The 64,546-nt window shown below is 39.4% G+C and overlaps 1 protein-coding gene across 1 annotated transcript; it reads left to right on the top strand.

Moving 5' to 3' along the window:
- The first annotated feature begins 4,287 nt into the window (after positions 1 to 4,287).
- On the top strand, positions 4,288 to 26,705 carry LOC140746788 (uncharacterized). Its single transcript, XM_073078885.1, has 6 exons — positions 4,288 to 4,969; positions 5,336 to 5,539; positions 6,503 to 7,666; positions 8,108 to 9,786; positions 25,280 to 25,413; positions 26,573 to 26,705. The coding sequence occupies exons 1-6, from the start codon at positions 4,288 to 4,290 to the stop codon at positions 26,703 to 26,705; spliced, it is 3,996 nt and encodes a 1,331-aa protein (XP_072934986.1).
- Positions 26,706 to 64,546: the final 37,841 nt, after the last annotated feature.

Raw genomic sequence — 64,546 nt, 5'->3', positions numbered from 1 at the left:
TACTTTAACAAATATATCACACAATCTTTAAGAACTTTAACAAAGCTTCAACTACACATAAACAAATTTATGAAAACATCTCATAGATGGCAAAATTTAACATTTTTTAAAGTAATATCTTTCGTGGTACTACTAAAAGGTTCTACTAAAAGGAAAAACAACATTATAACATTCAGTGAATGCTGAGTGAAAATAACATAATAGAAAAAGTTACATTAACAATGTTAAGTTTAAATAAAGTAAAAATCAAAAGATGGATTAATGACTCAAGTAAGGAAGGCTATGCGATTACCTGTTGAAAGAGTATATGCCTGGACAGATTCATCAGTTGTATTATCATGGTTATGTGGAGATCCATTAAGATGGAAAACATTTGTAAGCAACAGAGTGGTTGAAATATTGGATAATGTAGGCAACTCGCAATGGTTTCATGTACAATCCAAGACAAACCCAGCGGATATCGGTTCAAGAGGGCTTCAGTTAAATGAACTGATAGAAACAAAGTTATGGTGGGACGGACCACACTGGCTACGAGATAAAGAAGTAACCTTCTCAAGACTAAACATTGAACCTACAGATATGGAGACAAGGCAAATAAACGTAAATTTGAAAATTGAAGATAATAACAATGTCATAGATTTTGAAAATTATAATGTCTTAGATGAGCTTTTAAGAGTTATAGTCTATTGTAGAAGATTCTTAAATTTCAGAAAACTTTCAAATGACATACCTAAGCATATAACAGTTGAAGAGCTGGATCAATCATTGAAGTTGTGTATAAAAATAGCACAAAGATCCGGCTCGAAGGACCAACATGTAATTGATGAATGCTTGTGAGATTGCTTAGATATTTTCGAGTTTTTGAGTTTGTAAGTAAAAAACTTTTGCGAGCTGCACTGACATCTTTATTTAAACTATTAAAACTATCTCGTAATCTTAACCATTCTTCCTTCAATGCATCTCCAACATATTCATCCCAATGTAATCGTTCCATCCAAAGTTTCTGTATTAAGATTTTAGCTGGAATTATTGCTGCCCCTAGCCACCCAAGTGGATCAAATAATCTCTGTATATCTGCAAGGATGTTCCGCTTGGTGACAACTTCTGGTTGTGATGGTAATTTTAATTGATACTGAAATGAATCCATCGTCATGTTCCACGTTAAGCCCAATGTTTTGATAGTACATTCGTCAGTTTCTTGTTCTATCTTCATAGTGTCTTCGTCTGCTTGCATTTCCTGTAAAAGTTCTTTACTGTTTGAAGCCCACTTTTGTAACATGAATCCACCCTTGTTTAAGATGTGCGCAATATCCTTGCTCAGTAGTATTGCTTCTGGAACTGTGAAACAACCACTCATACAGTCGTCAACATAGAAATCTTCTCTTATGACTCTCGATGCTTCTGTATAATCTTGACCTTCGTCCTCCGGAAGTTGTATTAAAGTCTTGACGGCTAAGTAGGGTGCAGAAGCTGTTCCAAAGGTAACCCGCAACATACGGTATTCTTTTACCTCTTCATCTGTATTCCCACGCCATACAATTCTTTGCAAATCCGCATCTTCACTTGCAACTTGTATCATTCTATACATCTTTTGTATGTCAGTTACGAAGCAAATTGGTTTCAGACGCCATCTCATAACGAGGTTTCTCAGATCTTCTTGAAGCGGAGGTCCCGTCATAAGTATATCATTCAATGATTTACCCTTTGATCCTTTACAAGATGCATCAAATACAACTCTGATCTTGGTTGTTTTACTGTCTTCCTTTATAACAGCATGATGTGGTAAGTATATTGCTTTCTTATTTTTATCCTCTTCTGGAACTCTTTCCATGTGATTCAATTGAATATACTCTTCTATAACTCTACCATAATCTTCTTTAAGTTGTGGATTTCTCTCTAATCTTCTTTCTAACAGATGTAATCTTTTTAATGCTATCTGTTTTGTTTCCCCTATTTCTTCTATGGAATCCTTTAAAGGTAACTTGACGATGTATCTCCCTTCTGGTGATCTAATGTAATTATTTGTATAAATCTCTTCACACCTTCTCTCTTCAGCTGTATATTCTCTCTTCGTTGATTCTTCTATACTCCATAAATTTCGTAACATGTTGTTTATATCTATTTCCAATTTTTGATGCATGACCAAGATTGTATTATCTGTTGTGTGGTCATGGATATTGCCAAAGAGAATCCATCCCAGACTTGTTTCCTGTGCCGATGGCGAGCCTGATGGACCTTTGATTAAATTATTCTTAATGATTTCTGTGTATACTTCAACTCCAAGTAAAACATCTATTTTCCCGGCAATGAAATATTGTGGGTCGGCCAAGGTGAGACCTTCCAAATGTGACCAATTTTCCCTTGGCTCGATTGATTTACATGGTAACCGAGTAGTCACGTGTGAAGCTAAAACATAAGCCTGTACAGTGAGGCTGAATTCAAAATCGTACCTAGATATGACCTCCAGCTGTACCAAGTGGCTAACTGTTGTTGTTGTTGAACCCACCCCAGTTACCATTCCATTGATGCCAGTTCTTTTGAGACCCAATGACTGAACTGCCCTTTCACTAATAAACGATGCCTGAGACCCAGGATCGATTAAAGCCCTCAAAACTATCATTTGTCCCGAACTGTTTCTAACAAGAACCAGTGCAGTGGCTAAAAGTGCTCTTTTTACATACCCTGACACCAAGTGTGAAGCAACAGAGACATCTTGTAGATCTTGATTTTCTACTTTTACATTTGTGCTGGATGAAGATCTGGTTGTGGTCCCTACCTGCTTTAACCCAGTATCTCCCTTATCATTTGTGATTTGATGTAAAAGCGAGTGATGTCGTTTCCCACATATTCTACAAGAACTCCTTTGTTTACAATTGAACACTGAGTGACTCGAAGACAAACAATTATAACACAAGCGATGATCTTTAACATACTCTCGTCTTTTAAAAGTATCTAATTTTGAAAAATCTTTACAATTAAATAAAAAATGATTTTTACCACATAGGCCACAACTAATTTCAACTGAATTGACATGAAATGATCGCTCCCTTGTGCTACGTACAGCAATTGGTTGGGTTAAAACTAAGGTTTGAATACTAGACTCAAGGAAATTACAAAGACTTACATATGAAGGCAATTCCTTTTCATATTCATTACTCACAAATTTCTCCCATTCCTTGTGTGTATCTGCATCTAACTTTTGAGTAATCACAAATACTAAAATGGGATCCCAAGATTCCGTTGATATGTCCATACCTCGCAGACAACTCAGACATTCATTGGTGTTGTCAATTAACGCCTTCAAGTGAGATGGCGATTGATTTACAATCTTCTTATTACTAAACAACCTTTTTAATATCGCATCCACTGTGAGTCTTTTTTGTGAATATCGTTTTTTCAAAGCTTCCCATGCTGTACTGTAGTTACTTGCAATCATTTGATAGTTCTTAATGGTGTTTCTTGCTTCTCCTGTTGTACAAGCCTTTAGGTAGTGTAATTTCTGTACGTCACTAAGTTTGTTTTTATGAATTAAGGATAGAAATAAATCCTCGAAAGCCTGCCATTCCTCGTACGCTCCTCCAAATGTTGGCAGAGCAATCTTAGGCAGATGCACCTCGGCATCTGCCCCCGACGACACCGACGACGACTCAATTTCCGACGAAATGTGCGGGGAGGACTTTTTGGTAGCCCTTATATTCTCGAGAGTGTCGGTTAAGTCCCCCTTGACGTCCAGATATAATTCTTCAATCTGGCTGTGCTTGTCTTCTCTGAAATATGGTATGGTTTCTCGTTGTTCCTTTTTGCTGCATTTAATTAATGTACGGGCAATGCACGTACAGTCCTGTGTCAGCAATTTACACCCATTCATTGCTTTACTTTAGAATTGTTAATTAGTTCGCAATCGGTCATTAAGCGTACCGCGCGTCACTCACCCCATTTTTAGTATATTTCCATTAAGTAAGGAAATATAAAATTTTAAGATTCTATCTTTCTTTTATTAAGTTCCTTTAAACAGTTACGGTCTAACCCGTACATGGTCCTTCGAGCTTCGGAAAAGCGGGATCATTTCGCGATACACGTGTGTGATTTCGTTTACCGGACCCTATAGAGACATAGTGCATATCGCTGACAAGACATTTTAGTGTGTGCCACGTGCTGAAGAAATCTGTTATATTAAGAGTAGCAGAGCCTGAGCAGAAGTTAAGGGTTCAGATATTCAGTGAGGTGCAGGGTGGTCAAAAGTAAGATCTATCCATTTTTCTTTTTTTATAATTTACATCTTTAACCATGTCTTCGGTCAGTGACCTCTTGGCCAACCAGCAGCAGCTGGCGTCGGCTATTGAAAGCGTGTACACCAATTTTAAGAAGGATGGTGCTAGTCGTAAGACCGCTGAATATATTAAGAAGAGGTTAGATTTATTGGATAGGTATTGGTTCGAGTATGAAGCCAACTACTCGAGATTGTCGGGAATGGATTTAGACGCCAATGTGCGTGATTTTATAAATAAGGATTTAGAGGGAATGAACGAGAGGTATGGGAATATAAAAGGTCACATACGAAGTAGTGAGGTGGCAGCTGCAGAAAGGCCGCAGTCACCACTTTTAAAACCGCCGACATTCGCGCTTAAACCGCAGGGGCAAGCTGATTTACCTCAAATTACTCCGCAACAGGGTAGCAGTAAGGCTGCCTCACAATCGTCAAGTTCGACGACAAGCTTAACGGAGGATATGCTTCGAAAACAGCAAAGTAACTTTAAGGCTTTTCACCGCACAATAGAATATATACACGTAGAGGATATAAGTGAAAGGTGGGAGTTGGAGGATTCCCTCCGCACTGTCCAGTCCCGCTGGTCTATTATCGACACGTTGCACTGGGAACTGGACAGCCAGCTGAACGGATCCAATGAGGATTATGAGCGTGCCTTTGCATCATATGAACGCAAGTACCAGGATATTAAGAGAGCCATTAGTAAGAAAATGTGGTCGGTTGCCCATTTGGAAAAATCCACACCTCAGATGGAAATACCAACATTTAACGGCAATTATAATTGTTGGGTTTCTTTTAAGGATCTGTTTAATGAAGCCATCCATAGTAATTTATCTATGTCAAACGCTCAAAAAATGCAATACCTTAAATCTAAGGTAAAGGGGGAAGCTGAAAGGCTAATTCAGCACTTGCAAGTTAGTACTGATAATTATATTGTTTGCTGGGATATATTAAACCAACGATATAACAACAAGAAGCTCATATTTAAGTCTCATATGAACATTTTAACAAGCCTTCCAAATATACAACAACAATCTGTCTTTGCCATAAAACGAATGCATGACACAGCTCAAGAGTGTCTCAACGCTATTAAGAATTTAGGCGTGGATATTAGTACCTGGGACCCAATAATTGTGTACCTACTGACACAAAAATTAGATTCAGCAACGTTCACCGACTATGTAGAGACCGTCAAGAAGCCTAGAGAGCTACCGGATTTGAAAGAATTTTTAGAGTTTTTGGAAGCAAAATTTACGTCTTTAGAATCGCTACGTAAGAATCAAGATAATTATTCTCTAAAGCAAAATTTAATTAATAAAGGTCAACTACATATTAATAAATTTAAAAATGAACATAAACCTCAATATTTTAAAACTTCTTACACGAGCAGTAAAATGACACCTAAAACGAAGAATAATAAAAAGGTGGCGTCATCAAAGTATCGGTGCTTATTGTGCAACAGCAATGAACACGGTATTTATTTTTGCCAACAATTTTTGGAAATGACACCCTATTATAGGCTAAAAACGGTCAATAAATTAAATCTATGCGTGAAATGTCTGTCCCATCACCCGGGAAAACAATGCGAATCAGATAAGGTTTGTCGCGAATGCAATAAGAGTCATAATCGCCTGTTACACGACGCGCTTGCACAATCACAAAATACCTACCCGACGAAGGAAATTGACCGTAGTAGAGAAGGCAACGACCTACGCGGGTGCAACGCAGCAGAAATGAACGGAAGTGCTCGGAACCTCGAAAAACAATTCCAAGGGGGGATACACGTGTCACTCCAGAATGACCCCTCTGAAGTTTTGTTACCGACGGCTATGATTAAGGTACAAGCCGCCGATGGCGAATACCACGTCATGCGCGCCCTCCTAGATCAGGGGTCACAGACGTCTTTAATAAGCGAGCGAGCAGCTCAACTCTTAAAAATACCTCGACAGAGATGCAAGGGGGTCATATCTGGAGTCGGCGCCAAGGATAGCAATTGTAAGGGGATGATTAGTATTCAATGTTTCTCGCTAACTTGCGATTATAGCTTCGAAACGGATGCTCTTATTATGAAAAATCTAATTAAAAATTTGCCTACTAGTACGTTTAGCAAACCGAAATGGTCATACTTAGATCAAATAAAATTAGCTGATCCCGAATTCTATATTAGTCGCCCAGTAGAAATATTATTAGGGGCTGATGTTTATTCTAACATTTTAATGGATGGTGTTTGTAAAGGAGAAGCAACCCTACCGACCGCGCAACAGACCCAACTTGGTTGGATTTTAAGCGGGAACGTAAAAACTTTTCAATGTAACGTCGTTATCAACAACGTGGAAGAAATACAAAGGTTTTGGGAGATAGAGGATATAGCAGATTCATCAGAATTGTCTTTAGAAGATGAGCACTGTTTAAATTTTTATCAGGACACTACAGCTAGGAGAAAGGATGGAAGGTATGAAGTAAGGCTGCCATTAAAACCAGGTTATGAGGAAAAATTAGGCGAATCCAAGCCCAAGGCCATTGCTCAATTTTATCAGTTAGAAAAGAAAATCAATAAACAGCCAGAAATTTTAGAATCATATAAATTATTTATGCACGAGTACTTAAAATTAGGCCACATGACGACAGCGAGCGGTAATTCTAAACCTAATTGTTACCTACCGCATCATTGTGTGCGTCGTGAGGACTCTACTACTACAAAGTTACGTGTCGTATTTAATGCATCGGCAATAACCTCCAGTAGTATGAGTTTGAATGATTTGATGTTTCGGGGACCGAATTTACAACACGATCTCCAAGATATCATCATTGCGTGGAGGCAGTATAAGTATGCCTACACAGCTGACTTAGAAAAAATGTTTAGACAAATCTGGCTGCATCCATCAGATCAAAATTTACAAAAAATCATCTGGAGAGATAGCCCATTAGATCATTTGCGAGAGTATCAACTAGCAACGGTTACGTACGGGACAAAGGCTGCACCATTCTTAGCTATGATGACATTAAGGCAATTAGCTAGAGACGAGAAGTCAAACTATCCAGACAACATGGCACCTGAGGTATTAGAAAGCTCCTTCTACATGGATGATCTGGTGCATGGTTCTCACACCCCAGAGGAAGCAAAACAGTTACAAGTCGACTTAATAAATATTTTAAACTCAGGGGGATTTAATATTAGAAAATGGAAGTCTAATCTGCCGGAGTTGGTAAAAGGAGTCAACAGTGATAGCTTAAATCCAGGATACGACTTTAAGCAACCGGAGTCCACAAAAACATTAGGCCTCGGATGGAATCCTGAAGAGGATCAATTTACCTTTCAGTTGCAAATATCTTTATCGTCGGCAAGACCAACTAAGAGGTCATTGTTATCCGACACTTCAAAGGTATTTGATCCTTTGGGTTGGTTATCACCTGTTACAATAAAATTAAAAATTTTATTTCAAGAAGTTTGGAAAGCCAATTTAGCATGGGATGATAATTTACCGACTGATATTTGGCAGGAGTGGGAACGTATTAAGATCGATTTAAGAGGTATCGATCAATTTACAGTTCCGAGGTGGCTTAAGACACACCGCGGGGATCATATCGAGTTACACGGTTTTTGCGATGCGTCTACTAAGGCATATGCGAGCGTTGTGTATTTGAAGATTAAAAGGAATGCCTCGACTTCTGTCGTATTAGTTGCCGGAAAAGCACGCTTAGTACCTGCAAGTAAAACCGTATCTCTTCCAAGGCTGGAATTATGTGGAGCTCTTTTACTTGCACGATTAATGGCTAAAATTAAGAAATGCCTTAGCAGTTATGATATGAAAATTTATGGCTGGGTTGACTCTATGGTAGTGTTGGGTTGGCTCAATGGCGACATTAACCGGTGGAAACCATTTGTCGCGAACCGGGTACGACAAGTCACAGAGCTGATGCCACCGGATTGTTGGCAATATGTGGCGTCTAAGGAAAACCCGGCTGACTGCGCTAGCCGAGGTCTCACAGCGTGTCAACTTAAAGAACACAAATTATGGTGGGAAGGACCTACTTGGCTAACCATGTATACACCTGAGAATAAAAACCAGCCGTTATATGTTACAAATGAAGATATGAAGAAGGTTAAACAAGCTAATGTTGTGTTATCAAATAGGGATGAAATTATAGAGAAATTAATTGATAAGCAAAGTTCTTTATCCAAGGCCATAAGAATATTGGCGTGGGTGCTTCGATTTAAGAGGAAAGCACAAAAACATGCCTATTTGACATTACAGGAGCTAACTAAATCTAGAAATTTAATTATTAAATATTTCCAGGACAAACACTTTATTGACGAAATGGATCGTTTGAAAGAATGCAAGACTGTAAGTAGCTCTAGCAAAATCTATAATTTAAATCCGAAAATAGATGAACACGGCATTCTGCGGGTCGGAGGTAGACTTAAGCATGCAAATATAGATTGTGACATGAAATATCCTGTTATAATACCGAATAATACAAGATTATCAGACCTCATAATAGATGAGACGCATAAACTTACCTTTCATGGTGGAGCGAGACTTACTACGGCATTTATACGGCGCAAGTATTGGATAATTGGTGGAAATAATGCTACGAAGAAGCGACTTCGTCGGTGTGTCCAGTGTAAGAAACAGAGTCCAATTCTTGAGCGTCAGTTAATGGGTGACTTACCTTCTGCGCGTATAAACCCGTCCCGTCCATTCTCTCACTGTGGTATCGACTATACTGGCCACGTGAGTGTCAAAGCCAATAAGGGCCGAGGTATCAGGACTAACAAGGGATACGTGGCAGTTTTTGTATGTATGGCGACTAAGGCTGTACACTTGGAACTCGTTTCAGACCTCACGACGTCCGCCTTTCTTGCAGCGCTACACCGCATGGTTGCTAGAAGAGGCGTTCCCGACCATATCTATAGTGATCAAGGTAAAAACTTTATTGGAGCTGACAATGCTTTAAGACAGCAATTAGAATACATTAAGAATACCTACAACGAAGAACTTATGACAGTGTTGACTAGTATGGGCATAGAGTGGCACTTCAACTCTCCATCGTGGCCGTCAGCAGGTGGTCTATGGGAGGCTGCTGTAAAAAGCTTAAAACACCACCTTAAACGAGTGCTAGGTGACCAAAAGCTCACATTTGAAGAGTTTACAACGTTACTTACCCGGATAGAAGGATGTCTTAACTCCCGTCCACTCTGTCCCCTCACGGAAGATCCCGATGACTTAAATTTCTTAACTCCATCCCATTTTTTATCTAGTGGACCCGTTTTAACTATTTATGATACGGAGAACGATCTGAGAACGAGATGGCATCTCACTCAGCAGATATTTAAAGATATATGGCGTCGTTGGCGTGAGGAATATTTGACATCTCTAACCGTAAGAAGTAAATGGAGAGCACCTAGGGAGAATATATGTTTAAATGATGTTGTCATAATTAAGGATGATAACCTCCCGCCCGGGAAATGGACGTTAGGTCGGGTCGTCAAACTGCATCCGGGAGCAGACGGCTTTGTAAGAGTAGTTACACTTAAAACTAAGAATGGTTCTATGCAACGTCCTGTAGTAAAACTTGCAATATTACCCGTGCATGAGACTGATCAAATTTCATCGTCAAGCACTTCAGTTAACTTAAAAGAGCCAAAAGTTGACCAGAAAGAAGTCCCTACCGAGCGTCATAGGAAGAAGAAAACATACAGCTTCATTTCAATCTGCATGTCTTTAATTCTATTCTTTATGACTATAATATCGTCTTCGGAAGCGGCTTACTACAACATTACGCCTTTGCCAAAAAATAATGGTCTCTATTTTGATAGTGTAACGAACCTACATTTAATACGCGACGATTGGAGACTCATTGTCTACTATGACATGTATCCATATCAACAAGGGAATACTGCGGTGACTCAGTATATCAAATATCTTGAGACCACATGCGCACGGATAAAAACACAAATAAATTGCGAAGGGGTCTTGTTGCAACTAAGGCACGAGTTCTCAGAATTAAAACACAATGATAATATTTTACTGAATCGTCAAGACAGCGCGCGTGCCAGGCGCCGGCGCGGTCTTATCAATGGAGTTGGTTCCCTAGCAAATAGTTTATTTGGGGTCTTAGATCAAAGTTTTGCCGAAAAATATGAAAAGGATATCACTCTTCTTAAGGATAATCAAAATCATTTAGCAAAATTGTGGAAAAACCAGACTTCTATTGTAGAAGCGGAATTTAATATTTTAAAGCGTACTGAAAACGTAATGGATAAGCAGCATAAAATTATAAATCAACGGCTAACTAACTTAGAAAACTCTGTTAAAATGATTAACACGGATCTACAGAATGTTACACTCTTGAGTGATTTCTTTACGTCCGCAATGATTGCAAATAATATTTTGTTTAGTTTAAAAAATACACAGGAATCAATAATGGCTACTCTCACAAATCTGTACAGTGAAAAATTAAACTTTCATCTTATAACTCCAGAACAGTTACAAAAGGAATTAAACATAATAGGAGGACAGCTACCGAGAGATCTATCAACACCTATAGAAAATATGGAATTAATGGCTATATACGATTTAGTAAAAATTAAAGCAAGATTGCTTAGTAATTATTTATTATTTGAAATAAGAATTCCCTTGATAGATAGAGACAGATTTGAAATATTTAGACTTATTCCCATACCCCAGAAGTCTGAAAGTCAAATGATAAGTGTAGTACCTGTATCGAGTTACGCAGCTATAAATTTACATAAAGATATTTTAATTCAAGTAACAGCGGACGATATGAACATATGTTTGCAGGCGTCGAGTTCACTTTTATGCCATTTAAATAAACCGATTTATCACATTAAGGATGATCAAGCATTATGTAAAACCAAATTAAATTCAAGAACGTGTAAGGAAATTATTAAACCCTGTGAAAACCAATGGATTCCGTTAAAGGAAATAAATAAATACTTTTACTTTTGCTGTGACATGTGTCAGCTGAAACTATTGTGCGGAGATCAAGTTACTTCGGTGCAAATGACCCGAGCCGGCCTTTTCGCAATTGTAGAAGGATGTATAATGAAGTCAGCTGATTTCTACATGTACTCGCAGCGTCAATCTTATGCAAACAAGATTACCATCAGTCCAGAATTAGAGTTACCCAAAATAACTCCCATAAATCACGTAGTTAACATATCCATTCCTCGACTTTCCGAGATAGTCTCAAACTCGACAATACGAGAAGATTACCGGAACCAGCTGCAACATTTAGAAGAAAAAATAAATAGAATGAAGAAGAGCGAACCCTTAACAAGTCAGGTGTCCTACCATGACGTCCATCACTACTCAGTGATATATAGCATCGTGGCCATAATTACAGTGATAGGCGCAGTGTTTTTATGGAGACATTTACGTCGTCATCAGCGTCGGCCAGCAGCGACGGAGGCGGCGGCGGCCAGCGCGGAGGCAGGCGCGGCCGCCCCGAGGCCGCACCCCGCAGTGCGTAGTGATAGTGTTAAGTGTTCCAAATTTAGTGTTAAAGGACCCAATAGGGCATATAGTGTAAGTGTAAGTGAAAGTGACACTGATAAAGTGGAAAGTGCGCGAAAGGTGTCTAAAAGTGTTAATCGGAGTACTTCGCCGGTCGTACTTCGATCTGTTTTTACCCCTTTTAGCAATTAAAACATTTATATTCATTTAGTTAGAATTAGTTAGATAAGAATGTCCTTCAAAATCATCATTAACAAAACCAGCATGTTAGATTTAAAAAAAAATATGTCTTCACCTTGTTAGTCTAAGTTCACAGGGTATTCCTCTCATCTCTACTAATCTCATCTCTTGCGCCCGGGAGCATGTACGGGCAATGCACGTACAGTCCTGTGTCAGCAATTTACACCCATTCATTGCTTTACTTTAGAATTGTTAATTAGTTCGCAATCGGTCATTAAGCGTACCGCGCGTCACTCACCCCATTTTTAGTATATTTCCATTAAGTAAGGAAATATAAAATTTTAAGATTCTATCTTTCTTTTATTAAGTTCCTTTAAACAGTTACGGTCTAACCCGTACAATTAATAATTTGTGGTTTTCTCGAAACGAGTCCCAATACTCTTCTACGCATTTAATTTTCGTTTGTAAGTATCCAACTGTCATTCTTGCCGACGGACATTTTTTATGATTGATTTTTGCCTTCTCTAATAACCGATGAAGATCTTCATTGAGTTCAACCAATTCTTCCACCGAAGACATCGCCAAAAGCCAATTGACGAATTAAGTTTAGCACGTGAAAAATGGCGGATGCACCAATTGAAATAATTTCTTGACAATAACACTGTATTTTTGCTTGATTTATCCGGTTCGATTAAGGACCAACATGTAATTGATGAATGCTTGTGAGATTGCTTAGATATTTTCGAGTTTTTGAGTTTGTAAGTAAAAAACTTTTGCGAGCTGCACTGACATCTTTATTGCGTTTTTTGACAAGACATAGACAATAGTTATTATTTTAAATATTAAAATTGTTAAGGTTCACAGTAAGTACAGGAATGACAATAACCATAGACACAAGGACTTTACAGTTCTGAAATTTTGCACACAGGTTCTCTATATAGCTTGAATAAGTACTAAGAAAGGCCTTTTGGAAATTCTACCCTTAAGAGGGTAAAATAGGGGAAAACAGTTTTTTTGAAATCCTTTAATTTTGAAGCAACTACTATAAAATTTTGTATTTGGCTTTCTGGATAGGAACAAGGACGCACTTATTTACCTCCCTCCGAAAAATCAACCCCGTAGAGGGTAAAATAAGGGTTAAAAGTTCATTTGAACTATCGTCAATTTTGAAGCAAACACTATGTCATTTTGTATCAGGCTTGTTGGATAAAAATAATGAAATGCTACCTCTAACGAGGTAAAATAATGACCGAAACTTTGATTTACTGAAGTTATATATTTTATAGACCGTAAATGGTGAATTTTTTCGCGAAATAGTAACACGTTTTAAAAAAGTTAACCAAACCTATCGAGTAGGGTGTCAAAATAAAGGAAATTGAGAGGAGATTACACATACATTATATAATATATCTTATATATACAATTCTCGTGTTAGTTACCGTACTCCTCCGAAACGGCTTCACCGATTTTCACCAAATTTTATATACATATTCAGTAGGTCTGAGAATCGGCCACTATCTATTTTTTTTACACCTAAGTAATAAGGGTTGTTCATCCTTAACATTTTTTTATTTATATGGCAACACAACGTTTGCCGGGTCAGCTAGTACATATATACTCGTATATACACATCGAGATGACTGTCTGACTAAATGAGAGAGTTGATGTGCCAGAGATCAACGCAAAGGGAAACCGCTGAACTTAAGCGTGCTGGAATTTTACTCATAGGTTCTTTATATAGCGTAAATGAACACTACGAGGATAAAATAAAATAGGATAATATTGTTTGAACATTTCTTGTTTTTGAAGCAGACACCTACTATGAAACTTTGTATTTGGCTTTCTGGATAAAAATAATGAAATGCCTATTTCACTGCTTTTGGAAATTCTACTTCAGCCTTTTTGGTGCAGTCGGGTTTTTGATTTTTTACATTAATTACTTGTTATTATGTAGGGACGATCTGGAAATTGATTCCATTTAAATATGGTTAGGATCCATCGATGGGTTCTGGAGAAAATGAGGGGAACTCCTCCACCCATGTAAATATAACAGCCATAACTTCGCCGTTTATGAACCTATTTTAATGCCTTTAATTTCGTGTGTGGACAATTGCTACAAGTTGGTACCATTTAAATATGATGAGGATCAGAGTGGGTTCTGGAGACAAAATATGTAACTCCTCAACCGATGGGTATAATTGAGTTTTGTTTGAAGATATTTGGTGTAGGTTCTAATGAAATTGCAAAACCAGTTTATCATTGACTATTTAAGGGTCTGATAATGTGGCTCGGAGTCAAAATATGTAACTCCTCAACCGATGGGAATAATTGAGTTGTGTTTAAAGATATTTGGCGTAGGTTCTAATGAAATTACAAAGCCAGTTCATCATTGACTATTTAAGGGTCTGATAATGTGGCTCGGAGACAAAATATGTAACTCCTCAACGGATGGGAATAATTGAGTTGTTTTTGAAGATATTTACTGTAGGTTCTAATGAAATTGCAAATCCAGTTCATCATTGACTATTTAAGGGTCTGATAATGTGGCTCGGAGACAAAATATGTAACTCCTCAACCGATGGAAATAATTGAGTTGTGTTTGAAGATATTTGGTGTAGGTTCTAATGGAATTGCAAAGCCAATTCATCATTGACTATTTAGTTAGGTTAGGTTGGAACATATTAGATAATATAAAACTAAGCGAGCAGGGCGCGGCAGCGCCCTGCGAGCGGGCGGTTCCAATCAATGTAAATTCAGACCTTACCTTCATTCATGATCACGTTTTTACAATTTTATATTGTATTAATATAAATGTTAGTGTGTCATCACTAAAAAGGGTGAAAAAAAATTTTTAACAAAAAATACAACCGACTTCTATGTCAATACAAAGTAAAAAATAATTGAAATAAATGTTGGTTTACTGCATATTTCTGTCGGCAAGTCGGCGCTCATATTAGACACGCTGTTTACATCGTTATCCAACTAAATATATTGAGCGCCGACTTCACAAATATGTACTAAACCAACATTTATTTCAATTATTTTTTACTTTGTAGTGACATAGAAGTCGGTTGTATTTTTTGTTAAAAAATTTTTTATATTCATATTAATTTCCGATAGCATTTTAGTAATTTTAGTTACCTCGTTCGAGAGCGCGGAATTAATAGCAGATGTAATGCTATTTGTTACAGTCTGGTCCCATATAAATAACTGTTTATTAAACTTTTCTTTAAAACTTGCTTGATCGTAGCTATCCGGTTGTTTTCGTTTCCTATAATTCACATACGAGTCACTCTCACAGTCAATTGCCAACGGAATATTTGAATCCGATGAGAAGGTGTTCGGTGGTGTACGTTGAAGCGCCATTATGAGCGTGAGACACGAAGTCTTGTTCAAGTAAGAAAGAGTTACAAAATATCGTGCTATCTCTTAGCCTGGAGGGAGTGAGGTAAAGTTGCCCCCGCGTCGCGAACACAAGATGCTACGGCAAACAAAGATAGCTGATGCGTGGATATTTCTGTTCTCTTCCCGCGATGAAATATAATAAAAATTCTGTAGACAGGATTTTAGCACTAATTACTTTCCAATTGATAGTAATGTTACTGATTATTCCTTGCACTAATTACTTTATTTTGTAAACTCTTCAATAACACGTCCACTTACAATGCGAGCGCAATGCGCAATGACAAATTATGACAACATAGATCATATTTTGGTAGCTTTAAATAATACAAAGGAAAATATAAAATTTCGTTATGATGAAGTATCAAAATTAGTTTGTGTTTCTGTTACCGATAAATCAATAAGATCAGTGAAGCTATCTCCTAAGCTGTCGTTTCAAGTTGGGTTTGAACCTGACAGGAATCTCATTGAAAGAAACACAGGAAAGTGTCCTGCAAATTTACATTTAGGTCTACCATCACAATTATTTGTATATTGCGATATAGTTGAACCACAGATAGTAGGTGACGTCATGACTCCTTTACTAAGAATAATACCATTAGATCCAATGAAATATATTTTTATATTGGTCGAATAAAATGCATGTTTTTTCACCTCCTCACTATTTACCAATCATGCGACGAGAATTTGACACTATTGAAATAGATATAAGGGTCAACCACTGGTCAAAAGATACCATTTCAATTTGGAACTGTGTGTATCAAACTTCACTTTAAAAAACACAACAATGTATTCTCATAATAATAATAATAATATGACTTGCCCCTACGAACATTATTATTCCCATGAAGCTGGTTCTGGTATTGGAGTAATATATAAAGGAGCCGCGTTTCAACGTGGTCATGGCATTGGCAGTTTTTAGGAGGCTTATTTAGATCAGTTTTACCTTTGCTTTCAAGGGGTGCTAGAGTTATAGGAAAAGAAGCACTAGGCGCTGGAGTTGGTATTTTGTCGGACTTAGTGAATGCACGACTCATGGAGGATTCAATAAAATCTCGCCTCAAGGAAGCTAGTTCCAATTTAAAACGAAAAGTTGATGAAAAAATTGATAGAATAAACATGTCTGGATCGGGGTATATAACGAAGAGAAAGCGTCTTTCCTCACTCAGTCCACACTCAGCTGCTAAAGTGAAAGCTATTAAAAAATTAGGAGTTTCTCGTGCCAACATAAAAGATATTTTTTCATAACTAATAAATTTAAGGAATTATGTCTTTCTTACATAGTCATTCTTGTGAATGTATAAAGACTGAACTAGATTTATTTGCATTGCCATCAACACAAACAAGTATTGAAAATGGTATTTGGATTCATTACAAACCAATTTCGTCTCTTGCTGATGATGGACCAATAGAATTTCAAGTACCAGGATCTAGTGACGATTACCTAGATTTATCGCATACGTTAATACATATTAAAGCAAAAATAGTTAACCTAGATTCATCAAAAGTGAGCACACCCACAGTAATAGCACCAATAAATAACTGGTTACACTCACTATTCAGCCAGTTAGATGTATATTTAAATCAAAAACTTGTGTCACCACCTAATAATACATATGCTTACCGTGCTTATTTGGAAACTCTGCTGAACTACTCTCCTGCCGCAAAGAAATCTCATTTGACTTGTGGTCTTTGGTATGAAGATGCAGCTGGACAAATTAACTCAACAGACAACACAAATCCTGGATTTCTGAAACGACAAAAACTAGCATCTGAAAGTAAAGAAATAGAAATGATTGGACATCTACATGGTGATATATTTAACCAAGAAAAGTTTTTGATTAATGGGGTTCAAATGAGTGTCAAATTAATTCGCTCAAGAGAATCGTTTAATCTGATGGGTTCTACTACTGATATAAAATGTAAAGTATGCATTACGGATGCAACTCTTATTGTTCGTAGAGCACGAATAAATCCAACTGTACTCCTCCCACATCAAAAAATCTTAGCCTCTACTACAGCAAAATATCCTATTACTCGAGCTGAAGTCAAAGTTTTAACTATACCATCAGGGGTGTTAGGGTCCTGGGACTTAAATGAGAGAGTGGACTGTATTTTGCTGGTTTAATAGGCCGCTTAATTACATTAGGGTTTCCCGGTCAAACAATATTTAAATAGAAATCGTCCGTGGCCGACGGAGGTCGCAAGCGTGAGTAGTGTTCGGCTCGTACCACCACCGCACCGCCCGCGCCGATGACGTTGCCCGCCTCCTCCACCCGCGCGTCTCCTCCCGTGCGTGTTACGTAGGAATCTTAACAGGGGTTCAGGGAAAGACTCTTGACAACATTTTTCTGGGGCAAGTACCTAAAAGATGTATTTATTTATTTATTTATTTTTGTACACCTTAAACTAAGGGTTACAAAGGGTAAACTTAATGCCTAATGGCATTCTCTGCCAGTCGACCCTGGGTGATGGCGATAACATGTGGTAGGCATAGACAAGAAATACAACTGTAAGAGAAAAAAAAAACATACAATATCTACATATAATAATAATAAATATAAATAATATATAAATATATAATACAAATATAATATATACAAATAAATATATACAACACAGTCAGTTAAGGAAAATTGGAAGACTCAAGTATTGGAGGACATGCGAAGGTAATGCTCCCGAACCATTCTCTTGAAGGTGTTCCTATGAGTGGCTTTTCTGATGTTTTCGGGCAGGGCGTTCCAAAGTAGTATCGCCTGTACTGTGAAGGAATAATGGAAAAAACCACTATTATGCGGTGGAATATTGACTTTGAGAATTCTAGACGAACGTAGTCCGCTGTCGTGAGATGAACAGTGAAACTGAAAATTTTCCTTTAGATACGGCGGAGAAGCTGGATCATGTAAAATAGAATACAGAACCAGGAGAATTCTAGAATTACGCCTTTGACGAATAGTTAGCCATTTAAGCTGACGTCTATATTTAGAGATATGATCATATTTACGTAGGTTGAAAATAAATCGGATACAATTATTAAGAAGGCGCTCTAGCTTATCAAGAAGTTCATCCGTCAGGTCTGGATAACACACATCTGCGTAATCGATAATAGGCAGTACGAGACTGTGAATTAGCGCGACTTTAGTTTTGTGCGGCAGAATTTTTTTAAGCCGATATAGGGATTGTAGAGTGGTATTTACCTTACGGCTCAGCTCGCAAAGTCGACTTTAGACAGCAGTCTCGAACTGCCTACTACAATGGCCTGACACTTTAAGGGATTGACAGAAACGCCATACAGACTAGACCAATCTTTCACAGCCTGTAAGTTATTATTGATAGTGTGAATAGCTTTATCAACTTCACCGATATTTGTCTGCACATTTAATTGTAAATCGTCAGCATACAGATGATACGAACAGTTTATAAGTGTAGTGATGGAGTCAATAAATAACGAAAATAACAAAGGAGAAAGTATACCGCCTTGCGGAACCCCAGCAGCAATGTCAGCCCACTTAGAGGTCTTACGCTCTAGACGAACTGCCTGCTGGCGGTCGCGAAGATATGATGCAAACCACTTAAGGGTACATGGGGCGAAACTTAAGTGAGAAAGGATGGAAATGAGGATATCGTGGTCGACTGTGTTAAAAGCGTTTGAAAAGTCAATTAGCACCATTACTGTCACCATTCTGTTATCCATGGCCCGTCTTAGATCATCCGTGATTTTGACCAATGCAGAAGTGGTGCTATGACCAGGACGGAACCCAGACTTATACACGCTCAGTAGGTTATGGTTACATACAAAAGAGGAAAGTTGCTTGTGAACACAGGCTTCCAAAATTTTAGAAAGGAAAGGAAGTATGGAGATTGGGCGATAGTGGTTTGGTAAGGAAGGAGTTGAAACTTTAGGAAGAGGTCGCACAAAGGCTTTCTTCCAAATAGAAGGATAGTGGCCCGATAGTAAAGAAAAATTTATGATGTGCGTAATTGTTGGTAAAAGAATTTTTACTATCGGACAAATCATGGTCCTACTAATGTCATCACACCCCATGGCCCTTGATTTAATTGACGTAATAGCTGTCATCACTTCCATCTGGGTCACAGGAGACAGCTGAAAATTGGGAATGCAGGGTGATTGCATGGCTGCAATTGAAATCTGAGTTTTACGTCTGATTGCAGGGTCCAATAACGAAGTAGTGACAAAATAATCATTAATCGCATCAAGAGTGAGGAACGGACCGCAATCATAGGTTTGTGGTTTACAAAATCTAAGAGAACGAAGAAATTTCCACACTTCAGCGGGAGAAGAATTAAAGATGTTATCATGAAAATATCGGCGTTTGGCTGTTCGCACCATCTGGTTGAAACGGTTTCTCGCTACTTTGAAGCTTAACCAATTGGAATCGGTGCGGTCCCTTTTGAAGACACGGAAGGCCCGATCCCGCCTTCTCATCGCCATTTGAATCCCCTTGGACATCCAGGGAGCCGGAGCACGCGTCAGCTTCACTCTGTGAATAGGAGCATGGACGTCATACAAATTAGTGACAGAAGTGTTGAAGTAGGTGATTTTATCATTAATTGTTGACGCCTCAGTCACCGGTTGGAAATCTATACCAGAAGCGTCATTCAGCAGCTTCCCAATGTCCATCCTTCTGAAATTCCTCAAATTAACAAATGTAGGCTCATATCTTGGAGGTCTACACCTATATGAGACGTAAATGAGGTCATGGCGAGAGAACCCGGGAGCAGAAAGCTGGCCATGCCTCAAAACCCGATCAGGAGACGCGGTTAAAATAAGGTCTAACCAGGTAGGATCATTGTCAACATTGTGGTGAGTAGCTGACAACGGAACAATTGAAAGATTGACTGAATCCACTATGGCTTTCAATTTCTGCTTACAGGTCGAATCCTTTAGTAAATCAGTATTAAAGTCACCCATTATAATATAATGAGCGTACGCGGACCCGATAGAATCGAAAACGCTTTCCAGACCGGAGAAGTAGTCAATGGAAGGAGGACAGTACACTACCCCAAGCAACACCCTGGTGCCCTTTACATCGAGTTCCAAGAATAGGTATTCGGCGGAAGCGGAATAACTCGACGGGGAAGTTAATACAATTTTATATGCAAATGAAGTTCGCAAATAAATAGCCACTCCACCTCCGCCTTTACCTATCCGGTCATTCCGAATAAGAATAAAACCAGGTAATGGATATAAAGAAGAATGAAGCGAGGGTTTTAACCAACTTTCTGAAACGAGGATGGCATGAATATGATGTATAGTTGGATTTGTAAACAACACAGCATTCAATGGAAGTCTTACTAAAAATCCATTCAATTTTGAAAACTATGCTATGAACACATTTTGTTTATATATTGATGGCCAACAAATACCTTCAAAAGCATTGCAACCATCATTCGAGAATAATATTTTTACTGCAGCCTATCACACTTTATTTTCGGGGACTGGTATACATTTTCTAAATGAAGGTAATGGAATATCTAGGGAGCAATATGCAAAAGGTTACTGCTTATTAGCGTTTGACCTAACTCCTGATTTGTCATCAAATTCCATGACTCATTGGAATCTTATAAAGCATGGCAGTGTAAGGGTAGAAGTTCGGTTTGAATCAACTCTAACCGAAACTATTAACTGTATAGTGTATGCAGAGTTTGATAACGTTATTGAAATTGATAAGAACCGAAATGTAACCGTCGACTACAGTAGTTAAGATAAATTTCTATACTTAGATGTAAGTAAAAGCCTAATAAATGTAATATATTATACCTATTTGAAGTCTTTCATTCGAGTTAAACCATATTGCGTCCCTTTAAATATAAAGTTTGGATAATTTTGCTCTGCATTTGTAAATAGTGTATTGTACCTATCAGAGGTATCGATAAGTAGGCATGCACAATGGATACAATCGAGATTCAGAAGCATTTAAATAAAATTCATTGTAGCTTGAAAAACAATGCCTATGCGGCAAACCGATTACCGCTATACGTTAAGACTCCAATGTACTTGATAAGTAATTTGGACCCTGACAGTGAACCAGGCTCTCACTGGGTAGGCATGTACATAGACAGAAATGGCATCGGTGGGTATTTTGATTCATACGGTCGACCACCAACAGGCCATCACAAAGCCTTTTTCAGAAGGAACGCAAACCATTGGGATTTTAATAGATATAGAATACAACTTGATTGGTCTTCAGTTTGTGGAGAATATAGTCTTACATACTCGCATTACATGTATTATGGAAATACACTCAGAGATTTTTTAAGCCTGTTTTGTGAGGATAAATTGATAAACGATATTGTAGTATCGCAATTGTTCAAAAGGTTGTTTTGGAAATAATAAACAATGTCAATACGAAGATTTTTTTTATTGCATTACCATGCGCATACCCCGATCATTACCGACACAGTGATAATGACCCTATTATGTTGTGAGGACAGCGAGTGGTGATTAGATAAGTAAGGTCCGTATTGTTATATGGACATAGCGAGCTTAATGAGATAAGGAGGTGATTAGAAAATGAATTAGAGGTCGTTATTCATAAAAGCTAACTTCGTAAGCAAAGGAGATAGGCGTGGTCGGAAACCCCCATTTTGACACCAAACTTTTTTTTTTTTTTTTTTTAGCCGGTCTTGCCCCTCGATCGTGGCAAACAGGGCGGCGGGGGGACGGGGAAGCCCAGGAGAGGGGGGGAAAATCAGTGCCCCAGAACCGGTGAATCCCTACTACTCCTAAGAGTAACTTAGTATTGGAAAACAGAACTTCGACAAAGAAATACTCCGCTTCACTTCTAGATTGAGCCAACGTTGACATACGTAGAATGGAAAATGAGATGTGTGATCGTAAGTATGTAGCAACACCGCCACCGCCCCGGTCAGTGCGATCATTGCGAATCAAGTGAAATCCTGGAAGTGAGAAAGATGTAGATGGAAGGCATGGTTTTAACCAAGATTCTGAAACCAGAACTGCGTGAATATTTTTGCTATCAAAAGTACTAACGAGATCGGGGTAATGTGCCGGAATACTCTGTGCATTAATGTGACAAATACTGAAATTTTTCTGCGAATTGCAAAAATGAGTTTCTAATGTGGTATGTAGGGATGAAATACTTTTAAAACTATCATCGCTGTTTAAGTTAGTTATAGGTCTTTTAGTAGTAGTATCTCCACTCTTTACGCTATAAACTCTGGTAAGACCATCGGGTCCAGGATGCTTGTCTACTATTCTGCCGAGCATCCACTTCCCTGGTGGCAAATTGTCATTATTTATGTGGACAATGTCTCCTATTTGCATTTCTCTCTGTGGTTTTAACCACTTTGGTCTTTGTTGCAGTCTGGTCAGATACTCCTGCTGCCACCGTTTCCAAAAATCATTGAGTAATTTCTGAGAGTGTTGCCAGCGTGATAGGTTATTTATTTTAATATGTTGCAAATTTGGTTCTGGTACAATTATAGGTGCTTCTCCTATAAGAAAATGTCCTGGAGTGAGAATGGTTCTATGCTGGCATCAGATTCGTCTACTGGACATAAAAAAGGCTGAGAATTCAAACAAGCTTCGATTTGACATAGATAGATAGATAGATATTCTTTATTGCACACTTCAACAGAACATAACAATGATATACAATTATATAGTTAATCGTATGCAATAGGCGGCCTTATCGCTAAGCAGCGATCTCTTTCAGACAACCTTTGCATGGAAAAGTAAGGAAGATAGTGAGGAAAGTGGGAAGTGTGTATGAAGTTGGAGAAGGAATATGAAAGGTAACATAGTTAATATAGTACACAATGATAAATCAAACAACAAGAAAGAGAAAGAAAAAAAAACAGAAACAAGCACAGACGAATAAAGTAAAGCACATAAGAGAATAAATATTGATAGAAGAAATGGATCATAATATCTCATGCAAATGACGACAGGAAGAAGGAAAGTTATGGATTAAAATAGAATTTCATAACTTCATTTTTAAACGTATCAAGCGATTTAGCACGACGTATATGGAGAGGTAGTTTATTCCACAAGGAAACAGCAGTAGTAGAAAAGGATTTTTTGAAGAAGGAGGTAGTATGAGAAGGAGTTTGAAGGGAGAAATTTATGGAGGAACAAAGACAGTGATCATGAGAAAGGTGAAGGTACTGAAAACGATCTTTTAAATAGGTAGAAGTATTGGGACTGAACAACACGCAGTAAAGTGCAGAAAGAATATGTATATTCCGGCGAAGTCGGATTGGAAGCCACTTGAGTTTAGTTCGATAATCGGATATGTGTTCATATTTGCAGATCCCAAATATGAAACGAATGCACAAGTTTTGAAGCCGCTCAAGTTTATTAAGTTGCTCTTCCGTTAAATCAAGATAGCAAACATCGGCATAGTCGAGAATGGGAAAGAGTAAGGATTTTGTTAACGCAATTTTAGTCGCCGTCGGGAGAAAGTTACGAAGCCTCCTGAGCGAGCCCACCCATAAACATTTTCTTACTTACCTCATCAATTTGAGGTGCCCATGATAAGTGTTTGTCAAAGTATAAGCCAAGATTTTTAACTTTATCGCTATAAGGCATGCGCAATCCATTAAAACTTACATTAGGTATCACATTGAAATCTACTCTAGATAATAGGCGAGAACTACCTATTATGATAACCTGAGTTTTACTTGGATTAACTTTAAGGCCTCGAGCATCACTCCACGCTAAAATGCGAGCAAGATCATTATTTAGTGAGTGGATGGTGTTAGGTAGATCTCCTAATGTAGTTTGCTGGTATATTTGAAGATCATCTGCATATAGATGGTAGAGAGAAGTTAAATTGAGACTTACGGAGTTAATAAAGAGCGAAAAAAGAAGAGGGGACAACACGCCACCTTGCGTTACCCCGGCAAGTATATCAGACCAAGCAGATTGAGCATCTTGTACCTGTATACGCTGCCGGCGACCCTGCAAGTAACTTTGAAACCAGCCTATCGCAGTCGGAGATATGTTGAACGCGCGGAGAATGGACAATAGGATATCATGGTCCACAGTGCTGAAAGCACTGCTAAAATCCAAAAGCACTAACACTGTAAGCCGTTGGTTATCCATGCCTCGGCGGATGTCATCCGTGATATGCAACAGGGCAGTAGTCGTACTATGACCAGAACGGAAACCAGATTGGAAGGGATTTAAAAGGTTATATTTGGATACGAAGGAACTGAGTTGTTGGTGTACGAGACACTCAAGAACTTTGGACAGTAAAGGTAGGATGGATATAGGACGGTAATCGGAGAAGCCAACGGGATTGGACCTCTTTGGAATGGGAATAACTTGAGCTTGTTTCCAGATAAGAGGGAAACTGCATGTCGAGATGGAGTAATTGAGGATAAAGGTCAAAATAGGAGTTATGATGTCAATGATAGGAATGATCATTTTACGACTAATGCCGTCACAACCAACAGAGTCCGAGTGAATAGTTCGTAGGCTCTGTTCAACATCACGATCAGTGAAGGCGCGAAATTCAAATGCCGGATGTCCAGGAGGGGCAAAGTTAGAAAGATACTTCAATGTCTGTTGTTTTTTTGCACTATCAAAGCAAGAAGTAGTGGAGAAATGCTGATTTAGCAGATTTAAATCTAAATTTGACGGACACTCGTGGCGTGACTTTCCCACTCCTAACGATCTTAACCATTTCCAGACTTTAGCAGAGTCTTGGTTTTTAACTGAGTTATAGATATGGCGTCGTTGTGCATCTCTACACACCTTATTGCAGAGATTTCGGGCAGCTTTATATTTGTCTAGATTTTCCTCTGTTGCATTCAGCTTATACTTTGACTTGGCATTGTTTTTCTTGGCAATTAGCAATTTAATGTTTTCCGTAAGCCAAGGAGCAGGTAGGTACTTAACACGAACTGGACGGGCAGGCGCGTGCTTATCCAATAACTGAATAAGTAGTGATGTGAAAAGTGCCACCTGCTCGTCAACACTGCTAGCAGTGCGTACCGCACTCCAGTCAACTTCCGCAGCATCGCGGCGAAACTGTTCCACATCTATGCCACTAAAATTGCGCTTAAGAAGTACTCTCGACTTAGCCTTAGGAGGTGACAGTTTATAAGATAAATAAATCAGGTCATGGTACGAGAAACCGTCAGCAGCAAATTGACCAAGTTTCCGAACGCTCTCAGGAGAAGATACGAACATTAAATCTAATAAAGAAGGAGAGCAATTGGGAAAGAAATGTGTAGCAGAGAGAGGAAGAATATGAAGATCCGCTGCTTCAATGACAGATTTTAGACGATTTGATCTGCTATCATCTTTAAGAAGACATGTGTTGAAGTCCCCCATAAGAATGACGTGTGAATAAAGAGGAGTAAATTCTTCTACTAATGTTTCCAAAGTGGGAAAGTAATTGCATGATGATAAGGGATTATAAAATACACCTAGAAGTAGTTTAGTATGTGAAAAGAGGACTTCCACAAAGAGATATTCAGCTTCACTACCAGGTTGTGAGTGGCGTAATATAGAAAAGGGAATATGGGAGCGAAGATAAATAGCAACGCCGCCTCCCGCCCGTTCAAAGCGATCGTTGCGAATAAGATGAAATCCTGGAAGTGAATATGATGTAGATGGAAGACATGGCTTGAGCCATGATTCTGAAACGAGAATCGCGTGAACATGCTTGCTATCGAAAGTAGAAATCAGGTCTGTATAATGTGCCGGTATGCTTTGGGCGTTGATATGGCAGACATTAAAATTCTTATTATTATCCGCAAATAGGGTATTTAAAGTGACATTTAAAGGAGGAATGCTTTCAAAACTGGTGTCGCTACTAGCCCCATCTGACGCGGAAGAAAAGGAGGGGGAACGTATGCTGTCGTCATTTTCGCAGTCAATTGTCGACATACCAGTCTATGTACTATAAAAACAAAAAATAAAGGGTTATAAAATCTTAAAAAAAAATAAAGAAAAAAACAATTAAAATATAAAACAAAAAAAAACACACAACAAAAAAAAAAAAAAAACAATAAATTAAGCTTCGTTTTACCCACCAGCAGCTTATTTAAAAAAAAAAACAAAAAAAAAAGTGACTTTAAGAGTTAACATAAGAAATAACACAACAATAAATAAATGAACATACATGAGCTAAAGCAAAAAAAAGAAGTAAAAAAAAAAGTCAAAGAAAGCAAAACTAATAAACAAAGAAAATTAATTACTACACTCAATCACACGTTAACCGTCACCAAAGCATTTTTGTACCAGGTGTCTACTTTTAATGAACATAAATAAGAACTCAAGCTCAGTAGTGCCACCTGGAGCTGTACCAGATAAACAATTAATTGTCAATGGCCAAAAGTTTGGAATCCACGACAGCACCATAGTGGAGATAAAGTGATAAACGTACGCGATTGGCCATTACAACTAATATCATTCATAGACAAGTTAATAACAATCAACAAATCAACATAACCTTAATAATTACAGTACAATTTACACAACTAAACAATAAACGGCAGTAAAGCAGTAAATAGTAAGATATTAATAGAATGCATACAAAATCAACTAAACTAGGAAAGGTAACAATAATTAAGAAAAAATGGCAGAAGATTAATAGCAAATAATAAAAAATAAAAAAGGCGAAAGGAAAGTTGTAAAGAAGCGAAAACAAAACAACAATTTGTTACTTTCTGTGAGTCCTCTTGGGCCGCTGCCCTGTCTTATCGTCCGACGTCTGACTTAAAGGATGTGCCGAAGAAACAGCAGCCGCCGCTCCTCCAATACCCTCGAGATCCGCCAGGCTGTCCACCTGGTGGAAGGAGCCATCAGGGGCCAGGACATGTATAACGCCACTACGCGTCCAGCATTTCGAGACACCGAATCGCTGCCTAGCCCGCATAAACACTGTATGTCGAGTTTTAGTTAAAAACTCGGACAAAGTGAAACCAGACCCTTTGAGTTTCGTCTTGCCGAACCAAAATTTGTCACGAACGGGTACCTCACGGAACTTAATCACTATGGGTCTGGCTTTTTCCTCTGTGGGACGCCCCAACCGATGACAACGGGCGATGGAGGACTGCGTAAACTCTGATACGTTTATCTTCTTATTGACCGAAGCCACAACCAGTGCTGCCGTATCCTCCGACTGCTCTTCCGGGATGCCATGTAACAGAAGCATTTTCCGACGGCCTTTCATCTCCAGGCGGTCCATCTCTCTTCCCAGAAATTCGACCTGCCTCTGTACAGTTTCCAACGCCGAGGCAATAAACTTCTTGAATGCCGTGAATTCTGAAGCTAATGTGGATGTGGACGGTGCAGCAGAGCTAGTTTTTTATAGCTCTTGCTGGAACTCGGCCATGCGGGCGTTAAACAGGTCAGACATTGCAGTCAGGGTTCCCTTAAGTGAGTCCATTACGATCAGCTGATGTGAAGTGCAGTGTAGTGGAGTGTAACTAGTGAAGGACAATGTTGAGAGTAGCTGGTAGGTTTTCTTGAAGCTTATTTACACATAAGAACACTTGTAACTATTTATTTTAATTATTTAATATAGAGTTCAAAAAATACGTGTCTAACTTTTTACACCTACCCACGAAAAGGTGACGACATAGCGTAGTACTAAACTCTTCAAAGGTTAAATTTGTCGTGAAGATTCTTCTTAAATGGTGTTTTAGAGATTTAACTCCAGATTCCCAAAGGCCGCCAAAGTTTGGGCTGTAAGCGGGAATAAAATGCCATTGTGTGCCATCTAAGGCAAGCGACTCCGCTATCTCATCAGGGAAATTTACGCAAGTTTCTTTCAGAGCTCTGTCTAGTTCTTTATTGGCTCCTACGAAATTACGGCTTTGATCACTCCACATGTGCGAACACCTACCTCGGCGTGCACAAAATCTTTTAAATGCATTTATGAAAGCGGCTGAGCTAAGATCACAAACCAATTCTAGGTGTATAGCATTGTAGCCATGCATATGAATATGGCTATGTAGGCCTTGACTGTCTTGGCGCCTCTTCCTTTAGTGGTGAGGATCTGTATTGGACCAGCAAAATCGACTCCAGAATTGCTAAATGGCCGTGATGGTGTAACTCTCACCCTGGGTAAATCCCCCATTTTTTGGGTTCTGGTAATGGAACTTTGTTTGGCGCAAATTAGACATCTATGGTTATATTTCTTTATTAGTGATTTCGCTCTGTTTATCCAGTATCTAGCTCTCAGGTAACACAGCATTAGTTCTACACCTCCGTGGAGCGTCTTCAAATGTGCTTCAGCGACGAGAAGGTAAGTAAATTTATTTTTACTGTCTAGGATGATAGGATGCTTGCTTTCATCGTTCATATTAGCATTGCGAAGACGTCCGCCCACCCTGAGGATATTATTCTCGTCCAGGTAAGGATTTATACATTTTATTTTACTATTCTGCTTTACTTCTTTGCTTGACATAATTAACTTTAATTCTTCTTTGAAGCTTTCTCTTTGTGATTTTCTTATGCATATCTCTAAAGCCTTGTTTAGTTCTTCTGTATTAATCGCCTTTTGCTTTGTATGTTTATTTTTTTCCAATTTTCTGTAGTTTAAGAATCGCATGCAGTAGACTATAGTTTTTTGTAGCTCTATTAAACTTGAATATTCTTCGAATTTTATTTCATCTTTTCCTGACAATTCTCTTCGATATTTAAGTGTGACTGTAATCTTCTTTCTAATTCTGTATTATAATTACTTAACCTCGTGTTCTTAATTTCTTTCGCAGATAGCCAGTCGGGTCCCTTCCACCACAACTCTGTCTTTTCCAGATCTTTCAATAGCATACCTCTGGATGCAATGTCGGCAGGGTTTTCTTGAGATTGAACATGGTGCCATTGACTTCAACTTATGTTTTCAAGAATTTCAACTGTGCGGTTAGCTACGAATGGTTTCCATTAAGTGGGTTCTCCCGACAACCAAGCGAGGACTATAGTCGAGTCCGTCCAAGCGTTCATTTTTTCGGTAGGAACTCTCATAGCACAGCTAACTTGTTTCATTGTGACAGAAGAACCGCTCCACATAACTTCAATCGTGACAACGAAACTGTCTTTAATGGAGCCACTCTGGTTTTAGCAGCGACGAGTGTTGTGCGTACATTGTCACCTGAGCTTACTCTACAATATACTACGGCTGCGTAAGCTTTTATGGAGGCGTCGCAGAAGCCATGGAGTTGTATGGAATCTTCATCTGCAGATGTACCATACCAACGGTTTATCTTGGCATTGTTGATGTTTACTAAGTCTTCACGAATGGTGAGCCACTCTTCTCGCAATGGAGAAGTTATTTCGTCATCCCATGCTAGTCGTTCGAGCCACAACTTTTGTAGAAGGATTTTCGTTAATATGAAGCATGGCGCTATCCAACCTAATGGATCGAATAGTTTGTGCAGTGCAGAAAGTATGGATCGTTTAGTAATATTGCTGCATTGTATGGAATGTAAGGGTAAGTTGTATTCGATTTGATCCCTTTCTAGGTCCCATAGGACACCCAAAGTTGTAACCTTTCCGTCAACGTTTAGATCTATTTGAGTATGTGCAGATCGTTCACTGGGCTCAATGGACATCATTAAATCTGCATTGTTAGACGCCCATTTCTTTAATTCAAAACCTCCTAGACTTAATAATTGTTTCAGGTCTTTGCATATTTTAATCGCTTGACATGGCAGGTCACAACCCGACATAAGGTCATCGACGTGAAAATCTTCTTTAAGGACCTTTGCGGCTTCTGGATACTCATCTCCTTCGTCTTTGACCAGTTGCATAAGCGTCCGTACAGCTAGATAAGGCGCTGTTGCTGTACCAAAGGTCACCGTTAAAAGTCGGTACTCTTTAACTTTATCAGATGGATTGTATCGTCAAAGGATTCGTTGAAAATCGCAATCTTCTTTGTCCAGCAGTATCATTCGATACATTTTTGTATATCCGCTATGAAACAGACGGCATGCATTCGCCATCTCATCAATAGACTTCGGAGGTCTTCTTGGAGTAAAGGTCCCAGCAACAACTCATCGTTTAGGGAAACACCATTAGAACCCTTACAGGATGCGTCAACGACGACGCGTGTCTTCGTGGTCTCCTTGTCTTCACGGCATACGGCGTGGTGAGGTAAGTATACAGATTTTCTTTTATTTATTTCTTATTTTGGTATTTCTTCTATATGTTTTAAATTCTCATATTCTTTCATAACGTTTGTGTATTCTTTTTTCAGGTGTGGATCTTTATTAAATCTTCTTTCAAGCTGTAGTAATCTATTCATTGCTATTGTTTTGGTGTCGCCTTCAATTGATTTATGAACTTCGTTCTTGAATGGTAATTTTACTATATATCGTCCTATTTTATCTCGTTTATGTGTTAAGAAACAAGGACGAAATATTGAGATATCAAGAATCATTACGAATCTATATGGAAAGCTTAATTCACTCGCGTGAAAAGTGTAATGTCCAAGAATATTACGATATAATAATAAACGGAATCGTCACCAGTCTCAAAAGCGCTCACATGCCTCATTTAAATAACAACAAAAGTTGCATTATTTCAGAGAGAACACAAAAATACATTCACCGAAGACAAGAACTTCAAAGAACCAAACCTAAATCACAAGAAATGTAAAATTAACTAAAATCTCTCTACAAACTCATTAGTAAATACATAAAAAACCTACATACTCTACATACCGTGTTCGCACTATTGAGAAACATCTTATTGATTCGGGCAGCCTAAAAAAAGCTTACAAAGACCTAAGTCATCATAAAACGTGGATAGGAGCACTCGCCGGGTCAACAAATATATCATGTAGTAGAAAAGAAATACTTAACAAAGCAACAGAATTCTACCGAAATCTATACAGCTCACCAGCAAAGAATACAAGAATACAGCATTCAACACAAATTTCACACATCAGCGAGGCAGAGCCAGTAAAAGAGTCGGAAGTTATTAAAATAATAGAATCGCTAAAGGCAGAAAAAAGTCCAGGTACCGACGGAATTACAAACGAGATGATAAAAAATGGTTGCAAGCACCTGGTTTACCCACTAACTCGCCTATTCAACATGGTCCTCGACACCGCTACTACTCCCCTGCAGTGGTCTGAATCCGACATAATTCTACTCTACAAAAAAGGAGACCCGAAAGACATAAATAATTATCGACCTATAAGTTTGCTCTCTACAATGTATAAAGTATTTGCATCGCTTATAGACAAGAGAATAAGAAAATCCATCGAGAAATATCAACCTATCGAACAAGCAGGATTTAGAACGGGGTTCTCAACAGTTGATCATATACACTCAATAGAATTAATAATAGAGAAATACCAGGAGTTCCAGAGACCACTCTACATAACCTTTATTGACTACCAAAAAGCCTTTGATACCATCCATCACACTTCAATATGGGAGGCGCTACAATCGCAACACGTAGACAGCAAGTACATAAAAGTTTTGCAATACTTATATGCAAATTGCAAAAGTAGAGTAAAGCTAGATACCGTAGGTCCTTCCATACTCATCAAAAGAGGTGCAAGGCAAGGAGACGCAACATCATCTACAATTTTTATAGCGGTACTCGAATCTGTCATAAACAGACTAGACTGGAGTGGAGTCGGTCTCAATATTAACGGTAAATATATAAGCCACCTGAGATTTGCTGATGATATCGTTCTATTCTCGGAAGACGTCAAGGACGTGCAATTTATGATATCAACGCTGCACGAAGAGAGCAGAAAAGCGAAGAGACTAGAAATAAATCTCAGCAAAACAAAGATATTGACCAACCACATCCAAGCACCCATATATCTTAATAACACTTCAATAATGTACGTAGACACTTATACATACTAAGGAAAGCAAATTTCTTTCAGCGCCCAAAACAACGAGGCAGAAGTGGAGTGCAGAGTCACAAAGTCATGGAAAAAATTCTGGAGTCTAAAGGAAATACTAAAAAGCAAAATGCCAACAAAAGTCAAGAAAAAGGTAATGGATATTTGCTTACTTCCCTGTCTCACCTACGCATGCCAAACGTGGAAATTAACGACACGACTGAAAAATAAAATTACTTCATGCCAGAGAAGTATGGAAAGAAGCATAATGAATATCAGGAAAATACAAAAAATACCACATTCAACCATAAGGCAACGGACTAAAGTAAAGGACGCGCTTAGCCATTCGATGGCGTTGAAATGGCGATGGGCGGGACATGTAGCCAGAATGAAAGACGATCGCTGGACATCTAGGTTGACGTCATAGGCAGGGCCTTCCGGCGTCAGAAGAAGAGGCAGACCTTTAATGCGGTGGGATGACGACCTAAAACAAATGGCCGGGACAAACTGGATACAAATAGCTAAAGATAGAGACGGATGGGCTTCTCTGGAGGAGGCTTTTACCCTCAACAAATGAGGGGTTCTTGCTTATTGCTGCAAACTTAAAACGACAAACACAAAATAAATAAATGCAAAAAAAAAAAACGTACTTAAGTAAAAACACTAAAACATAATAAAAATACAAATATAAAATAACAAAAATAAAAATATACTATATTATGTTAATAATTAATATCATACTTTAACCAAATTAATCAACTAATGTTTAAATCTAATTAATTTAATCTTGTTAATAAAATAATCAATATGTAAATAACTCAATCAATATAAATATGCAATTTTATAATGGCTAGAAATTATAAATGGTAACAAATGAAATACAATATATTAAATTATCAGTCGCATGAAGTCATACGAGTAGTATAAGTTATTAATTATGTATAGCAGGAAATAAAAGGCTTTTTTATTTTTATTTATTTTATTTATATGTTTTCTCATAGATTTCTTCGCATTGCTGTTGTTCTTTGGATAACATTCTACTTGAATTTGTATTGATTTCCCATATTCTCTTTAAAAAATCTTGCATATTTATATCTTGTACTGAGTCTGTTTCTATTTGCTGGTGCATTACAATGGATGTATTCTCGTTAGTATCATGCTTATTTCACCGAATATGAATTTGAGCGCATGGAGTGCCTGGGGGACCTTTGATTAAGCCTTCTTGCAACATTGTAGCATATTCTTTCACTCCCAGCAATATATCTATCGTTCCAGATGTGCTGTAGTCTGGGTCTGCCAAGTTCAGACCTGATAAATGTGACCATTTGTTTATCCGTGTGATCTTCGTTTCAGGTATATGGATAGTCAGCGGCTTTGACCTTACATAAGCCCGCACAGGCAAGCTAAAATCTGACTCCCATCGCGAATTCACATGGATATGTACTTGTTGCTTTACAGCCACCTTCATAGACTCCATGCCGGTAACGATCTTGTTAGTAGGGTATCTTCTTAACATAAGTATTTGAGCCGCCTTTTCGCTGATAAAACATGCCTGTGACCTCTTGTCTACAAGTGCCTTGAGTACCGTGGCGTGCCCTTCTTCGCTTTTAACAATCACTAACGCAGTTGCTAGTAATGGAACTCGATGCTCGTTAATATGGTGTGACGCAATCATTGTATTTACTTTCACTTCTTCTACGTTGGATTCAGTGGACACTGACGGCTGATTAGGTTCTTTATGGTCCGACGTAGTTACTCTTCTTGGTAAGTGCAGAAGAGAATGATGGCGCCTGTTACATACACGACACGATTGTACTACTCGACATTTCATGGCACTATGTCCCGGTGTTAGACAATTAAAGCATACATTATTATTCTTTACATAAAATCCTCGTTCTAAAGGTTGCATCTTAATAAACTCGCTGCATCTATTTAGGGTATGGCCTTCTTTACATTTGATACAACCCTTAATTGTGGTTGTCACATGAATGGCCGTCAACGTCGGTAAGACGGTCGCGACACTTTTCAGCCGCAGGCGTACTATGCCGCCGCCGCTACGTTTCCGTGATCGGGAAGTAGCTTGGCAGCCCACAGTTAGGTACTTGGGATGTCACATTGATCGCTCGTTGCACATGAAGCCCCAGGTGGACCACGCGATCCGACAGGCCCGTGCTGCACGAGCGATGCTCCGACCAGTGCTGGCATCTCATGTACCGATCCGCACCAAACTAAGGGTGTACAAGTTGTACGTCCGATCACGCCTAACTTACGCGGCACCAGCATGGTATGCCCGGGTGTCAGAATCCAATCGCAAGCGCATCCGTTCTGTGCAGAGCCAGGCCCTACGAACGATCGTGGGGGCGGGCCGCTATGTTCGGAATGACGTGTTGGAGCGCGACCTCAAGGTTCCGACCGTGGACAGGTTTGTGGCCAGGTTGGCGCATCGTATGTACACATGCGCCGACAATGGGCCACATGCCCATCTGAGAGGTTTCGCGCCCCTTCACGCTCGACCCCCCGACGGTCGCCCGTTCCCTCGTGAACTCGAGGGGCAGGTGTCCTCCGACCATCTGGAGGACTGAAAATCTGCACACGCAGCCTAGCACAGGTCACGTTAGGACCGACAGCTGCACCGCTGCCTCACAGCAGCCTACAACACCGGTGGGCAGTGAACCCACTGAGGAGATTGCCCGGGTAAGGAGGGATCCCTCGAGGCCCGTAGACCCTGCGCCAAGCGGCGAAGTCACGCCGGGGCATAGGACGACCGCTTTCGTTCGTTCGTTGTCACGTGAAATGTACGCTCCTTAATACTCTTCTCTCGAACTGTTGACATAGGTGTGATGAGTTCTATTGTACGAAATTTAGATTCCAAAAAGCTTCTCAATCTATCCCACGTAGGTAGTTCATCTGGACTACTTTTATAGGCACACTCTTCCCAATCTCGATGAGACTCTGGGTCCAATTTCTGTACTACCAGAAATATGATAAGAGGATCCCAAGAATCAGTAGAAATTTTCAGGTTTTTCAAGCTGTTTAGGCATTCGGTTGTAGTATCCAAAAGTGATTTTAATGGATTAACCGATTGAGTAGTGCACTTTCGTTGCATAAATAATCTTCGTAGAAGAGCATTGACTATAAGGCGGCGGTTACCGTAGCGGTGCGATAGCGTTTCCCAAGCTTGCGCGTAATTTGTTTCCGTCACTTGTATATGTTTTAATAAGGATGCGGCTTCACCAGCGACCGTAGATTTTAAATAATTTCTGAACAATTTCTGAACATGAGTCAACGATGTATTTTGATGGACAAGTGAAAGGAACATGTCTTGATAAGTAGGCCATTCTTCATAGTTTCCAGTAAAAGTTGGTAGCTGAATTGTCGGTAGTCTGACTTGAGAGGAATTTATGGCATCAAATGAAGTTGTACTGGAGTTACGAACATCAATCGACTGAAATCTCGCCGTCAACATATCACTAAGTTCAGCTTGTAGGTATATATAAAGATCTTCAGTTAGATGGAATTCTTCGTTCACGAAGTACGGCAATATTCCCTTTTGTTCCCTCGTAGTATTCCTCACTAAGTCTTCATGAGCCTTCTTAAATGTCGCCCAATACTCATTATTAGTTTTTATTCTAGCTTCAATGTAACCTTTCGTAAAACGTTCCTTAGGACACTTCTTCAAATTAATCTGAGCTTTCTTCAATAAAATCGCTGTGTCTTCTAAAACGCTAATCGCTTGTTCTATGGTAGCGGCCATAGTAAACATTAGAGATGCGCCGAATATTCGTTTGGTATTAGGTATTCGGCGTATTCGGCATCTTTTTTGCTATTTGTATTCGGCCGAATTATTCGGTTTTGGTGCCGAATATATTCGGTTCGAGTAGGTATGTCTATTTTCGTGTATACACGACACGGTACATAACTAAAACACAAAACTTCTTATGTAAGATTTATGTTATATTATAAGTCAAAGAAATCCTATGACAAATTTAATAACATAAAGTAATTAAACTTCAAATCAACATTTATTTTGAAACCTCAAATGAACATATTTATTACTTACGAGCTGTGCCCCGCGGTTTCACCCGCATTAAAAGTGTAAATACTCTGAAGTTTTCATGGGATTTAAATTTTTTGCGCTTATCCCTAATTCTTTTTCCAAAATTAATGTAGCCTATGTTACTGTCCATAACATATTAAGCTAACTGACTATGAAAGTCCCGTCAAAATCAGTACAGCCATTTTGAAGATTAGTCGGAACAAACCAAAATTTAAATAATATTTTTTTCATTATAAGTACCATATATCTTTTTATTTTATATTTTCCTATATTTTATATTTTCCTTTTATGTATGCTAAAATGCTATTAGTAAAATGTTGTTATTTTGACATTAGAAACAGACACTTAAATTTTAATTAGATGTTTGTATAGATTCTATAGTTAGTATAGTCAACATTTATTTTAAAACTTAAATCAACATTTTAAAGTTTTAATGAACACAGGTAACTAGCAAATTGACAATAATGGACACTATAAAAGAAATATTAGAACCTGTTTACGCGGCAAAACAATGAATTGGTAAACCGAATAATTCGGCCGAATATCCGGTTCGGTAAAAGTTAAACCGAATAATATTCGGTATTCGGTTATTCGGTGAAACCACTATTCGGCGCATCTCTAGTAAACACTTAATGTTTCTTATCTCTTCCGGAATGCAGTTCTTTTGTTCTCTCGGGTCGTCCTATTCAATATTTTTTGCGATGAGTGACCCAAACGCGTCCGGCTCGTTTCGACCATATGGTATTGTAATTAAGGTTTACTTTCGCGTGAAGGGGGTTCGTATAAAGACAAGGCGTGTTTCCTCAGCAAGCATTTAATTGCGACTGTTTTAAAAAATGTAATACACACTCTTATATGGCGCATTAACAAATCTTCTCAACAATATCCATTCATTAGTTTATACAGAAACATGGTATCTAGCTGCCGTCTGCGATAAAACAGAGATATCATATTGAAGTAACGTAATCGGTCGTCATAAGTTGGTAAAATTTTAGCTAATTTACAACTGTAGCTTAAATGCCATAAAAACCGTTTCTGAACACGTTTTAAACGTTTATTATGTAGATCGTAATGCGAATTCCATACCACGCTACAGTACTCGAGTCCGCTACGCACAAGAGAGGTGTATAGTGCGATTTTAGTGCTTGGGTTTTTAAATTCCCTACAATTTCGTAAAATAAAACCCAAAGTTTTAAACCCTGTCTTTACGATTTGATCTATGTGGATATAAAAAACGTAATTTCCTGTCTAAAGTAATGCCTAAATCACGGATATTACGTAAGTAGAACGTAGAACAGATGTATTTTTTCTAGTAAAGCAGATAACCTGACATTTCTTAACATTCAGATCCATACCATTTAGTTGGCACCACGACACTAGATTACCCAAGTCCTTCTGTAGTAACATACTCTCCTCTTCCGAATTAACTTTCCTGAAAAATTTTAAGTCGTCGGCAAACATATAAAATTTAGATTGTTGGAAACATTCGTCTATGTCATTTATGAAATAATTGAACAATAAGGGACCCAAATGTGAGCCCTGCGGAACACCAGAGAGAGCATTGAATGGCTCCGATTTATGACCACCCACCACTACCATAGATCTTCTATTTTCTAAGTAAGATTTGCACCATTGGAGTAATGTGCCGGCTATTCCGCATGATGAAAGCTTCCCTAGCAATACTTCGTGGTTCACTTTGTCGAAAGACTTGCTGAAGTCAGTGTAGATTACATCAACTGACTGTCCACGGTCCACGGTCCCATCAAGGTCCCTGACAAGGGACAATAGGTTGGTTGCGGTAGGTCGTCCCTTAACGAAACCGTGTTGTTCCTCCATAACGAGCCTTTTAAAATGCCAAGCAAGAACGGGATATACTAAACTTTCAAAGACTTTTGCAAATACAGTAATTATTTAAATGGGCCTATAATTTTTAACAAGACTGGCATCACCGCTCTTCAATAGAGGTAAAACTAGTGCATCCTTCCATAAGCTAGGAAATACGCCAGAGTGTAATGATTTATTTATGATCAACCATAAAGGTGTATTTTGTTTGAAATGCGCCAATGCACTGACATTGGCGCATTTCCAACAAAAATGCAAAAATGGAAGGTGTTCCATCTGAGCCAGCCCCTTTTGTAGAATCAAGTCTTTTTAAAATCCTAAATACTTGTTCCTTGGCGACACTAAAAGATGACAAAACGACAGCACTTGGAGTTTGTTGGGACACATTTGGGGTAGATATAGAAGAAGTATTATAAACAGACGAAAATTGTTGTGAAAAAAGATTACAAATCTCAGGTCCGGTACTAGCAACATTTGGCCCGGAAGAAATTGTTGCGGGATAAGAGCTATTGCCACATCGTTTGTGTTTAATAAATGACCAAATTAATTTAGGATTAGTGGACATAGCCAATTCTAGACTTTTCAAGTATCGTTTGTAATTTCGCGCTCTATCTTTAAGAAGCTTCAATGCAAGTAAGTCGGGCGGATTACCGTACATACGATATTTAATTCTATATTTGAGCTTTTCCTTAAGCAAACTAATTAACGACCTTGAAAACCATATAGGGTATTTGTGACTGTCGCGGGGTTTCGATTTAGGAATATGTTTATAATGAGAGAATTAAGTGTTTGGTAGAAAATCGATGTCATATCATCAACAGTAGTGCAATCAGCCAGTACATCTGACCAAGAAACGCTGTTCATGTCCTGTATGATTTTCGAATAATCTTTTTTGTAAAAATGAAATTTCGCATCACTGATTGTTTTAAGAGTCTCAGACAATTTAAGAGCGAGGCTAATGTTTAAAGGTGGGTGTAGAGGATCAATTATTGAGAGAGGGGTAGAACAAATATCTAGTTTAGAGATATTCACCGTACTTAAGATAAGATCTAAAGTTTTGTTTTTGTTGTTTAACATCGAGTTATATTGAGTAAGATTGTTAAGTGCCATGAAGTTTATTAGCATGTTGTTCAGTATGCTGTTAGATGTCTCAGCTATTACTCCAGAACCGTTTGATTTATGCCATATCAAGCTACTCAAATTAAAATCTCCAAAAACAATAGTATCACCGTTATGTTTTTCGAGTATACTATTAGAATTAATGATAAAATGTTCCAGCAATGGTCTTTGGACAGGTGGGGGAGTATATACTCCATATATGAACAGATAGTTACTTTTTTTTTTTTATCGCGCACCTCATTTTTTACCCAAAGATCCTTGCAATCAGATTCATGCCCAGACAGAAGACATGAGTTAAGTTGCGTTGTGAAACTGCAATGAGTACACCGCCCCCCCTCTTTCTTACTGTAAAAATTACTACTTTTGCGATCGCGCCGATATAACGTGTATCTGTTATCAAATAACTCGTTGTATAAACGCTGCTATTCAACCTGTAAAAGTTCAAGTCTCTGTAAAAACTATGAAATCGTAATCGCTACAAATAACATTTTGATAAAGTTCTGCAGTTTTAGTCCTTAAGCCTCTTACATTTTGATAATAAATATTTAAACTATAAAGCATGCCCATAAGTAACAAAAATATAATATTCCGCATATAACCCGCACATTCCAAAACTATTTTAAATATTATAAATACAACACTAAAACGCAATAGGAAGTATGTGCTTAGGTTCCACAACGTATGTTTGACTCTTACATGCTCGTACCAGTGGGCACAAACTGAGTTAAGGAAGTTGTTTTACTCTATATACTCTATATGTATCTAGCGGCAGGAGGCACCTCTGCATTATCAGCGTTGAAGTTGGAGGCAGACTTTTCCATCATATATCTCTGCTTATCAACCTTATTAAATATTTGCAAGTTCAAAATACCTAACTTGTATGGTTGAGGCAGGAAGCACCTCTGCATTATCAGGGTTGAGGAGTTGAGGGGCGATCTTTCCATTGTGTATCTCTGCTTATCAACCTTATTAAATATTCGTAAGCTCCAAATGCCTAACTTGTATGGTTGAGGCAGGAGGCACCTCTGCATTATCAGGCTTGAAGAGTTGAAGGTCGAATTTTCCATCATATTATGTTGATATAGATACTCAATGTTTATTTTAAGTTTCATCAGAATAGGCTGGGCAGAAGGTAAGTTGTCATAAAATATGTAAAAAACAGGGGTAGTGATGATGAGTTCCACCCCATAACTCAAAGATCTAATCATCAGATCATCATTATGTTCAGGTATGAAAGTACCGCAATAAAACTCCCTTTCCTAGCAAAAAAAGATTTTTAAAATTGGTTAAGAAATACTCAAGTTATTCAAGGTTATAAGAAATCAGGTTTTTCTGATTTTCCGGGAAAACTAGCGAAAATTTTCAAATTTCCACGAAATGGGACCCCCTGTGAAACTAACCGCATACAATGGTGTTTGAATCATGACGATCGATCGGGGTACCACGCTAGGCAACCTCCTCGTGGTGTACCCTGGACGCGTCGGCACTTGATAGTTAGTCTTTCTGGCTAGCAAGTGCCGATGTGACAAATGGCCTGGCGATGTGGGTCTCATTCTATGCCTACCCTTAAGTGGAGGGCGTTGCAGAAGATGCGATTGCGCGGTGAGTCCTTGAGCGGAGTCGGTGAGCTTGAGGTTTCTTGGCGCGTCCCTCTCCTTTGCGCAGAGGGCGCAGGCAAAGGAACGGCGACATCTTCGAGTGTCGCGGGCGGCGGACTTAGGCGGAATTCTTCGGAGGTCTGTTCTAGGTGGGCTTACCTCTATAAAAAACCAAACGTGCGGCGAGTCCGTTCCTAAAGCGGCTATTGGCTATAGGCCACGTCGGGCAACTCGTTGGTCCCACATTAAGTGGGAGCGAGGGTTTCGGTCATTGAGATCGGAGCCGCGGGGACGACAACAAAATGTCCCTAATTCCTAAGGTCTGGCGTACCGAGAGGATGAATGGCAGGAAGGTCTTTTGTCACTAGCGCCCGAAGCTGTAGAACAGCGTATCATGGAGGTGACGGGTAAGAACAATCACCTCAGGAAGGTACCCGGAGGTTCATCCCCGGGAGAATCCTTTGCGGAACCTACGGGTTCCGTCAGCCCCGTCGTATCGGGGGGGGGGGGGGGGGGGGGCACCCGTCGCCCACGGACTGAAAGCCCAGTAATAGAGAAGAACTTCAGAATGCCTGAGCCCTTACAAGCGCAGGCGGTGCTGGAACAGGAAATGACGCAGCAGGGGAACATAGATGTGATCCCCGCTTACACCCGGAGGGACGAAGATGCTGCATCGGCTTCGGACTGCAGTCTGCACTCCGCTTGCTCTGCCGAGCGCAGCCGGTTTTGGCGTGCCCGGAAGAGAAAACGCACTGACGAGTCGAGGTCGTCTGAAGACGAAAAATCAGTACAGAGGAGGGGTCGTCCTCCGACGACCGGACAATACGTCGGCCTGGCTAAGGCTAAGGCTGCTTTGAATAAAGAGAAGCGGGAGGAGCTCCGATTGAAGACTGAGGCTGAGCTGGAGGCATGCGCGGCACAGTACCGCAAGACTCGCTCGCAACAGCCTTCGGAGCTCTCCTCGGGGGCAGAGGACGGAGAGCAGTCTGTTGCCGAACTACAAAAGAAGGTTCTTGACGATGTGGCACTGATTGGAATGGTGGCCACGAACTCAAGGAACCTCAAGACCACGTACGTTCGCGACTTAAAAAATGCGGCGGCATCTATAAAAGGTGTCATTGAGGCTCTTGGGTCGCGAAACACAACGGAGGAGACGAAGCGGCTGCAGAGAAACAATGACCGCCTGCAAGCTGAAGTCACCAGTCTCTGACTGGACATGATGCAAATTAAGGCGGAGCTAGAGAGGTCCAGGAAGCGGGATGATCCTCATGCCTCTGTCATGGATGTAACGGTGGAGCCTTCCCCCGCACATAAGGCTCCCCAATCACATAGTTGGAAGAGACGCGCCGACACGAATACAGCCGCGGCGTCGCTGGAGGACATCTGCCAGGCGGTCATGATGCAGGTAGGCACGATGGTAAATGCCCGCCTGGCCGCCTTGGAGGACAGACTCCTCCCCGAGAAGAGCCTTAGACTTCCGCTGGAGTCTGGTAAGCAGCAGGCGGCTAAGGCCGTCGAGCGGACTAACACCAAATCAGGCCCAGTCCCTTCTACATCTAAAGGGACAAAGAAAGCGGTTGCTTCTACCTCCAAAGTTCCGGGGGAGAAGCCAAAGTCTAAGGAGCAGATGGTATCCGCACCCCAACCTCCGCCCCTGACAGAGGCCTGGAGTGTGGTGGCGCGGAGGGGCAATAAGAAGGGAGCCAGTCCCCAGCAGCCACGGCCGCAACAGCAATCGCAGACGCAACCGCGGCCTCAACAGTACGAGCCGGCGCAAAACAGAAGAGGAATACTGATAAGAGGCGGAGGAAGCGCAAGCGCCCTCAAAAGCTTCGCGCTCCCCGAAGTTCAGCGGTGGTACTGACCTTGCAGCCAGAGGCGGAGGCGAAGGGCTTAACCTATGCCCAAATCTTCGCTGAGGCCAAGCATCGTATCGCACTCTCTGACCTCGGAATTCAGGAGCTTCGCCTGAAGAAGGCGGCCACCGGGGCCCGTATTTTGGAGGTGCCCGGTACGGACAGCGCCGAGCGAGCCGAGTCACTTGCTCAGAAGTTGAGGGAGTCGCTCGGCGAAGAGACCGTCCGAGGCAGTCCGAGTGTCCAGACCGATAAAATGCGCCGAGGTGCGCGTCTCGGGCCTGGACGACTCAGTAATGGGCGCAGACGTGGTCGCGGCTGTGGCCAGAGAAGGAGGCTCCCCAACCGAGCACATCCGGTGTGCATTGCGCTGTCCAGTGGCTGTCGCAAAAAAGGTGGTGGGAAGGGGAAGGCTCCTTGTAGGTTGGACTTCATCCCAGGTGGCGCTGCTAGAGGGTCCACCCCAGCCCTGCTACCGCTGCCTGGAGCAAGGACACTTGCGCGCCCAGTGCAAGTCTGCAGTGGACCGTAGCGATGAGTGCTATCGCTGTGGCAAAGTCGGCCACACCTATTTCTACCTAATAACAGCAGTGTTAGGCGCTGCTGTGTTCCGGTTTGAAGGGTGTGGTAAGGGAGACAGACTTCCGAGGCGTTCCAGCTTAGTCCTCAGGGGTAGCGGCGCATCTGTGGCCGACTTCAGGTAGGAATATCTAATCCTATCTGCGGTGGATTACAGATGTCCATGGGCGGCAGTAGCCACTTACCATCAGGTGGACTGCATGCTCGTCTGCTACTCTTATATTATAAAAAAAAATATACATGTAAATAAGCGAGATTCTTAGATGTAGCGCAAGCCTTCGATAAAGTTTGGCATGAAGGCTTGATATTGAAGCTAAGAGCAATGCTATCAAAGCAATTCTCAGAAATATTAGTATCTTATATTTCAAACAGAGCTTTCCGAGTGAGACAAGGAGAAGCATACTCAGATCTCAAGAAAATAAATGCTGGCGTACCACAAGGCAGTGTATTGGGGCCGGTCCTGTACCTCTTATACACCTGTGATATTCCAGAAACAGAAAATAACATCTTCGCAACTTTTGCTGATGATACGGCAATCATAGCTGTAGGGAATGATCACGCTGAAGCAGCGGAGAAATGCCAAGCAGCTATCAACAAAGTAATCAATTGGACGAAGAAGTGGCGAATGAAACTCAATGAAAGCAAATCAGTGCACATTGATTTTACAAATAGGCATCCTAATTATCAACCTATATATATTAACAATACACCCATACCATACGCAAACAGCCAAATATCTTGGCATGACCCTTGATGCGAAGCGTCGCTGGAGAGCTCACGTCAAGAAAAAACGTGACGAGTTGGAGCTCAAATACAGAGCTATGCATTGGCTGCTTGGGAAACATTCCTCGTTGTCTATATACAATAAAATATTATTATATAAACAAGTCCTAATGCCTGTATGGACATATTATCCATATTGCATTTGGATTAACAAAATATATTAATTAACTAAAATACATTCGAATATGTTTAAGTTCTTTCCATATCTTTTTGTAAGAATCACCTGTTTCCATGTACTTACATTTTGATTTAAAAAATGAGATATGATTAAAAAACGAATACGAGTTGTTGCCAAAGTGCGCAATCTGCATGAAATATTGACAAAGATTACAATAGATCACTAATCTCGATGTTTTGATGGTTAAGATTGATGTTTAAAAAAAAAAAAAAATGAAAGATGTAAATATAGGTAGGGTAAGAAATATATAAGAAAATTTTAAAAAGAACGAGTGACTGATACGATATAGACTACGGGAATATATCGAATTATAAAGAACGTATAAGTAAGAATACAGTTGTTATGTGAAAAGTTAAAAACCGTATGTGATGTAGGTTTATGTAGAGGCTGTATCGTTGGGCTGAAAAGCATTTTTGGCTGGATTTGGGAATTTATGGAACTACTAATACTTACTTCTACTATCTAGAACCGCGTTTCCCAACCTGTGGTCCGCGGACCCCTGGGGGTCCGCGAGTATATGTATGGGGGTCCGCGGTGTCATCTCTGGACCATACATAAATCGCTCATTGTATGCAAAAGGGCCGCCTTACTGCTTTTTTCAACCACATACCTATGTGAAAAGGCATTATCTACTCTTGTTTATACAAAAAAACAAATACAGAAACAGATTACAAGTAGAATATGATTTGAGATTACAGCTTAGTAGCAACATCAACCTGAATATTCCTGATTTAGTTGCAAAAATGCAACACCAACCTTCACATAATTTTTTTTTCATATTTTTCGTAATAAATAGTTATAATTATCTTCTCTATTTGTTTTTTTTTGTATCTGTAATAACTAAAATAAATACCTAATCCGTTTTTTCGCTGTTAATCTTATTAAGGGGGTCCGTGAAAACTGTGTTTGATTTCCTAAGGGTCCGTGGTCTGAAAAAGGCTGGGAAACGCTGATCTAGAACATTTCATTAGAAACACGTTTATGTTATTTGACAATATAGGTGTAGCTGTAAAAGTGAAAATCTTTGTGAGAATTATTAATAATAAAAATATTTAACTAATATAGATTCATGTAACAGATTTTATCAATGTTATCATTATAGTTCTACGTAATAGAAAAGTATTATGTGTGTAACAGTTGTAGGTATTGATATTGTGTATCGAAACTATATCTTACATTTAAATGTAATTTCCTGCAAAATATAATTGATTTGATGAATCTTAGCCCCCATTTGATCACTTCATATAATACTACTATGCATGTCATCGGATCATTTATTTATTTTATTTATTTATTTATTTATGTACACAGAAACATAATAAAATAAAGAGCATTATAAAGAAATATAGTACAGAGGACTACTTATTCCAAACTGAAATTTCTTCCAGCAGCCCCTATGGTCGGAAAATTTATATGATAGCAAATATAATGTGCACAAAATGGATAAGGAAAGATATATATCATAGACATATAAATATATACAAATACATACACAAAATATATACAATAATATATACACATAATATAAACATACACATATATACTTAATTATGACAGAGATAAATAATGCTCTTTTACTTTTCTTTTGAACAAAGAGATATTGTTAGAGAGACGAATATGGGGCGGTAGTGAATTCCATAATCTAACTGCATGGACGGAAAAGGAGCGGGAGTAGAAAGAAGTTTTGTGGGAAGGATAATTAAGAAGGGATTTCAGATGAGATCTACAGGGTGCCAGAGAAGGCCGTGTATACGAAAAACGGTGTTTCAGATAAGAGGGAGAGGATGGATTTTTTAGGATATTATAAAGGAGACAGAGGATACGAGTATTCCTGCGAAAACCGAAAAAGATCATATTTTTAAAAGCCACTAAATTATGAGAATTCCTTTTATGAAACATTTTAAGATATATTTTTTATATTCGTTTTAGCCCAAAGTCTAACTTTTAACCCTTTATAGGACAGCTCATACAAAGTGGCCAGTAAATTGGACAGTCACATTTCGGTCTTTATCTATATATATAAAAGCGAAAAGATACTCACGTTCAAAACATATTAATCAAGGTTTTGGCTAAACTACTGAAGCTACAATCATGAAATTTGAAATATAGCTTCATTTTATGATGTAGATGCGCACTAAGAACGGATTTTTTGATATTCCACCGTTAAGGGGGTTAAATGGGGGTTGAAAGTTAGTATGTAAGTCCGTCAGTTTTAAATCAAACTGGATGAAATTTGGTATTAAGCTTTCTGATTTAAAGTAATAAAAATCTATTTTTGTTTACGAGGGGGAAACCTTCAAAAGGTACCCGACGACGTGGGAGCGACGCCGGGTTATGTGGGATTTTTACCGCACTAAAACCCCCCCGGTGGTCGTCCTCAACGCTTGTTGGAGAACTCCGGGATCTCCGAGGGAACACAACCGGAATAGGAATAGTAGTCTCGGGAATAGCCCTATTCTATTCCCGAGACTACAGGGACAAATAAAAAAAAAAAATCTAACCTAAGGGTTTTTCCAAAATCAACCCTAAAGGTGGTTAAATAGGGGTTGACAGCTTATTTTAAATTTTGCCATTTTGAAAGCCAGCACTATGAAAGTTAAGCCATTGCTTTACTGGTCAGATATAATAAAACTTTAGTTCTACCGTTTTTGGAAAATCAACCCCTATGTGGGTTAAATAAGGGTTGTAAGTTTGTATGAAAGCCCCCCAGTTTTGATGTAAACTCTATGAAAATGGGTATTTGGGTTTTCGATTAAAAATAATTCAATACCTATTTCACCATTTTTGGAAAATGAACCCTTAAGTTGGTAAAATAAGGGTTGACAGCTTGTTATAAAATTTGCCAATTTGAAAGCCAGAACTATGAAAGTTAGCCATTGCTCTACTGGTTAGATATAGTGAAACCTGAATTGTACCGTTTTTGGAAAATCAACCCTTATGTGGGTTAAATAAGGGTTGTAAGTTTGTATGAAAGTCCCCCAGTGTTGATGTAAACGCGTTAAAATCGATATTTGGGTTTTCAATAGAAAATAATTAATCACCTATTTCATTGTTTTTGGAAAATCATCCCTTAAGGTCGTTAAATGGGGGTTGGAATTTTATTTCAAACTCCGTTAATTCGGAAGCAAGGATTATAAAAAATTGCATTTGGCTTTTCTGTTGGAAATAATAGAACTTTTTTAACACCATTCATGGAAAATCTACCCTTAGAGGGTAAAATAGGGGTTGAAAGTTTGTTGGGAAGTCCGCAGATATTGAAACAAAATATATGAAAATTGGTATTCAGCTTTCTGATTGAAAATAATAGAACACCTATTTCACAGTTTTTTGAAAAATTAACCTTTAAGGACGTTTAATAGGGGATGAAACTTTATTTTTAAAACCGTTAATTTTGAAGCAAGGACTGTAAAAAATGGTAATTGGCTTTCTGGTTGGGAATGATAGAACTTTTTTAAGACCATTTATGGAAAATCTACCCTTAAGAGGGTATAATAGGGGTAGAAACTTCGTTTAGAAGTCCGCAGATTTTGAAGCATAGTCTATGAAAATTGGTATTTTGCTTTCTGGTTGTAAATAATAATCACTTATTTTTCCATTTTTTGAAAATCAACCCTTAAGATCTTTAAATAGGGGTAAGAACTATATTTTATAATCCGTTAATTTGGAAGCAACCACTATGAAAAATTATCATTGGACTCAATGAAGAGTCTGAGTCACTGTTTTTTTAGATCAACCCTTAAGACGGCTATAAAAGGGTGTATGCATTATGCCTTTCTATTTACACATCTGTTTCAGCATTTTTAGCAACTCAACAACCAACCCCATTAGGGTACTATAAGAAAATGAATTTCCTTTAAAAACCGTTATTAAAGTTACTTCATTTGGCGTGTCTGGAAAAAGAACAGAGTGCAGAGAAGTTTAGTGTAGAGCGAAATTCCACGGGCCGTCGTAGCATATATTTTTAACATGGGAATGTATTGCGCGTGCTGAAGTGCAGAACTGCGGTTTTTTAGTGTTCCTTACCTAAAGGATAAAAACGGAACCCTATTACTAAGACTTCGCTGTCTGTCCGTCTGTCCGTGTGTCACAGGGCTCTGGAACCGTAATAGATAGTCATTTGAAATTCTTACAGAGGATGCATAACGGTGGCCGCTATAACAACAAATACTAAAAATAAAAAAAAAGTTGAAAACAAAAAGGGGTCCCCATACAACAAACTGCTATTCGATATTTTTCCAACTAACTTTTGAACCGTTAGAGGGAGACAGTTCAAATTTTCACAATGTGTATACTATGGCTGCTGCAATATTAAATACTAGAAATTAAAAAAAAAATATTTATTTTTATTTATTTATTTATTGAACACCAACATAATGAACATTTATACAGTTAAGGTACAACAAAACACATAAGGGGCTAGCTTAATGCCACTATAATTATAGGTGTAGACTACAAGCAAGTTAATGGAAAAAAAAAGAAACATAAAATTGAATTGAAGAAGCACAATAATGTCTATACAGTTACAATGAAGTGTCACAATCGTAATGCAATGTAATACACTTGATCTTCTTAAGATTAGTAGAGAAGATGTCAAAATTTGAGGTCCTGGAGACAGTATTGTATTCTTTAATGATTCTGTTAATAGGCGCATGCTGTCCGAGATTTGATTTATGGGAGGTTTCAGAAAAAAGTTTAAATGTTGAAAATCTCGGTATTCTTCTAGGAATTGAAAAATTTAAAAGACTCAATAAGTTTGGGCAATCCAGAAAACCATTTGCGAGCTTGTATAAAAATGCTATGTCCAACATCCGTCTTCGATCGAATAATGAATTTATCCTAAAGTATGTAAGTCTTTCTTTATATGAAGTTATATTTTTACTTAGGTTGCACGAGTAAGTCAGATGCCATAAAAATCTTTTCTGGATCCTCTCAATTCTTTTGTTGAAAACGTCATAAAAAGGATTCCATGCGATACTACAATATTCCAAGCCACTACGAACAATTAAATTAAATAACAATATTTTAGTCTTAGGATTTTTGAAGTCCTTGCCATTACGAAGAACAAAGCCGAGATTCTTGAATCCATTAGAACAGATTTTGTCTATATGATGATGAAATCTTAACTTTTTGTCCACCCATACGCCTAAATCTTTGATATGGTCAACCTGTGTTAAGTTATGATTGTTAATTTTGTAATTGTAGTTTTTATCATTATTAGTATTCTTTCTGGAGAATCGTATTGTGAAGCACTTTGAAGCATTTAAATTCATATCGTTGTTATCACACCATGTATGAAGGCGATTTAAGTCTTGTTGCAGTAGGATTGCGTCAGCGCAATTATTAACGGTTCTGAAGAGTTTTAAATCGTCAGCGAATAAATAGTAATTAGAGTTTAGGAAGCAATCGCCAACATCGTCGATAAATACATTAAAAAGGAATGGACCCAGATGAGACCCTTGGGGCACGCCCGAGCCCACTTGGAAGGGAATAGAGGAAAAACCATTGACCACAACTGAAGATTTACGACCTGATAAATACGATGCACACCAACCCAGCAGAGGTTCGGCTATGCCACGTGCAGAGAGCTTACGAATGAGCACGCTATGGTTAACACGATCGAAAGCCTTGCTGAAATCGGTGTAGATTGCATCAACGGACGAACGAGAGTCGACCGTCATAGAAATTTCATTAACAAAAGACACCAGATTAGTTGTGGTCGATCTGGCTTTTGTGAAACCATGCTGACGAGTGCTGATCAGATGTTTGAAATGACTAGCTAGGATGGGATAAAGCAATTGCTCAAAAACTTTAGCGAATATAGGAAGGATTGATATCGGCCTGTAATTTTGCACATTTGCTCTATCACCATTTTTGAATAATGGGTGAACTAAAGTCATTTTCCAAGCAGAGGGGAAATTGCCTGTACTCAAAGATTTGTTGTAAATATGTAACAGCGGTTTCACAAGGGCAGAACCACATTTTGCGACAAATACTGAAGGCAGTCCATCACTCCCCGCACTTTTATACAGATCAAGTCTTTTTAATACTTTCCAAATTTGGTCATGTCTAAATTTAATTAGAGTTAAAAAATTATTTGTTAGCATGTTGACTTTATGAACCGAAGTACAAGAATGGGAGTTATGGGTGTGAGTATAAATAGCTGAAAAGTTGTCAGCAAAAAGATTACATATATCTTTCCCATTAGTCGCTGTTTTACTATTCAGAGTCATTTCAGCAGGATAATTACTGTGTTGTTTTTTTTTTCTTTTTAACGAATGTCCAGAACAACTTAGAACGTAGAACGTAGGGTTAGAACGTAGATTTAGTTCAAGGCGAGATATGTAATTTTTATAGCATAGAGCCTGCAACTGTTTTGAGCGTTTTTTTGCCAGCTCAAATGCCAGTTTATCGAGTGGATTATTATTAAATTTACGTAGCTTATTTTTATATTTTAATTTTTCCTTCAAAATTGATTTAAGATTATAAGAGAACCATATAGGATATTTATTGGACTTAGGTGTTGATTTAGGAACATAAGTCTCAATGACTTTGCGTAAATATTTATAAAGCTCGGCAACCATATCGTCGACGGTGGTACAAGATTTAAAAACTTCATCCCAGCAAATATTATTAAGTTTGTTCGCGATTGAGAGTGAAATGAAGGGAAACACAGTACTTTTGCAAAACAGAATAGGTTGCAGAAGGCACAAATTAGCAATTAGAAGTCGCGCGCGAGATGACACCGAACAACTGATATTTTTTCAAAAGCAACGGTACCGAGTCTATAGTGTTTTTACCACAGTACCCTCTGCATCCGATCATTTATTTAATTTTAATGTTTGACAATAGATGGCGCCATCAGGCATGTCTTAACTAATACAATTTATATTTAAATTATATGTAAACGTTACACACAGTATGTACGCGTTGTACGTCATTAACATTCTCCGCCCTAGTGCCGTCTGAGCGATCGCGGCACTCATCTACCGTCGGAAGCAGTGCAACGCGTGTCACTGGTCTCGTAAGTATTCCCGTTCTAGTTTTAACATCCACTACACGGACACGACCATCTTTCCCGGGATGAACTCGTGTTACGAGGCCTCGAAGCCACGTATTTCTCGGCAGATTTGGGTCGACCACCAGTACCAGATCTCCGGCCTTAATTGTCTGTTCATCGGTGCACCATTTGGGTCTGGGTGTGAGCACCGGGAGGACCTCCTTTATCCATCGTTGCCAGAACATGTCAGTGAGTCTCTGTGCTATTCGCCACTGTCGCCTTAGGTAGAAGTCATCATTGTTAAAAGAGCCTGGCGTCGGAGACGGCGAAGAAGTGCCTATCAGGAAATGATTTGGCGTCAGAGCTTCATCATATGCACTGTCAACGGAGACGTGTGTGAGAGGCCTGCTGTTGACGATACCTTCCACCTCTGCCAATAGGGTAAGCAATGTCTCTTCGCGGGGAGCGCGCTCTTTTAGCACTACTCGTAGTGCTGTCTTTACAGCACGTATTAAGCGCTCCCAGGCTCCGCCCATGTGTGGGCTTCCTGGTGGTATGAAGTTCCACTCAACTCCCCTGTGTGAAGCCTTCTCCTGTACTGCCCTTTTATCTAGTGCCGCAAAGGAACGTCTTAATTCCGCGTCCGCCCCTCTGAAATTCGTCCCATTGTCGGAGTACATCTTCACCGGCCAGCCTTGGCGTGCAGCCATACGCCTTAACGCCATAATTAACGTGTCAGTGGACAAATCTGAAACGACTTCAATATGTACTGCTCTTATTGTGAGGCAGGTGAAAAGCACTCCATAGCGCTTCTCCCTTCTTCGACCCACCGTGATATCCATGGGACCAAACAAGTCTACACCACAGTTAGTGAAAGGACGGTTATGATGTAAGAGCCGCGCTTCAGGTAGATCTCCCATACGTGGTGGCTTCGGAACAATCTTCCTCATACGGCAATGTAGGCATTGTGATGCAACAGTTCTTACGGTAGGCCTCAAGTTGATTATCCAGTATCGTTGCCTCAATTCGTTTACTACTAACTCATTGCATCCGTGAGCAGCCGCCTCGTGATAGTGCGCAACAATAAGCCGCGCGATCCGTAGCCGTCCGTCCAATATAACAGGTTGCTTCATATGTCTGAGTACATTTTTTGCGGCGTCGATTCTCCCGCCAACACGTAGAAGGCCTTCATCATCTAAATATGGTGTAAGGGTTCGCAAACGGCTATCTTTAGGTAGGCTTTTATTCATATTAATCGCAGTTATTTCTTTATCAAATGAATGCGCCTGCGCGCTCAGTAATAATAAGGTCTCCGCTTTGCGTAGCAGATCACAGTTAATTTGTTTAACTCCTGTCCTTTTGCATTTTTCTATAAATAGAAGCATCGTAGCAGTACTACGGCGTAGCCGATTCCACGACGAGAACCGGTTTGGATCGGGCACGGTAGGTATAGTCACAGGTAAGTTGTAAACAACATCTACAGCGTGTATCAAATCCTTATTTGTTTCTGTTACAGGTTGCTGTGGCCAGTCATCGGGTTTCATATATAGAAACGAAGGACCCTTAAACCATTCGCTATCCGCTGTTAATTTATATTTATTTAATTTAGTACCAAAGTCAGCTATGTTCATGTGTGTAGGGATATAATGCCATTCAGAAGTCTTGCTATGTGTATCAATCTCTCCTAGCCGGTTTGCAATAAATACATTGTAATTGCGATTCTCGCTTTTTATCCAGTGTAGCACAGTAGTAGAATCGCTCCAATAATATTTTTTACTCGTCGCAATTCGATGTTCCTTTTCAATAATGCTAGCGAGACGACACGCTAATAAAGCAGCCTGTAGCTCGAGTCTCGGGATCGAAACATTTTTTATAGGTGCGACCCTCGCTTTTGCAAGCGATTAGACTTACGCACACACTGCCATCACTGTATTGTCTACGCCAGTAGACAACAGCTGCGTATGCGGACGGAGATACATCGCAAAACACATGTAGTTGTGTGTCTATTGTCTCTTGACCGCTTGATTCATATCCGTGGAAGTACCATCGTGGTATGCGTAGTTCTTTCACTGTATGCAGTTGAGACATCCATTCATTAAACAACACTAGTAAATCTTCCGGTAGCTTCTCGTCCCATTTTATACCACTTTTCCATATCATTTGTAACAAAATTTTAGCTTTTATGGTAAAAGGAGCGAGAAACCCAAATACATCATATATTGACATGGTCAGTCGTAAAACTTCCCTCTTAGTAGGCCTCTGTTTTAGGTTAATAATATCACTTGGAATTCTTTTGAACGTAAGATCAAAACAAAGTGCATCGCTTGCTAAGAACCAAAAGAGTCCTAGTGTTCTTTCTTGGTCGTTTATTTTAAACTCTATTGCCACATCGCTTAGGGCCTCTTTTGCTCTGTCCTCTAAGACTTCAGGTACATTGCAACACCAGTTTCTTATCTCGAACCCGCCGCTGCTATGTATGCAAGTGATTTGTTCGATTAACCGTATGGCCGTCTGTGTGTCATCGACGGAGTCAATATAATCGTCCATGTAATGCGATCTTATTATGGCATTCACCGCTTCCGGCATTTCTTCTGCGAATCTTTGTGCGTTTTTATTTTTAACAAATTGTGCAATGAAAGGGGAACAATTTGCACCAAAGATTAATGAAGTCATTGCAAACTTTTTTATAGGTTCCGTATGATTATCTCGCCACAAAAATCGTAGGGCGTCCTGATCCTCTTCTCTAATTTTAATTCGAAGAAACATGTCCTTTATGTCTCCCGTAACAGCTACTCTTCCTTCTCTGAATCGAAACATAATACCTAGGAGGGATTCCAATAAGTCTGGGCCTTGAAGCAGGTAGTCATTCAGTGAGTGGCCACCAGACGTAGCTGCGGCATCGAATACAACTCTTAATTTCTTCTTATTAGGGTTGTCTACGGCAAAGTGGGGTAAGTACCAGGTGCGCGCAGCTGGCGTCGAACCTTGGACTTCGCGCGCGTAGCCGTTCTCGAACAGGTGCGTAATACGATCTTTGTATCTCGTAGCATATTGTGGACTATTAATTATTTTCTTCTCCACAGATAACAGTCTTCGATACGCGTTAGGATACGAGTCTGGCAGTGCGACGTCACTTCTCCACGGTAGACCCACTTCCCACTGTCCATTAACTAATCTGGCAGTGTCAGTAAGGATTGTCACGGCGCGTTGCTCCTCCTTATGAAGTCTTGGATTATTATTTATGCCGAGAGCTTCTAAGGCGAATGAATTTCGTACGAGTTCATTAAGTTCCCTCAGAGATTGATCGATGTCACGTGTAATGGAATTTGAATGCGTTAGGTTGTTTACGTGCAGCAGTGACTCGGACGGTGGCGCATTAGTGAGTGACGCGGGCACAGGACGCGCGGGTCGCGGATCGCGGACGCCTCCCGGCGGGCGCTTCGGCCGCGGGGCCGAGCGTAGCGAGCCGTGCACGCTCCAACCGAGGGGCGTGCGAGTTACATACGGACCGTTTTTGTGAACACTTAAACACTCTTGCGGCACGAGTAAATGATAGTTATCTTGTCCGATTAATATTTTAGGTTCGTTATAACTAACACTGAATTGTTGGGCCGTGACGTTTTGATTTAGTTCATTAAAGTTTATATTTGTTACGTATTGCATTGGAAGGTGTAAATCGCTTATTTTACGCGCGTTTATTTTAAATTTATCACCGTCACTATTTGCTATTTCACAGTTTATTAGTTCCGATTGGCACTCCAGCTCACTAGAATCCCACGCACTTCGTACACGCATTGTCACGCACTTGCCGTGTAGCCCGGCTTTGTTCGCGATATCGGCGGCGATTAAACTGACTGTCGCTCCGTCGTCGAGCAGCGCGTAAGTCGAAATCGATTTATGTGGGCCGTGTATCGTAACGGGAACTACTTTTAACAACACTTTCGTGTTTAACGATGACGCGATCGCGGTTGTCACGGTTTCACTGGCATCGTTGTCCGCGTCGTCCCTCCTGTCCACGGTCTGCTTGGCTCTCCAGTGAAGTAGACGGTGATGATGTTGTCCACAGTCATGGACGTCACATGTGGCTGCAGGGCACGTCTGCCGGTCATGGCATGTCAGGAGGCACTTGTAGCACAGTTTATGAATGCGCACAAAACGCCATCGGTCGCGTCGCATAGCCCGTTTAAACTGTGAGCAGTCTGGTAGTGAATGCACGCCCTTTTTACAAAATTTTGCACTCATTGTTATCGGTCACAGCGTGAATTGAGTGTATTGGCATTCGGCGCTCGTACGTCTTCCTCTCCCCCTGGCCATACAGGTAACTAACGCCGGCTTTGGCGGTCTTAGTTGCTTCACTCATGAGAAAGTCGGAGAGTAATTCAAATTTAGACTTACTAGTCATCTGGTTGTTGTATACATAGTCAGTCCATCTAGTTATGAGTGCGTTGGGTAACTTAGATATTACCGTTGCAAGGAGTTCAGGGCTGCGTAGGTAATCTGTCTCCTGTATAGCATATGATGCAGCAACGAAGTTCTGTATTTTGGTAGCAAATACGGCGATATCTTTATAATAGTCCTGGGGCAAAGGCGAGATTCTTTTGAGTTGCAACACTATTTTCATTATAATGTAGTCGGGTCTACCAAATCGTAACTCAAGATTTTCAATTATTTTATCAGAGCGAGCACCACACATAAGTAATGAAGACACTGCCTCCTTCGCTTCGCCTTGTAAGCATCTACGTAATTTGTGTATTTTCTCGGCTTCGCTTAGGTTATAAAGGCTAGCGGTCTCCTCATAGGCCTTTTTAAAATTGAGCCACTCAATAGGATCGCCAGAATAATTTGGTAAGTCTCTCGCTGGCTGCATCCGTAAGTAATTCTGCGATTGCGCGTTAGCGACGGATGATTCCACCATTCGATAAAGTGCGTCTGTCAATTTATCTATGTCGTTAGACGCAGCAGGCGCGGGGCGCGCGGCCGGCGCATAGCGGTCACTGGGCGGTTGGTGCGATGGGCCCGCGTGGTTTCCTTGTGAGGTGTCAATCCAATTTTCAATTTCTTTATTACGCGACTTGCTAGAACATACACTTCCTTCGTCTTCAAGAGCGGCAAGGTCTGCGGCTAACTTTTTCTCGATTAAGTCTGTTTCGATTTTAGCCTTTGCGGCCGCAGCCTCCATAATAAGTTGCTGCCTCTTGGCTTCAGTAGACGATCGGGAACTGGTAGTACGTTTAGAACGTAAGCTGCCTTCCGACTTCATTGCCATACTTGCGTGTCGGTCCTGTACTTGCACTTGAGTTACACAGGAGTGCGTTTCACTAGCGACGGAACGCACTTCACTAGTCGAACCCTTGTCCATGGTTAAAGATGGTTCTTCCTGCTCCTTACGAATGGCTCCACGTGTTTTTATCCTACGCGGAGTATGGAACATCTTTAATTTGTCACTGCTGGTCGCAAATTCACTCGTTCCGGCTCGAATGACCACTTTGTTCGCGATTGAGAGTGAAATGAAGGGAAACACAGTACTTTTGCAAAACAGAATAGGTTGCAGAAGGCACAAATTAGCAATTAGAAGTCGCGCGCGAGATGACACCGAACAACTGATATTTTTTCAAAAGCAACGGTACTGAGTCTATAGTGTTTTTACCACAGTACCTTCTGCATCCGATCATTTATTTAATTTTAATGTTTGACAATAGATGGCGCCATCAGGCATGTCTTAACTAATACAATTTATATTTAAATTATATGTAAACGTTACACACAGTATGTACGCGTTGTACGTTATTAACAAAGTTCTTGAGTTATTTTAAAATAATCGGCTTTAAAAAAACAATACTGATATTGGCGCATGTAATCTAGGTTTTTGTGAGACTCAAGGAATACAAAAAAATTAATAGGGGGGTGAAGTGGATCAACAATAGATAGAGGGTTCGGATCAATTGTAAGATTCGTGACCTTGAAATTACTCAACACTAGGTCCAGTACTTTATCTTTACTGTTCCGCAAAAAATTGTATTGAGTCAGGTCATTTAGCGAAGCAAAGTCCTGAAGTAACGTCGAAAATAAGCTCTTTTTTTCACTATCATTTTTATCATTGTTAAAATTCCAATTAATTGATCCCAAATTGAAATCACCGACGAATATGACTTTTTTCATGCAGTTCTGTTCTAGGACCTGGCAAGAGTTATTTAAAAAATCCTCCAAAATGTGTCTTTGAATGGGTGGTGGAAGATAAACCGCACATAGATGTAAAAGCTCTTTGCTGCCTTTATCGTTTCGACATTCTATTTGTACCCACAAGTCCTCGAAATTAGACTCAAATTTTGCCATTCGCATCGAAGACAGATGTTTTGAGACAGCAATAAGCACCCCACCGCCATTCTTTTTGCTATGGTAACCACTAGTTTCCCTATCGCGCCTATAAACAACGTATCGGCTATCGAATAATTCTGAATCGAAAATACTGCTGTTTAGCCATGTTTCACTCAAAATTATGACATCGTAGTTAGTACAAACAACATTGTTAAAAAAATCGATAGTTTTAGTTCTTAAGCCACGTACATTCTGATAATAGAACTGTAGCATGAAATATTAACAAATGTAGCAAAAATAAGAATAATAATTTAAATATAGGAAAACAGTAATAATAATAACAATGACACAGACCTTATTTATCTAAAGATTTCAAAACCTCCGTATCTTTTACAAAAATAAAGTTGGATGTTTCTGACTTTCTAAGAAAAACTTTTCCGTCCCTCACCCAAGTAAATTTGTAATTCAACTCCTTGGCCTTATGTCGTGCAGCTGCATGCAATGATTTAGTCTCCGGGGTGAGATGCTCAGTAACAAATATAGGACTTTTCTTGTTGTCGCCAATTCCCAGATGGCTGGTATTTAACTTGTTGTTCTGATTATTTCTATTGAATTTGATTACCCCAGCTAAAAAGTTGTCTCGTAGGCGGCGGCTGCTGAATTTCACTAGAATTGAACGAGGGCGGGGACTACTGGAGTTGAATTTCGCGATGCGGCTACAATATTGTATGTCCGATTCCGTTATTGGACACTTAATCGTATTTGCTAGTTGGTGTACTGTTGTGTAAAGATTTTCACTCTTATGCTCAGGCACGCACTGAATCTCGACGTTGTTCGTACGAGATAGCTGCTCAACCTGATGCAACCGATGTGCCAATTCTCGAGTAGCAGTTCGCAGTTGTTCGTTCTCGTTCTCAAGTTTGGTAATACGAGATTTTTGCAACTCCCGCTCTTCGTTTAGCTTAGCTTGTTCTGCACTGAAGAAAGCTAGGGATTCGTCTAAGTGGGCTAATTTTGATTTAATGTCCTTGATTTCAGTATTAAATTTCCTGTCTAGCTCTTCTCTTATAATGTCACGTATTATGTCCGCTGATACACAACCACAGTTCCCGGAACCGCTACGAGGCTTGGTGCGCAGTGTAATGTTCTCGTGCTGTGTGCCAAAAGCGCTGTCTGGAACCTTGGACGCAGACCCCGATGCCGAAGAGCGAATAGGTGTGTTGGAGTTGTCACCTCGTTTAGGTTCTTTGCAACGACAGGATGGACACACCCAAGTTTCTTTGAATTCTTTAGATAAACCTGAATACTCTTGTTATTTAATATTCAAGCACGTGTAGTGGTAACTATCAGGACATCGACAACACTTTAGTAGAGATATTCCCTGTAGATTATTTAAACATCCAGCACAATTTTTAGTACTCATAGTAATTGCTCTCTTTAAGCACTAAATTTAATGTTCGATAGTACGGGAGGACTTCAGATGCTAACTCTCGTAGGCATAAATAACTTCTAAACAACAATTATAGTCTTTGACAGCGTAAACTCGGGTCTTTTGTTTAAGTTACCTTAATTAGCCGTACGCGAATCTCACGGTTCAGTCTTCTGCATAACCGTGCGTTTCCTATGCACGCATCAATAGGCACTTTATAGTTATACGCGTCACCTCAATGTCGACCGTTTTTTCTCTGCTTGCAAATATCAATTTCAAGACGAATGCACTTGTAATTAAGCAATATTGTTATAATTAATTGTTTGTGACACTTAACTGTATACACTTTTCTACTTTTGATAAATAGTAAAGCCGTAATTCTTCAACAATTCAATTATTTTCACTGGAGATGTTTCTACGTAATTTTAACCGTTGGAGCACCCTGAGTGTAAGACACTAAGGCTTTGTAAACTAATTTTTGTAAGCTTGGTATCTTAAAACGATCTTCATTCTGAGTCCTCAGAGCCTTGAGATGTTAATTACATCGATTACATCCCAAGCTCGTTATTTCATTTGGCTAGTCGGAACCTCGACAACAGTACTGAACAAAAACTCATGCGGTACACGTACAAAATGAAAATTTTTGTTGTACGGAACCCTCCAGGTGCGGGTTTGACTTGCACTTGGCCAATTATTAGTAACGCGCAGACCCGCGGGCCACAAGGGAAAGTCGCGGGCCACACACCACCCGTGGGTGTCGGGTTGCCGACCGCTGGTGTTGAATATTAGCTTTCAGAAATTTGCTGATAAAGTATTTATTGATGCATATGTACATAGGAATGTTTTTGAAATTCTACTAAGGAGGTAAAAGAAGGGTTATATGTATGTATACGGGAATCTTTTAGGTTCGAAGTTAGAAACGTGAAATTTCAGATAACGTCTATTCAGACAAATACACGACAATGTGGAAGGGTGCAAATTTCATATATGATAATGCGTAAGTTTATTCAAATTGGCCTACATTTTGGTATACTGATTAGGTACATCGCAACTACTTTGGACACACTGCGTGCCAACATTCTGTCCTGCCGTGGGGTATGGTTGTGCTTATGCGTAGATTAGTGATGTGGTAGACACATAGACCTTGGACTAAAATTTTGGGTTAGGACAGGGCTACAGTATCCCCTGCCTGTCGTACGAGACTAAAGGGGACTTCTGGAGTTGCGGGCGGCAAGAATGGGAACTCTAACCGCCCAGCCAGAGACCCTGGAAAGAACCACTGTATGTAAGGCCCCATATAACATGGAAGGTTCCTATGGAATAGTGCAAATAATTATTATTGTATCCTACATTAAAATTATATTTTAAAGAAAGTTTCATTACAGTCCACTAATCAGCGTTTTAGTGTATGTTTCTGAAGAAAGCTTGACTAATTTAGGTAAACAGTGACGAAAAAAAAGCTTTTATTAATTAAATATTAATGCTTCTTTATCGTTAAAATTGTTTAAGGTACAACGATTTACGATTACAGTTATTTGTATGTCATATCATATTTTTTACGCGGGCGAAGCCGCGGGTTCTGCTAGTTTCATATATTTTTATTCGAATGTTGAGCCTTATGATCATTTACGACTCCCAATGAAGCATGCTAACTAGACAATAGGCGAGTGTTTAAGTTACTCTCGCGCACTAAAAAATATGCGCCATTTTCCAAAATGGCCTGTGAACTGCCCACCGTGCACCCATACATGGTCATCTGCTATCATCGCGAGTAAACGTTACTTATTTGCAAGTATTACGGTAATAAAAATAAATGTTTTCTTGGGTAAAGTAAGTAAAATTGTTGTAATGTTGTATATACTTTGATATAACGTGCAAATATAATAAAGGTAAATAAATAAAACAAACCTATTTTTTTGGAATCGAATGAGAAGAGGTAGGTTGGAAAATTGAAACCGGAAGGTTGCCTACTTAACTTTGAGTTGCTCTATTGAGTATTTATTTTCAAGTTATTCCTATAAACCAAATCGTCTTACAACAAGTATATAATCAATTTGCCTAATTTAATAATTAATTTACCGCAGACAATCTTGTTCGGTAGTTACAACCTGTTATTTATAGATGTTTTGATTTTTTCATTTCATTTTTTGCAAATATGGATGGAGTTATGAATATTGTTAAATTTTAGATTTGTATTGTAACATTCTTTATTTTTCGACAAAATTACGCTTTGTGGAAGTTAGACTTAATAAAAGACAACCAATGGAATGTTCTTATAGGGACTGAGGATGATCAAACTTTGGTGGAGATTCTGATGCTAATCATTGTTTTGACTGAAGTGTTTCTTGCTATATGAGCATCCTAATCACACGTAGCCTAAGTCAACGATTACATTATGCAACGCCAACTTCATCCTAACTAAAACAGGAGTTTTGTGTCTACCATGACCACTTATCTTAACACCCCCCACCCCCAAATGTTGTACCTATGAACTAAGTTGTACTTAAGTTAAAAAAAATGGACTCGTTCGCGTAGATTACTGGGAAAATTTAATGAATAAAGAACGGTATAAATGCAATTATACAAATTTTTGAAATCCACAAATGTACAAGTTACAATAAATAATGAAATTGATCTTAATTCAAGGTATGAAATTGATATTATTGTACTGTATTTGATACATTTCTTTTTCAATTGTTCTATGTTAAGTATATGTCGGCGAGTTCCCATTACCGCACTTATTTGGTTCCATATTAATAAAATGAACGAAACCGACTTTAATATGAGAATCACTTTTATTCACTTTTATTTACAATTCGGGCAGAGTAACGACTTACACGACGTAAGCTTACACGACTGATTAAATGCGAATGAACCACGCTCCAACAACGCGTGGACTTAAATACTACACAAGTGACAAACAGCCTAAGAACTACCCTCTCACATCACTTGTTGTGGTGTGGAGGGTAGGCGTCAAAAAGTAAACACAATTTGTTTTATGCTCTAACGTTTTTTATTAAAATTAAATAATTTTACTTACAATTAAAAGTTCTTGATGTGTCTGTGACAGCCATCCTACCAACCAGCACTGATTCCATAGGGAATTCACTTCTTTAAACTAATTCTAAAGTCACTTTATCACATTAACACTGCAGTATGGACTCCCTGCAAGGTTCACTATCTGCCATGTCCGAATTGTTCACTAATAAGATGGAGGAGTTTCAAAAACAACTGCAGCAGAACCCAGCGACGCCATCCACATCAGCACTAGCAGCAGACTTTGCTGCCTTCCGCCAGTTTGTGCTGTCCGCATTAGATACCGTCCAGAAGCAGTTGGAATTTGTTGCTCGCCAAATGGAACGCTTAGATATGAGGAGCAGGCGCAAGATGGTCCTCTTCCATGGTATTCCAGAAGACAAAGGGGAAGCCGCAACTGCCACCATCACGAACCTTGTATCTAGCAAGTTAAAGGTAGCTGATTTTTCAACTAACTGCATCAGCCGGTGTCATCGCCTAGGTCGTCCCACAGATAACAGGCCCAGACCCCTGCTTGTTAAGTTCAGGGAGGTCTCTATGAAGGACAAAGTGTGGTTCGCAAAAACTAAATTAAAAGGTTCAGGCATAACGCAGTCAGAGTTCCTGACAAAGAGCCGCCACCATATCTTTATGCGGGCTAGGCAACTCTTCGGTGTCACCAAGTGCTGGACTCGTGATGGTGTCATACACGTGCTCGCTTCCGATGGCACACACCACCAGGTAGAATGCTTGGCGGAGCTCGAGGCCATCCCAAGTGCGACAGCATCCTCCTCTTCTGTGCAACCTGTGCCTAGTGCCAAACCCCAGGACGGCAGGGAAGTAACTCGCACTAAGCGACTTCATAGAAAATAAGTGAACTTGGCAACTGTAAGTTTCTTTTGTGTTCGTAAACCTTGTGATTTCTCTTTTTCTATAGTGTTTTTATTCTTCCGGCATCGCTCTAATCTCTAATATAACTTCTTTTGTAGACTGTCTCTTGCATTGTTTTTGTTATTTTGTTTAGTGTTACTTGTATTTTGTTACGTATTAGCGGTAGTTTGGTATTTGTTATTCAATATTCACCCTGTTACCGACTTATTTTTTATTTACATCTTTAATCGTCATGTGTCAATAACGTCAAACTATAAAACCCGACAAGTGACAATTACGTAATGACACATGACAACTATGTCACTGCCAAACACCAAACTGTCTACCATAGACACTTTTGTCGCATCAGACTAATTTGGAATAATCATCAAACTAAGTTGATGGTGTGCTGTGACAGTCGAATATTGAAATCAAATATTGCCCGATGCTATACAATACTATTATATTGCACGTTTATTTTTTTAAATTGGTATGTTTGTTATTTTTAAAATATTTGTTTGTTTTCTTTGATCTTGTAATTTAAATTTGTGGCTTATAATTTTCCTGTTCGCTTTTTTTTTGTTTTGTTTTAGTTGTACGCATTAAGTTTATGATACCGTAATACTTGATTTCTTCCAAGTTGCTGGCGGGTAGGAGTCAAAGTAATTTATTTATATAATTTAATTGCAAAATTATATATTTATTTAGAGATATTAACATTTGATTTTATTTATTATTTTTATTTATTTTTAATTGCTTATTTTAATGTCATTTGATAATAGCAGCGAACACTCTCTCTCCTTCTCTTCTGCCTCAGACGGATTAAGTAGTAACGACAGCTTCGAAAGTATTCCTCCTCTAAATGTTACGCTAGATTCTTATTTCTCAGATGTACTGAAAAATTTTAATGTTGTCCATATAAATGCACAGAGCATTCCGGCACATTACCCCGACTTGTTGTCAACTTTTGATAGCACACATATACATGCTATTCTCGTTTCAGAATCGTGGCTAAAGCCATGTCTACCATCTACGGCTTATTCTCTTCCAGGGTTTCATTTAATCCGCAACGATCGCACTGTACGGGGCGGTGGGGGAGTTGCAATCTATCTTCGCTCCCATATTCCATTTTCAGTCATAAGTATGTCAGGGCAGGGCGTTTCTGGGAACGAAGCTGAACATCTTTTTCTGGAAGTCCATCTTTCAAATGCCAAACTACTTCTTGGTGCTTTTTACAGCCCTTCACTCAGCGTCGACTACTTCACCTGCTTAGACAAACTGCTTGAAGATCATTGTCCTCTTTTTGACCATACAATTATTATGGGTGATTTCAACACTTGTTTACTCAAGGATGTCAGATCTCAAAAACTGCAGTCCTTAGTCGACGCTGCTAATTTACATATATTGCCTCTCAGCGCTACACACTTTTTTCCAAACTGCGACCCATCTCTGCTAGATTTAATGATGGTTTCATCATTGGATCACGTTGCAAAGCATGGCCAGTGCGCTGCTGAGGGTTTCTCGTACCATGATCTCCTTTTCTTGTCTTATAAAATCCGACCTCCTAAAGCTAAGTCAAAAATTCTCCTTCAGCGAAATTTTAGTGGGATGGACATTGAAAAACTCCGGCATGACGCTGCCGAAATTAATTGGAGTGTCATAGAGAGCGCGAGCACTGTAGACGAGCAGGTGGCACTTTTTAATTCCCTGTTAGTACAATTGTACGACCTGCACGCCCCTGTTCGTCCGGTCCGAATCCGGCACCCACCA

Source organism: Epargyreus clarus, unplaced genomic scaffold (assembly GCF_041222505.1).
Source record: "Epargyreus clarus isolate Ecla_fem2 unplaced genomic scaffold, WU_Ecla_fem_2.2 ptg000013l, whole genome shotgun sequence".
Lineage (NCBI taxonomy): Eukaryota > Metazoa > Arthropoda > Insecta > Lepidoptera > Hesperiidae > Epargyreus > Epargyreus clarus.
The sequence above is the reverse complement of the archived record's forward strand: the minus strand, read 5'-3'. Positions and strand labels throughout refer to the sequence as shown.

Coding starts and splice junctions, on each gene's coding strand:
- LOC140746788 (XM_073078885.1), top strand. CDS start 4,288: ATGTCTTCGGTCAGTGACCTCTTGGCCAACCAGCAGCAGCTGGCGTCG. Junction 5,540..6,502: donor TACGTCTTTAGAATCGCTAC/GTAAGAATCAAG, acceptor GTGTTTGTAAAG/GAGAAGCAACCCTACCGACC. Junction 9,787..25,279: donor ATCCGGGAGCAGACGGCTTT/GTAAGAGTAGTT, acceptor TGATGTGAAAAG/TGCCACCTGCTCGTCAACAC.